Source organism: Chanos chanos, chromosome 10 (genome assembly GCF_902362185.1).
Source record: "Chanos chanos chromosome 10, fChaCha1.1, whole genome shotgun sequence".
Classification (NCBI taxonomy): Eukaryota; Metazoa; Chordata; class Actinopteri; order Gonorynchiformes; family Chanidae; genus Chanos; species Chanos chanos.
Window position 1 is genome coordinate 38,609,135 of NC_044504.1, and position 60,948 is coordinate 38,670,082.

At 40.8% G+C, this 60,948-nt stretch overlaps 2 protein-coding genes across 2 annotated transcripts; both read right to left on the reverse strand.

The window, feature by feature from the left end:
* Positions 1-14,444: 14,444 nt before the first annotated feature.
* Positions 14,445-37,196, reverse strand: calcrla (calcitonin receptor-like a). Its single transcript, XM_030787241.1, has 13 exons — positions 37,111-37,196; positions 23,542-23,613; positions 22,817-22,970; positions 21,356-21,469; positions 20,665-20,777; positions 20,441-20,532; positions 19,924-20,050; positions 19,669-19,822; positions 19,478-19,538; positions 19,117-19,183; positions 17,099-17,317; positions 16,383-16,424; positions 14,445-14,906 (listed from the first exon to the last, which is right to left on the reverse strand). The coding sequence occupies exons 2-13, from the start codon at positions 23,590-23,592 to the stop codon at positions 14,688-14,690; spliced, it is 1,413 nt and encodes a 470-aa protein (XP_030643101.1). The 5' UTR covers positions 23,593-23,613; positions 37,111-37,196; the 3' UTR covers positions 14,445-14,687.
* Positions 37,197-37,667: 471 nt separating this feature from the next.
* Positions 37,668-55,424, reverse strand: tfpia (tissue factor pathway inhibitor a). The gene is made up of 7 exons (XM_030787242.1): positions 55,288-55,424; positions 45,842-46,042; positions 41,688-41,858; positions 41,102-41,179; positions 39,829-39,882; positions 38,784-38,963; positions 37,668-38,428 (listed from the first exon to the last, which is right to left on the reverse strand). Exons 1-7 carry the CDS (start codon positions 55,367-55,369, stop codon positions 38,361-38,363), a joined length of 834 nt encoding a protein of 277 aa, XP_030643102.1. The 5' UTR covers positions 55,370-55,424; the 3' UTR covers positions 37,668-38,360.
* Positions 55,425-60,948: the final 5,524 nt, after the last annotated feature.

The window sequence follows — 60,948 nt, forward strand, 5'->3', positions numbered from 1 at the left end:
GACAAGCCATGTGATTGAACTGTGGTTTTAAACATGACTGTCAACGCTAACTTGGTTGGCAGTACATAAAAGTAAGGAAAAAATAGTCAAATGTATATATTCCATGTTCCTTTTCCTTACAGTTCAACTTGTCCCCCCCTCACCTCTGAGAACATACTTCACATCTCTGACAAGGCCTCAGTCTTGGGCAACATGTCACTTCCCTAAGACTCTGTCTCTCTGTCTCTGAACCAACTGCTGTTCCAGTGAATTTTTCATGAAAAATTGTTTGAATGCCTTCTCACATAACTACAGCTGGCATATTTCAAATCTCCCTCAAAAATTTAAAAGAGAGAATTATTACATCATGTTTGCAAAACCCACCAAGGCAGCACCAAGCTTCGTCTGCTGAAGAGGTTTTCCATCCTTCTCACAGAACTGAGGACGCTCCCTTAAAAGTCCCCTATGACCTTGTAAGACTAAGGAGCCTTGATCTTAAGACTGCGCTTGACAGCGGACCGTCACCTACTCCTCTCCTATCTTACGCAACTCGCGTTGTTCTTCTGGGTCTTCTAATGTCTGGCTTTCATCCTCTAACAGACAGCATTTCATAGCTATAGCCAAACACAAAGCTTCCAATAGTTCTCTCACACAGCACGTCCCCAGGTGATCAGTTTCTGCTCCCCTCTTTTTTATTATTTACGTTCTGCTCCTTGGAAAAATCTCTCAACACCACAGATGTCTATGAAGCTTCTCAGTCATCCAGGTCATGGTTATCCAAGAAGAGTTGAATCGAGGGCATTTAACCCAAGTATTTAACCTCTGTGGGGTTTGATGTCACTGGGTTCATTCTAACGACTGTCGTTACAACAGCTAGGAGTGCTAATGAACCAACTGACATCAATGGCTTTGATAATGACCCCACAGAGGTTAAATACCTAAGGCTCCCCACCAGTCAGTCGGAACTGAAAAAGCCTCTTGGATGAGAGGTGAAACGTCTTCAAGTATCTACAACCAAGTCCAGTCGCCCTCGATTAAACCCTTCTTGGATTCAACGCCACAGTCTCAGTTTCCACTGAAATGCAGACAACATAAAAGAATATCCATTAAATATCTATTCGAGCTCTGCCACCCTCTTTTCTTACCGCCTATATCAACTGAATAAAACATTTACAGCTTAGATCCACTGCATAAAACACTGGGAGGCCACCAGTTACAGGGATATCAAGTTTATTTTAACACAGACTCTGACATTCAATAACACAAACTCTACTTAGGAATACATGGTGTCTGCATCACGCTGCCCATGGTAACCTTATCAGACCCCTCAAAACAACAGGAAACAGGAGCATCATCCTTAATTCTTCAGTCAAATTTGAGTCTTGTGTATTTTCACTTGTAAAAACTTTTTCCACCTCTGCAACATAGTATGACTACCTCTCCTGAAGTCTGAGAACAAACATTTGCAATTCGAAACATCACTTAAAGCACATGCTTTCATACACCAACATAATTTAAAACCTATGTCTTATTGCAAAAACACAACTTAAAAATACATCTTCATACAAAAGCATAACTTAAAACATACATTGTATTGAAGTTTTGTCTGGGTTTTGATTAAGTTTAATTATTTTGTTGCTGAGAAGTATTGTCTGGAACACTAATTTGTTCCCATAATAACTGTTCTTATTTATATGTATATGTTTTAACTAACTGCAGGCTATTCAGTTGGTGGAATAGGAGTCATTTCATATTAGCATACAGTTCCTCAATGTTCACCCACATAACACAACCTCTCTAATTTTTGGATTTTTGTGATATAATCTTACCACACCTACCACACAATTGTTTCTAATCACATGTTTTACCAAGTAAACGGTTAATGAGTCGTTACCGTAGATTTCAGGACCAGGCTTAAGTAGAATCTTCGGGTAAGTTAGAGAAGTCTCAAAGTGTCTGAAAGAGTTGAACCAAACTCACAAGCTACATGTGAAATGACTAATTAAACCAACAAACATACTCACAGCACATTTCCATGACTGTCACAGACACACTTTTGTATCTTCTGTATTGCTCTACTAAGGCCTCGGATATGCACAAATAAATTAACAATTAACTCCTGTGAAAATATATCTAATTTCCTTTTGTTTTGAGAGGGGGGAGGGCTGTATTGTATTAGTGCAGGGGAGTGTTTTATTGAGGAACTCTTTCACTCATCACCTTGCATGGTGGTGGCACAGAAGACTGCTCTACTGTCACTGTCAAAGGAACAGCTCAGTCTGACCCACTTAGTCATGTTCACTTATTATGTGATTATTTGTTCAGCGACACTGCCAGAGCCATCAAATTTGGTTTTAATATAGAGAGTGATGCGGGAAATATGTAATATGTAAAAATGTAACTGTTAACAGATAATGAATAGACCAATTGCTGATTGCTTATGCTGTAATCATACTGTAACCATACTGTAATCATCATTTAATATCCTTTCTGTCATAAATTTTGTTTTCTGTTGATATCGATATCCTGAGCCTGCTTTCTGACTATATCAGACTATTTTATAAATTCTCAGGAGGACCGAGAAAAGGGTGTTTATTCATTTGAAAGTTTTGCTTTTTATTGTATTTCTTGCTTTCATGTGATGACTAAAAGGTTGTTTAGTCGCTGGTATTGTTCTTTTAGACAGCCTTTTTACAAGTATGTTTATAATGGCTCCCTCGGTTAAAAACAAGTTTCATTTATCTATGGCATATCTAATAGACACTAGTAGCTCTGTACATTATCAATAATTCATCTGCCTATATGACTGCAGTTTCGTTAAATTAACGGTTCAGTTTGCTCCTTTTTAAACTTCATAAGGAACTGTGTATTTTGTGCATTAGCGCAACTGAGCTCTGGATAGTAAGCCAATGGTCAGGTGAGCAATGGGAACTTTATAAAGTCCCTGTAGATGACACAGTCTGCACAGTAACATCCCGCACCAATACCATTACCACCACCATCTTTAGCTTTACGGTCAACCCATTCACAACTGAATCATCTCCATTTAAATAAGTCATCTGTGGAATGGACTTATTGGAGTGGCTCACTAACTTTAGCTCAGTCTGATAAACTTCTCATGCTTCTAGAACTTTCCGTCCCACAATGTGCTACATTCGTATGTTAATTAATGTGATTTTTAAAACATCACACATTTTTTTTTTTTTTTTTTGCTGCAGTGAACGTCTGCATTCAATTTAGTTCTCTCATAAATTCTATGGTTAAAACCATCATTATAAACATGGATGATTCTCAGAGAGTTAGCTCTACTGACCATTAACTACACAACACTGAACACATTTTAATCTTATTTAGAGTTAGTATAATGCCATACAGCAGACACGTAATTAAGAGGGGGGGGGGGGGTGCTTAAAGGACTTTGTTTGATCAGTGATTTTTTTTTTCCTTTTGCACATAATATAAAATTCTGCCTCCTTGTAATGACCTCAAAATAAGCAGACAAATACATATTTAATGTTAAAATATTTTGACTGGGAGAATTGAAAAAAACACCCAGCTGCTTTTAGATGACTAGTCTAAGCTCATGAATGTCAAAATATATAAATATATATATATATTCTTTTCACACATCACAGGATGAATGGGGGTGGTGGAGACGGTAGCTGAAATAAATGAAAACATGTAAAGTGTGCTTGTGAATGCAGGAACCATGACTCCGATTTTTTGGGTTTTTTTTATCCTGAACTCTGCAGGCAAAACCCAATTCTGTCCTCCTGCTCTTTACTGCAGCTTCAAGTGGATCCGGAGTCCCAGGTTAGTCACTGTGATTTATTCTCATCTTCATGCAATCTGTAGACTCCTGCTGGATAACGAGACCTGCTCTGATTCAATCTCCGACACCGCCTACCCTGGGGAACATCAAACTTTAATGTGTTAGCCCACAGGTTAAAATGAAAATGACTCAGCAGGTGCACAAACAGATCCAGGCACCTACGTTGATATTGCATGGAGGTCGTTACCGCTCGTCATCGACATTTCAAACAATGTTTTTGCTTTTTTTTTTTTTTCTGCCTGCAGTCAAGAGCTCTGCCAGAAATTATATATTACAAAATGGATGCTGTCTGAAACGGTGAATCCTGTGTGAGGAGGAACCGAGAAAGATCACACAACAAAGATAAAAACAAAGAAAAAAGAAAAAGATTTTGACTGATTTCACAATAATATCAAAAAGTGTCCTGTTATAGCTGGATTATTACAGTCTAAACCACAGCAAGTGTGTGTGTGTGTGTGTGTGTGTGTGTGTGAGCATGTATCTTGCTGGCAGAGAGGTGTGCCTGCCACAGAGCAGATTGCTTGTTAGACAGTGCAATAAAATCTGGAACAAACTGTAGTCGCTGCTCTGTGTATGAGCGTTCACCTGGGCATTACTGCAGCGTGCCTGTTGATTAGATGTTGGCACTTACACACATACACACATTCACATGCAGAAGAACAGAGACGAACATATGGGCATACGTCTACAGAGACAAACGTATAGGCACTCTCAGCAGTAATCAGGAGTGGCAGCTGTGTGCCTGAAAGCAGAGCGATTTTGATGCCATTGAGTTTATATAGCGTTGTCTGACTGATTCAACAAAAGGATTAATGCTGTTTATTTAAAGTGCCAACGTTTTGATGGCGGTGTACTCAGAGCTGCTCACTTCAGTTAACCTGTTTCAAAATAACCTATTTAATTACCAAATATTAGGAAAAAAAAGGAAGAAAAAAGCTTGTTTACTTTATTAGTTTATCTAAACATACCATGGTACAACATCTAATTTCACGTTATTGTTCTAAGAAAGTCCAAGAAAATTGCTTTCACAAGGAAAGACTTGTGTCTGTGGACAAAACATTTAGACAAATCCACTATTAAAAAGAGAATCAAAATAATTTGGAAATCATGTGGATTATTCCCTTATATATATATATATATATATATAAGCACAAGACAGTCTCACATTCATTAAGTGGTGTTTTTGCATGCTTGGTACATGTGTATGTGTGTGTGTGTGTGTATATATATATATATATATATGTCTCACATTCTCCCCTCTCATTTCTTGATCTGTGCAGGAGACTGTCTAACCTTCTGGGGTGCAGATAGAGGCAGGAGTAAGTACCTTAATCATCACTGCTGAGGCAGACGACCCCCCCCCCCCCCCCTACCCACCCACCCCCCACCGGTGATTTCTCACAATTGCAGGAAGGCTGCCCACAACATGTGCCCCTTTAACTTAATGCAGGAAGATAGCAATCACAGGAAGACTGTGAGTTATTTAACTTAGAAGTCACTTTAGCAGAAATTTCCTCTGTTTGATAGGGCTCCCCTTTCAGTAACAAGTCTGTACTTCACACTTTAGAACAACTGAGTGTAACCTTCATCTTATCTTTGCTAATTGCACCTCTGCACATTCCAACCCACATTGTTCTGATGAAAGATTTCACTTTGAGTTCCTATTTCTTTAAGTGGAAAGAACAGTCAGACATTAAGTGGTCTTTTTGTTTAAAAAGAAAACAAACATACAAAACCACTAAAACAACTGTCGACACAGTGAATGGGGTCCCCGTGTTTATGCTGCTTTGCACTGAAAACAGAAACATAAGCAATATTTATACATATAAATGGTACTCAGACAAATAACTAAGTGAAAGGTTGTACCCCACCGGGTTGTGTTTTAAGGCTGTGTTTCAGAAAGTCATTTACTCTGTTGAAAGATGGGCTCCCGGAGAGAGAGAGCTGTTGAATGAACTTGACAAACTGTCAGATCTCCAGTAAAGCAAGGATCCCCCGGTGCATCCTGTTTCTCTCTTCTGCGTCCAGTTATACATACGCATACGTCTATCTCAGTGTGACGTGGAAATGAACATGTAGTGCCAATTCCTGTTCAATCAATATCTTTAAAATAAATGTTTGAGCGTTTGCAGGTTCTTGAGTGTGTAAATTAAAATTCAACTGTCTTTCCATCAGGGTGAAATTAATCCTTTTTTTTTTCCTCTGAAAGGATTTAACATTGGTCTCTTTTAAACCAACTGTCGACGGGTTTAGTTTAAAGCCATAAAGGAGGCAGAGTTGGAACCTGAACTATTTTCAAGGACTTTTCAGCAGAGTGTCAGGTTGAGACTATCTCTGTACTCTGCAACCATTTTAATAGGGGGCTGGGTATTACGCTATAACAGCCATATGGGCGGCTGTGTTTTCCTCACGCTGCCTCGGCCATAGGACAGTCTCTGGTTACACACACCCAAAGCTATGTCCTGCTTATATCCCACTATTCTCACTTCCCCTTCACGGTGTCAAATACCAGCCACCTGTTTTTGCCTCAGGTCAAAGACTTAAAAAGTCGTCACCAGGCTCTCTGTATGACGGGCATGGAGCTCTGTGCTGTAGCAGGTTTTTCCTTTGACCTGTGGTTGCCCCGTCTCTACAGAAAACACAACGTGCCCACGGAGGACCTCAGTGGGTCGCAGTCAGTTTTATCTGCACTCAAGATTTGCTTCAGAGGCAAATTGGTATTTTAGGGCTCGATGGCTGTGATTTTCTGATGATTTTAATGAAATTTGAGCCCCTTTTCTTTTTATAAGCTCTGACCATTTCTGTTAGTTCCAGATGATTTCTGAGCAGTCAGTCTGGCAGGCTGATGTAATGCAGTGCCCTTATTTTTGCATTTACACTCCCATTATTAAAATCACAAACAAATTCACAGATGGCCCTCAGTCCCTAGGTATACAATGAGGTGCTGAGAGTACCATTAAGAATATGATTCAGCGAAACATTCTTGTCTCTTTGGAATTCAATGTAATAAAATGCATGTAAAACTTATAATTTCAACTGATGTGCCAAAAAACTGAAATATGTCATTTGAAATCACAGAGACATTTATTAAAACCTGTGAAATCCATGAGACTGGTGATTTATGCAGCCTGGCAATGATGTCTTTGGATTGCTCCATTTGTCAGTGCTATGAGAAGGATTTTGTCTTGTACTTTACCTAGAAGGTTATGAGGTATTCCCAGAGATGGGGCATGATCACTGCTGCTCTGTTACAATCCATCTGAGTGTGATGAGTCCTGTTGAATAGAACCCAGGTTTGATGAACCCTGTTCGGTTTGTGTTTTCCATGGATGATTTGGGGAGAGTTATGGAGGCTGAACCTTGGCATCGACACTATCGCCAGGTTTGGATTCAGACAAAATCACAAAGTCTGCAGAGAAATATGTAGAGTAACACAAATGTAAACACAAATACACATGTGATAAAAATTCTTTTATTCTTTTTATTTTAAATTGGCAATTCACCAGATTGGTCTCTGTTAATAAAGGTGTCACAGAACATCAGTGATGCTGAAAAAATGCTTTGAGTTCCAACTGAATCCTGCCATGAGCAGGTTTTGGTGTGTCTCTTTCTGCTGTGATAAGGCCTTATACGGCTCTCTCACTGTTCTAGAAACTTCCTTGCCCATTCCCTCAGCTCGCTTGATGTGTTAATGTACTGGAGTTTCCTGGAGTTCCTTCTGCAAGTTGAGATTTCCCAAATTGTACTGTGGAGTACAAAATGTTTTCAGCCGACCCATGGTCGGAGCTGCATTAAATAAGCCTGAGAGCAGGGGAAACAAATTATGATTCCATTCCAGATTAGCCATCCATGAAAACAACTTGTTCACAAGACAGGGCAATCCTTATGTGCGCTCAAATTTAAGTTGTATCACCATATCAAAGTAAAAAAAAAAACTATTGAATCTTTAGTCCCTCAGGGAAGACTATCAGTCAGCAAGGCACTGGGTTTGTTTACCTTGCAGATAACCAAGAGCTACGCTAGTAAACAACTACTCCCAGAAAACATTGGCTGTGCTCCTAAGGATTCGCTGGAGCTGTCCTTTCTGTCTCGCAGATTGTTTTTGTGGCGCACGAGCCCTCCCTGCTCCCTGCTTCCTCGCTTATCGCAGATGGGGCTGATTAGGGAGGACAAACACACAGGCTGGAGCCTCGGTATCCTGTGTTACTTTGTGATGAACGGGAGAATACAGGGGGAGGTCAGGAGCTCAGTTTATACTCAGTGAGTCTGAAGGGGAGAATATGGGACAAGGTTTTCTATTTTATGAGCTCATATATTTTGCATGGCCGTGTGTCACCGTAATTATTATTATTAGGTAATTATTACCCAGCGTGTTTAAAGGGTATCAGGGTCTAATGAAGTTTTTTTTTTTAAATAAATCTCTTACAGCAGAGCTCTGTGACAGACTCATCTTCTTTTCCCCTTTACTAATTCTTGACTGTATGATGTCCTCTCACATGCTCTACTCATATACGATAACATTTTTTTTTTTTAATGTCAGTTCCAAAATGATGGCCATGTGTTTTAAAGCAACAGTCCATGTTTATGAACCGTTTCCGTCTTCATCACGACAGTAATAATAATAGTGACAATAATACAAGCAGCGGTCAATCCATTTTATTTTGCTGGTTTGTTTGATCTTCCAACACGTTTGCATGCAGGAGCAGAGTCATTGTGCTCTCTCCACTCACTGCAGTATGATGTGCAAAGCGTGTTCTCGTTGGGAGTTTGAAGCTAACTGCAGGTGACAGTGTTCCCGGGCGTCCTCTCCTCTCTGTTCTACAACACGACTGTGACTTGTCTGTGTTTGGGGTCATGTAGGAGTGAGAGCTCTTTAGAAGCAGATAAAGGCAAAATATACAATCCTCTGTAGCATGTACTGTCTTTTTAGGATGACTGATGTGAAATCTGTGATATGTGAAGAGATAGAGGAATTGTCAGTTACCTTTTTGTTGCAAGATAAATCACCATAAATGTAACACACAGATGAGTACATGAATGTTTCCTCTTTTTATAGTATGTATCTTATTAAATACTAATGAATGTGTGGAAGTGTCAGAGGTGATTAGCTCATGAAACCCACTATTTTAAAGACATAGTCATTTCACTTTGCCTCAGTCTGAGTGAGTTCTTTGGGAGCAGTTAGGCAGCAGTCAACAGAGAACAATCAGAGAGAACAATCATTGATTCAGCACAATCCTCACCGCAGCAATAAGAGAGATAGTCTTTTTTCCCCCTCAACAATGACAATCCGATCGTTCAATTCTGTCTGTTTTATCATCGCAGCGAAACAGAGCTATTTAAGGCTGAGTTATGGAATTCCATGAACACTTGATCTATAATCACATCAAACTTAAAGTATGTTTGTAAGGTGTAAATATCTTCATACATTATTTTAAAACGCATTGACTTCATGTGATTTTGTTCCTGCACCATGTGGTCAGAGCAGCCATAATACTGTAATACTTAGATTAAATTTTTAACAACCATAGCCTGTTACGGTCATAATGTTCGGTTTGTGTCGCTCACACACATTTTAAGGAGTGGTTTTAGCATGTGTAACATTCGTCCAGTCGGATTTTCCACCCCTTCACTTTCTTTGCAAAACAGCCCGACGCTTTATTGCTCCTTTTACCACATGCTGTTCCTGAGTTTATAACAGGTGCTGTTAGAAGGTCCTACAGGTCATGTAAATGTCCTCTTCACTCCTCAGATTTACATTCAGGTTCTCTTTTCACACAGCCTTACTCTCTCCAACGAGGTTTCACAGTCCACTTATATAATTGTGACTAACTCCAAATTTTACAAAGACCTTTTCACGTGCAGAGGAAAGCAATGCATGTGTGCCTTTGATGTGTTTCAAAGGAGAGACCTATGTTTGGGGAAATAATTTTCACTGATTCCCATTGTGAGAGTGTAGTTTATGACATTGCCTTGACCAGACATTCTAAAGTCCTGGAGGTCTGTGTGAGGACGGCACTGTTTACTTTGGGATGTGGCTGGTCCATGGAGAGGCCGGATGCAGATTGGTATTTGTGGTGAAGTGTACAATATTTCGTAGTCAAAACAACAAAAGCATGATATCAACAAAATAAGATCCGTGGTCAGCAGACAGTTTACCCTACAGTAATGAAATCACTGATATTGAAAAAGTGAAAAAGTGTCTTCTGGCTTTCTGATCATTTCTGTGGGGGGGAAGGGGGGGGTCATTATTCTGTTTCTTTGACAACCTCTCATCTCTTCTAATGGTTTCTGATCATCACATGGGTGATGTGTTTTTGTACAAGGATCTGATGTGAACTTTACTGATACCTGACCTGACTCAGATACAAAACTGCTGAACTTAAAAGTCTTTGATACAGTGAACCTACTGAGTGGGCACACACAGAAACCTGTGGGGATAAGTGTTTATCTACCATTCCTCAAATGATTTTCACCCTGTGAGACTGACTGCTCAAGTGGTCCTGCAAGGGTTCTTCCAGTCTTCATTTGGTGTGATGGACCACACGTGATTTAAATACATTTACATTATGTGTGTGTGTGTGTGTGTGTGTTTGTGTGTGTGTGTGTGTGCGTGTGTGTGTGTGTGTGCAGATTTGAAGCTGTGTAAACTGATAATGAGTGGCTGTAAACTCAAGCTCTGTGATCAGCCTTGTGTGTGACCAGCACCGTCCCTGATGTTTCTCCATTCCAGAGACATGTACACAGCGTCTGTGATCAGCCTCAGTCAGCTTTGGCTTCTTTCCTCATCGGCTTCTTCGGGGTATAAGTGATTTTATAGGAGAAGCATGACCTGTGTTCAACACCGATGGCCCAGTGGACAGGCTGCGAACGATTCTCATCCTCTGCTTGATTATGGCGCCTCAGAGGCCGGCATGCTTCATGAACCTCCCATCTCTCGTGATAAAGTATTCCATAACGTTCTGGACAAATGCATATGAAAAGCGTGCGTCAGGTTCCCGGGTTGCAATCTGAGCAGCGGCACTGTCTGTTCTCAGCTCTCGCTGTTCGCTGGCATGTCAGAGGAAACATCTGAGGCCCAATATTTCCCCAGTTTAATTTTTTTTTTTTGTTTTGCCTTCGCTCTCGGCAGGAATCTCCAGAGTTCTCATAAATAACCTGGGGACAAGAAATGCAGACCTCTTTGATTTATACTGGGGTTAACTGTAGGAACTGCTCTGAGTTTCCCAAGAGCTGCCATCTGCCATGGGAATGGTCTGCTCTCAGCTTCCCCACACAGTCTAGTATAAATATATAACAGAGGGAAGGAGAGACTAGTTAGGTTTGGAAGGTTGTCAGGGTAAAAAAAAAAATCTTTTCACATCATTAAGGCATGTGATATGGGAATGCTTGTATAAGTATTTACAGTGGGCGCGTCACGCTCATGTGTAAAATGTGAACCAGAGGAGCTGGATGAGGGAGCTAAATCAAGCCAAACCAAGGATGGGCAACCTCACTCTGCACAGCCCTGTCTGGGAAGGAATTTGTTATGGCTCTGGTGAGACACACCACTAACCACAGCCTCATTGATGACCTGATTGGCTGAATTAGATGTGTTTCAGTAGGTCTGGGACAAAGGACTGTTCCGTCTCTCCATAAGAGGATGGTTGTCAACCACTAAACTAGGCCTTCAGTGTCTTTGTCTCAGACTGGGGAGGTTGCTATAGATGTTATATGCCTGTAAGGTCTTACACCTAGGACGTCACTACAAAAAAAGAAAAAAAAATTGTAGAACATTTGATTGGAGAGATTTGTCTGTTAACTCAATATCACCACAGTCACAGCTGAGTAATATATAAGAGAAATGTTGATCTGCGTCATCAGGCTTTTCTGAGCCTTTTACAGTTTCAGTTCTTTTCAGTTCTCTGAGCTCTAGATGACATGCAAAACAATATTTACAGTTAAGAGTTGTATTCATTATTGCCATTACATTATTCTTAAGAGTGAATTCGCTTCTGATCATATAGACTTCCATATCCATCTAATACCATGAAGGAATTCAATGAAACAGACACAAAACAACCTGTTTCTACTATAGCAGTTCTGTAATTACAGGATATTACTGACATATGATTGCAACACTGCCCACATTCTGTGAAATTATAAGAACAATTACACAATTACATGTCCAGAGAACAAATTACATTCATACAGCAGAGAGAAGCAATGAGGCATCTGTATGATAATGAAAGTCACAGTATATACAGTGTACAAAGGACACATCCAAACATGAGAGCCCTCACTGTCCTACCACGTCAAACTCCATGTTCCAACAAACACACACATACATACATATATATACATATACACATATATATATATATATATATATATATATATATGTGTGTGTGTGTGTGTGTGTGTGTGTATATATGTTTATATGTTTTTATTGGACTATAGGTACAAACAGTAGACTGTCCTGCAGTGGCCATTCCTACATTGTTACACACACCTTCACAAACAAAGTCCACATTCTGTGAAACCCATGGCTTTGAGGAGCCAGTTGAAGAGCAGTGGAGGGTGTCATTTGAATTGTGTGCTCTAAATGAAGCAGAGTGAATTTTAAACAGTATAGTGATCAGTATAGTGATCAGTATAGTGATCCGTATAGTGATCATTCATTCTCAAAGCACGCCTCTCTGCCTTTTTGCCCTGCATCAGCTCTGAATTACACAGAGGACTATATGATTGCTTTCCCCATACCAAACACACTCAGTGCTAAACGCCACAGATCTGGAGATCTGTTTTTATCTCGTATATTTCAGTAAATAATAATAATAATAATAATAATAATAATAATAATAATAATAATAATAACTGTAATGGTTATGACTTCATTGTGAAAGCATACAGCTGTGGGAAATTACTAGCAAAAGAAACTGACACACACACTCATATAGCTGATTCCAATACAGAGAATTCAGAAATATTTCTGAGTATTACAGATATATTTACAGAATATTTGAATGTGTGCAGCTTGTTTTTGTCCAGCATGTTTATGAGGAAGAAAAAAGGGAGAAAAAAAAAAAACCCAAAACATAAATTATGATTAGGATACAGCTTCATATAGTAAGACGACCAGTGGAAATGTACAATAGTTAAACGTGTGAGTGAGAGAGGAAATGTGGGTACATCTTTAACCCTTTGGGGAATGTTAGACAGGCTGCTCTCCATGCTTTTACCGTGGCTCTTGCCACTGACCACAGACCACAACAGATCTCAAATGCCTATCAGAGTGGTTTAAATTCATATTTTGGATTCAGCCCTTTATCTACTGAATTAATACTTAATAATACAATATTACAAGTTTGGATTAATGTAGGCACAGGGCATAAATAACATACACTGTACCTGCCTCTCTTTTTCTGTTTTTTTAATTTTTTTTTTTTATTATTTATTTATTTATTTTTTTTTTTTAATGAAAAAGAAAAAATAAAAGTATATGTATGTATACATGTCTAACATAGCTATGTCCACACAGGTTTTGTCAGTAAGTAAAAACACAGAGAGTGAGAGGAGGGAGACCACACGGTGCTCATACACGAATACACAATAATGGCATAAGTGTGTGGTGACACTAGTCTACACTGTTTCTCTACATAAAGAACTGACACAGCACACAGGGGGGTCAATTCTGACTTGGCTCAAAAATATAGCCAATTAGATGAGCAGTGAGTGTGTGTGATATTTTAAATATAGTCAATTAGATGAGCTGTGAGTATATGTGATATTTTAAATATAGTCAATTAGATGAGCTGTGAGTATATGTGATATTTTAAATGTTGTCAATTAGATGAGCTGTGAGTGTATGTGATATTTTAAATTTGTTCTTTTAGATGAGCTGTGAGTGTGTGTGATATTTTTGAATATAGTCAATTAGATGAGCTGTGAGTGTATTTGAAATCTATTTTAAATTTGTTCAATTAGATGACCTGTGATATTTTCAGGTTGTCAGGATTAGTGGTAGGAATATGTTTTTTGTCCTTTAATGTCCTTTAATGAGGCAAATGTCTTCTAACATTTATATTCTGTGTTTGAATAGTTATTACTGTAGACACCAGAACTAAGATACAATGAACATGGTGGAAAAGATCTATATAATAAAACTTTTGCCTCACTACATTAACTCTGATTCACCAGCAAATAATTCTGAGAGTCTATCTGTACTGTGTTCATTTGTTCCCTTGGAAATCTCAGCTGATAGGATGGTTTTGTGTTATGTGGAGCTTAATATGGAGCAAATCGAAACAAAACTTACATACACATAAACACACACACACACACACACACACACACACACACACACACACACACACAAATACACACACACACATAAAAGCGCGCATGTATGCATGCACACACGCACGCGCACACACACACACACACAGAGTTCACACACACACACACACACACACACACACACACACACACACACACACACACACACACAGAGTTCAGACACTTGACACAAGTATTGTCATCTCTCTTTGGTTTAACATCAGTCATGATACTTTTTTATACTTCAAATATTTACCAGAATATTTCCCTTAGTTTTCTCTGAAAAGGCAGCCAAGCAGTGTCACAGGTTGTGCTATTCAAAGATGTGAACAACTATGACTTTTTGAAATGCATTTCAATAAAAACTCGGCTGCCTGTTTGATTCTGTGGTTTTCACCATGCTTACAGACGGAGGGGGGCGTTTCAGGTGTCCTCTCTTCAGCAGTGCACATGTTTGGACCAAAGCAGACAGTGGTCCAAGTCAGTCACAACACTGATGGCAGCCATGGTAACTAACTGTTTTCAACACTCTCTGTGTCTAAATCCCAGGGTCACGTGATCAGGCGTAAGTATTCTCAGATTTTAAGATGCTGGCGTCAAGGTCGTGGCAGCTCTTGCCATTGAGGTGCTCCGTGTGACTGTCAATGCTGTAGCAACCCTGCACCTCGGTGATGGAGGAGGCTGTGTACGATGCCGACCTCAGCGCGTCCGAGTGAGCCAGCGTGCTCCCAAACTGGATGCGGTACTGATTCCAGTGCCTCCTCAAAACCCCTTGTACCTGCAGAAGACAATGTTTTAGAGCTGAGACATGGCATCCCGAGCATGAGGACACCCATGAAACTATACTAGTCAACAGAATAACTAAATGGGCTTTCCTGTTTAAACGTACAGATGAACTCAGCCTAAATATTTAATCGCCTAAATATTCTCTGATGACTTGGCTACTCTCACTCTGAAAAGCTAAACAGCTTCCTCCAGGCCTGACTTTACCGGCCCTGGCAGCTTGACCAAGGTGAAGCGATAATTATTAACTATGTTAACTTAACTACTATTATTAACTTATTAACTAATAACTTATGAACTCCCACTGACCCATCCCTCACGCCTGCGTAAAGCGTCCATAAACAGCCCAGTACAAACACACAGAACTGATCCAGCAATGCTCTCTCTGCAACATTACAGCAGCCCAGTACTAACACAGAGAACTGATCCAACAATGCTCTCTCTGCAACATTACAGCAGCCCAGTACTAACACAGAGAACTGATCCAACAATGCTCTCTCTGCAACATGACAGCAGCCCAGTACTAACACAGAGAACTGATCCAACAATGCTCTCTCTGCAACATTACAGCAGCCCAGTACTAACACAGAGAACTGATCCAACAATGCTCTCTCTGCAACATGACAGCAGCCCAGTACTAACACAGAGAACTGATCCAGCAATGCTCTCTCTGCAACATTACAGCAGCCCAGTACTAACACAGAGAACTGATCCAACAATGCTCTCTCTGCAACATTACAGCAGCCCAGTACTAACACAGAGAACTGATCCAGCAATGCTCTCTCTGCAACATTACAGCAGCCCAGTACTAACACAGAGAACTGATCCAGCAATGCTCTCTCTGCAACATTACAGCAGCCCAGTACAAACACAGAGAACTGATCCAGCAATGCTCTCTCTGCAACATTACAGCAGCCCAGTACTAACACAGAGAACTGATCCAGCAATGCTCTCTCTGCAACACGACAGCAGCCCAGTACTAACACAGAGAACTGATCCAGCAATGCTCTCTCTGCAACATGACAGCAGCCCAGTACTAACACAGAGAACTGATCCAACAATGCTCTCTCTGCAACATTATAGCAGCCCAGTACTAACACAGAGAACTGATCCAGCAATGCTCTCTCTGCAACATGACAGCAGCCCAGTACTAACACAGAGAACTGATCCAACAATGCTCTCTCTGCAACATGACAGCAGCCCAGTACTAACACAGAGAACTGATCCAACAATGCTCTCTCTGCAACATGACAGCAAATCTGTTTATCTGGTCATCTGGTCATCTGCCAATACCTTACAGATCTCTTAACCCTGGAGACTCGAGGGCGTAGCATTTTAATTCATCTTTTACGCAAAGGTCAGCAAATCAAATGATTTGGAGAGGGACAACTTGTAATCTATTAATTTCTCTGTAAATCATCGGGTGGAAACAAACGACATCTGGAGGCTAGATTAGATTAATTAATCTCACCTCTCCATTGAAGAAGCAGAAGATGGTGGCCACAAGCAAACCCTGAAAAAAAAGAACATCAGGCCCATGAGAAAACAAAAGTCAGTCATCAGGCCTGTAAATCCTGCACTCTAGCCCTTTAGTACATGATCTCATAATGAGAAACTGAGCTGGCACTGGTGTGTTTTAAAGCAGGTTTGATGCATGTCAGCATGGAGTTTGTTGATATGCATATGAAATGCCAGAGCGTGAGTAAGGCCTTTTTTTTGCCCTGCATTATTCATGCTGTCAACTCAGCAGGGTCTGGCAGTGTCTCCTGTCCAGAGCCTCTCAGTTTGCAGTATTCCACAAAAGTGACAGTGAGTTACGTGTTTCCTCCAGCTGATCAGAGAGAAGCCCTTGAAATGAATGCCTTATGAAAATCTTGACCTGAATTCACGGCAAGCTCTATTTTGGCATGCATGCAAATGAAGTCACTGTGTATAAAAACCCAGTGCTGAAGGAACTCCTTTGTTTGAGTTGGGATTTATTTGACACCTTTTTTTTTTTTTTTTGTTAGGGACCTGTGTAACTTAGATTAATTATAGATTATATGCATTCTATTGGACCTCACTACATTCAGACGCAAGGTCCTAGTGTGCGTATCAGCTTATTTGTGTTCTGTTTAAAATTACAGCCACATTTTCTGGTTAATCATTAGGTAATCACCACCAGACACTTCTTTTGATTTTCCTTACCTGATAATGCATCAGGATATGCATGATGTAGTCATAGATTTCCGAAGAGACTCGGCCTTCGGGTTTGTAGGGTAAGAGAACGTACTGAATGCCCAGTAAGGGGACGAGAATAAGGGTGGCACGCACGGCCTTCATGTACAGGCTGGACTCAGCCTGGTGGGTCACTTTCAGTTTTGTGATGAGCACACGCACAATGTTCAGCAGGAAAAACAAATTCACCTAAAGCAAGAGAAGATCAGTCAGACTTGCATCCACAGGCTTCTAGCTGGACACACGTCCACTCCAATAAGCAGAGAGGTCAGTTTATTAACGAATAAAACTGGAGGGGGAGAAATACTCCCAAAATCCAATGATGAGTTCTGGACAGCAAACACATATATATATATCAGAACGGTTTTAACATTTCAAAGAGGCATTTCAGAGATTACGACCAGGTTTTAACAATTCAAAGATGTTTGTGTAGTGAAATAATAGGTTATTATTTTTCCTGTTATGCCCCTAAAGATACCTGAATGCCAATATTTAAAAAAAGACATTTTTCCCCTTTATATCTGGTCCACTGAATGTTGCAAAATATGAATCTGACTTCACGGTCACCATCTGAACAGAGACTGCCATTTTAAAAAGGAAACAGGATATGTAGAGCCAGGGGAAAGTGCTGACAAGTTACTGACATTGCAAATAACAAAACCCAAAAGAAGGAAAAGAGACTGAAAAAAACAGCCTTCCCAAATTTTGTGTTCAGTAATTACAGGAAGTCAAAAGTTAAAACAAGAACAGACGGCCTGATGCTTGTCAACCACACTGTTTGTGAGAAAGTATCTGATTTGAAAATGGAAGGTCATGAGTGCTGCTACACGCCCCATGTGGAAAATTCATGTTCAATATTGACCGCTTTAAAAGTAGTGGAATGTAGCGGAGTAGTGGAATGCATCACAGGCATTCTAAGCATCTCTGGTTAAAAATATATTAAATGAAAAAAGCCAGTAAAAGAGAAGGGTTTCTAAATTGCATCATTGCCTGTTACTACAGTTGACAGTTCTGTGCTGATAAAAAATAAATGGGGAACAGATTCAAGAGAATGAATTGGTAATGACCACTGGTCTCAAACGTGTGAAAAATTTAACCTAATTTGCAGCAGTTTGGGATTACAAGGGGAAGTTTACACCTGTTCCAGTTTGCATGTGAAGCATTCCAGTGATGTTTATTTCGGCATTATGCAAAGTCTTGTCATGAGCTGCCGCATTTACGGGGGGGTGGGGGATCTGCGTGTGGGAGGCGAGTCCTGGAATGCACCGATACTGACAAACCACCCCCCTCTCGCTTTTTGGGGGGTATTGTAAGTGTTTATATGAACTGGATTTGCATATAACCTATACATACATATCCTCTCATATACTTTAATTCATCTCTAGATTACTTATAATACCTAATGCAATGTAAATGCTCTGTAAATAGTAGTTGTTACACTGTATTGCTTTGGGAGTAACGACATGAAAAAAAAAGACTGTACATGTTCAATACAGACGTAACCATCGTAGGCCTAACTACATGCACGTCAGCCACAACATAACATTTTCTTTCTTCTGCAGGAGGCTACAGCAGGGTATGCCTATGCATCACTTCATTCGTGTGGATTCAGCATCCTGCAAATTCAAGTTTTGCTTTTTGGAACTTTCTGGATTTTTTTTTTTTTTAATATTTTTGATCCACGGGTTCCGCATCTGCGGATTTAACCAAAGCAGAAAATATAAGGAGGGTCGGCTGTGTGTGTGTGTGTGTGTATATATATATATGTGTGTGTGTGTGTGTGTGTGTGTGTGTGTGTGTGTGTGTATGTATACAGACAGACAGAGAGAGAGAGAGAGAGAGAGAGGGAGAGAGAGAGAAAGTGAAAGGCATAAAGGCATTTTATATATACACTGCTGACTCACAAACCAGAGTCATTCATTACTTTATAGTAAAAGGAATGACAGCCATAAAATCCAACCAGAGAAAACAACGAACAGTTTACCCACCAATAGAGCTGCACAGATGGGCCCATGGATTATGTATAGCAGTGATGTGTTGGAGCTGATCCAACAACTGTGGAGAAGAGGAGGAAACAGGCTTAACATTCGATACAGAGCATCAGACACGATGAGAGCAAAACACTGTTCTGTGTAGTAATTTGTCCTCAGCTGCTAAAGACCAGCATTTAAGGAGACAAAGCGCATTTCAGAAGCTCGTGAAAATGCAGTGGTTGATATGTCATCAAGAGATGAAGCAGAAGTTTTAATTTGTTATAATTACGGCCATAGTACATGTAAACAGAGTCCTGATAGTTAGGGGTCAAAAACCTCATACACAGACATATGGTTAAACATGAGTCTCACTCACTTGTCATTGTAGTAATAACTGCGAGCAATGGCATGTATTGTAGCTGGGATTAGCGGAAATCCTAAAAAAATAAAATAAATAAAATAAAATAAAATAAAATAGACATCGTAGGGTAAATAAAACTAGTTAACAAAGTCGCCTCAACAGACATATGTTTCCCTATCTCTTACTGCTCTGCTCGAAAAACCTACCCCATCCAAGGAGATAGTACCACATCAAGTGTTGTTTTTCTGCAAACACGGCCACAACGATGAGTGTATGCAGATAAATCCCCTCGCACAGCATCCAAAAGTAGTTACATCCAAACAGGTACAGATGGATAAACTGAGATACTTTACAACCCGTCTAAAAAGGAAGCAGTTCAGAAGTCAGGTTACCAACACAACACGTTACTGACACATCATGCAGACCCATGTCACGAGAGGCAACAGCGTTCCAGCACTCACAGGATTTCGCTGCACTAATTCCTGGTTGTTTGCCACGGCTGTCAGCCAAATGATAGTGATGATGGAGTTGAGGACGAAGGAGAAGAAGAGATTTTTGTGCAGGGTGATTCTCTGGCAGCTTAGACTTCTACAGGCAAAAACACAACCAGACAAACGAGGTGAATAACATGAGTCACTGAAAGGTAATACAGCAAAAGGAGTCATGCACTGAAAGGTAATACAGCAAAACGGAAATGCAGGACAGAGAGAGAGAGAGAGAGAGAGAGAGAGAGAGAGAGAGAGAGAGAGAGAGCGAGCAAGAGAGAGAGAGACAGAGCGAGAGAGAGAGAGACAGAGAGAGCGAGAGAGAGAGACAGAGAGACAGAGAGAGAGAGAGAGACAGAGAGAGAGAGAGCGAGAGAGAGAGAGAGAGACAGACAGACAGAGAGAGAGAGAGAGAGAGACAGAGAGAGAGAGAGAGAGAGAGACTAGTAGAGATCAGTGAGTGTGCATTGTCCTGGGAGAACAGCATACTTACTTAAAATGAAAAAATATTGCAAGCGAGATGAACAGTGATGTTAATGATAATCCGTGACCAATTAAGGCCAAGTAGAACAAATTCATTGCAGTCTGCAAGAGAATAAACCACATGGTAATTCAGTTTTTTCACTGCACATAAAAAGTCTCCATGCTCACTCTCAAATCAAAGGTGGAAAATCGATTTGAAAAGCGTTTTCAGATGGTTTGTTTTGCCAGCCATACCATGCGTCCTTCATTAGTGTGCTCATTACATCTGGTGTAATTTGTCCATGTTCGGTTACTGTCAGGGTGCATAAACCACTGTCCACTTGCAGTGCAGATCTTGGAAACCAGTTCTGTTAAGACGGTTATGAAAAGAACATGATATTTTAACAGTATTAAAACTATGTCCAAATTTAAGTTTGACCAATCATGATTCTATCACTGCGTCGTGTGACAGACATGTAACAAATGAGGAATTTGTCTTAACTTAAATTCCTCTCGTATCTTTCTGAGTGGATAATGGCCTCAGAGGCATTCTAGCCCCTGGGTGCTGAATGGAAACTTGGACTAAAATGGAAAGTTTCAATGGGGAAAAATCATTCTCTTTTCAGACAAACCTCTTTTCAGCACAGATACACAGAGACTGAAAGATTAAAACAGCCTGGTTTTGTGCTTGCTTATCTAAAGCTTTAGATGTAACCAGTATTGCTCTTATATATGATCTTTTTTTGTTTTATTTTAAATTAACAATGACTTATGTCTTATCCATATAATATTATAGCACGGGAAACAGGTGCTACAACATTGATTTATATAATATTAGTTATGTAATATTAGGAAAATATTTATTGTTAGTTTGATTGAATGAGGCCTCTAAACAAAGTGAACAGAATAATCATTTCTGTGGGTCTGCTGCAGAACCCAGACCCACCTGTCGGGTCAAAGTCCTGGAAGTAATCCGGGCAGTGCTGCTGCGACACCACACCTGGCTCCGTGTCGTCCCAGCAGAGCCATCCATCCCACGTCCGGTTACACACAGGCCCCGCTGAAAAAACCACACACAACACACACAACAGGGCGACCACTCCGAGTCAACCTTCTTCTTTTTGATCAAACTTTTCATTGTAGGTAAAGACTGAAATTAACAGAAATTTCCTAAATCAACCTAACCCAGCTGTAGCAGTTTTTAATAATGTATTTTTACATCGCTGAGTGGAGCTGACCATCAGAACCAAGCCTGTTCACTGACCCTACACTGAGCTGACGGAGCTGACCATCAGAACCAAGCCTGTTCACTGACACTACACTGAGCTGACAGAGCTGACCATCAGAACCAAGCCTGTTCACTGACCCTACACTGAGCTGACGGAGCTGACCATCAGAACCAAGCCTGTTCACTGACCCTACACTGAGCTGATGGAGCTGACCATCAGAACCAAGCCTGTTCACTGACCCTACACTGAGCTGATGGAACTGACCATCAGAACCAAGCCTGTTCACTGACCCTACACTGAGCTGATGGAATTGACCATCAGAACCAAGCCTGTTCACTGACCCTACACTGAGCTGACGGAGCTGACCATCAGAACCAAGTCTGTTCACTGACCCAACATTGAGCTGACAGAGCTGACCATCAGAACCAAGCCTGTTCACTGACCCTACACTGAGCTGACGGAGCTGACCATCAGAACCAAGTCTGTTCACTGACCCTACACTGAGCTGATGGAGCTGACCATCAGAACCAAGTCTGTTCACTGACCCTACACTGAGCTGATGGAGCTTGATTTTGCACTGACCTTCTCAAACGCCCCACTCTCTGTCTCTGCAGTTTGCACAGGAGCCCTTGGGCTCTGTCTCTCTGTACGCTCTCTGCACTAAGGTATGTAAAGATGAACTCAGCAACTGCAATAATCTTTTATCCTGTTTGTGCATTTAAATGACTATTTTGTATAGTAGATGGTTCATTACACAAACTGTATGGTTGGAAAGAATCTGAATTAATCTATTTTGCAGAAAACCCATCATCCTATGGATTTCATTTACCTCAGCCGTTTAACTTTCTGTGCAATCTCCATGACGACTGAACAAGAGAACACGCACAAACATCTGATGTCTTGCATGTAATTAAAGACTTTACTGAATATCTCCACATTGCTCTGTCCTCATGTGACATTGGTTTTTTTTCCCCACTCTGCCAGGCAATTAAACAGGAGTGAACCAAAAGACGCCGCATGGGGCATGGTGACATCAGAATTCTCTCCTCACAGGGTCAACAGCCGTGACTGAGAGGATATGATATAATCCACCTACAAGCCTATGATCTAATCTATCTGTAGGCCGAACAGGTGGTCAGTCACTGTATCTCCGTCCCATTATTTCTGCTCTGCTCTACCTTTTGTGAAATGATTGGTGCCCTTCATGATCTTCTGGTAGCACTCAAACTGCGCTGTCACGATCTTGTTCCTGGTGACAGTAATGTCGTGGTACACATTCTGTGGCTGATGTGACTGAGTCTCGTTGGCATCCGGGCTGGCGAATACCGTGACCTAAATTCCACAGACACACCAAAGAGGCAGTAGCACACATTACATTTCTATGACAGGGAGTCGGGGGGCAGGGGGGTGAATTTGAAAGTGGACAATGTACATCACAGAAGCCAAAACATACAATATCTATCTATTGGAACTTGGTGAGAGACAGCAATTTGGAAAGTTGTTCTCTGGGAATTTTCCACCTGTTTAGAGTTAAACCCATCAAACTGAGAAAGTCTTTGTCAGATTTCTTATTAATCTTGCAAATTTATAAAATAAGTGTTATAAAGACAGTCATAAGGATTATGTCGTTATTATTACATTACTGCAACTCGAGGCCTGGATGACTGTTGTACATCTTGCTACATTAAACCTGTTTTTACTCTAAAGCGTCAATATATCAATCTACCATATCTATCAATATAGCATATGATTTCATTCAATGACAGCAAGTCAAAAAACAATTTCATTATTTGTTCTCCTGGTATGTCTGCTTGACTGAAATCACAAAAACCAATGTGATGAGTTATGAAGACTAATTACATGTTTCATACGTAAGTAAGTGTGATAAACAGAAGACTCTCACCTCTGCGGCACATCCGAGAAAAACCAGTGAGACCACCAAAGTCCAGTCCATCTTTTCAAATCCACTATTGATCTGTAAGGGCAGAGAATCCAATAAGGCACCATCCACCATTCCTAAAGCCCAAATTCCCCCATTAACACTAACAACAACACCACTCTTTCTGCCAATACATTCCTCTCCTAATGCCTTCCAGTGGATGTGAGAGGAACTGAAAATATTGACATTTTTAAATGTAAAAAAACAACAACCATTTATTCAGTCTGGCTTTTATCTAGTGTTTTATAATTCTATGGTCTTATTATTTACACTTATTTCATTTATTATCATTTTTATTACCTATTTTATTCTATTTTGTTTCATTACTTTATTAAATCGCTTGTAAAGCACTTTAAATTTCAATTTGATTTGTTTAAAAGGTGCTACATAAACAAAGTTTGATTGATTGATTGATTGATTGATTGACTGATTGGTTAAAACACACACACACACACACAGGTACTCACACATGCATATGCATACACACACACACACACACACACACACACACACACACACTGCCTAAAGCATTTCCTCCTCCATGGCAACCTTATTTCATGTGACAGAGAGAGAGAGAGAGAGAGAGAGAGACAGACAGACAGACAGACAGACAGACAGACAGACAGAGACATACAGAGAGAGAGAGACTAGTAGAGATCAGTGAGTGTGAGAGAGAGAATCGTTCACATCAAGTCAAATCTGCTGTCCTGACAGAAAGCAAAGGTGAGAGAACATATTAAATTGTGAGGTACTTTTATCATTTTTGCACTATGAATTTGGAACATTTGGTAACTACAGATGCCATACACATAGTATTAAAATAACATTCTTTTTTTAATGAAACAGTAATCGCTGCAGGGTGTCAATGGCCTGATATAGTTTCAAAAAAATAAAAAAAGAGACATTGGCTGCAGGTTGAATTAATCTTCATTTCATAAACCTGAATAATAGGCAGAATAAACAGAGCAGAACATTCTTGCTTCTCTCCATAGCAAAGGAAAGAGCCACACTCCTCTCCTGCCTCATTTCTGAGCTGCTCTACAGCTGACTTAATAACGACGAGGATGACTAAAACATATTTGAACTAAACCCTCTGATTACAGCAACTCTAACTATTAGAGCACAATACAACATGGTGCGGTAGTAGCAGAAGAAGAGATGAGTGTATACGGCCTTCTGTCTTTTTCCACTGGAGTTACAACATCACATTATTTGGGATACTATGGCTAATTTCCAAATCTAGTAGGAATTAACATTCCCTGTGCTTGTGTCATATCTAGGGAGAGTGGAGAAGATTATGAAATATAATGAAACCTTGCAAACTGAAAGCATACAAAGAGGAAACTGTAGTAAGGCGCTGTGGAAAGACACTCGTTCCACTCAAACCGGAGGTGTTTAATGTGCCTTCATTCAAACCGGAGGTGTTTAATGTGCCTTCATTCAGAGCTAAAGTCTCTTTGTTTCATACTTGTGTTGGGGAGAATGGACAAACAGACGATACTGAAGTTACTTAATTTAAGTTTAACTTCAAATGTATTTATTTCACTCTAGTTTTATTTTTAAGTCATTAGCATCTATGAATTCATTTCATTAGTCTCTCTGTGACTCTCTGTGTCAGTACACACACAGACAAAGAGCCCAACCAGGAGCAGAGATGAAGAGGAGATGAAGACTGCATTGTTTTGCTTTATAGACCTCTGCTCCTCCTCTCATACCACCCACACCAATCCGACTGGAGAGTGCATGCTTTCCCTCAACCTTAAGTACTTAGGTAGTTAATGTTGTGTATTGAATAACCAAGTATGAAATATTTGTAGAAGACTGAGAATTTTGAATAATCCTTAACAACATAAGTCTAGCCTGTAATATAATATCACTTTAGAGCGTTCTGAGAGTTTCTGTAAATGTAAGTGTTCAGAAACACTGAGTCAGACACTGTGAGACCAGAGTAGAGCACTCTGCAGATAGATCAGTGTGGTTATGATAAACAGATGGTGTCCAAGCTATGGTTGGAGGAATACTACCAAGTGTGCATCACTGCTCACATTAGATGAACATGTCATTCCAATACTTCTGAATGAATTACTATGTGTGTTGTTAGATTGTTCTGCCACCATGTCCTTGAACTGACCCAGAAGAACACAGCACACCTGTGACGCAGTAGTGATGAAATGCGTAAAGATTCAGTGTGCGTACGATGTCACACAGACTGGTATTTAACTCAAACGGCGTGTTTCACCGTTCTGTTAATTAACTGCTCAGAGGAAATATGCACAGTCGGTAATGCTAGCGCACTGACTTACAGAAGTTTTCTTAGGCTTTGTTTGGGGGGGGGGGATCACTCTTGGATTCTGAAAGATTCAGACTGTTATTTCTGACGAAAACGAGAACAGTTGCCTGATCTGCAGACATGCGCAGTAGAATAAATAGTGAAACACCTATTTGTGGTCAGGACTGAGTTTAAGACTGAGTTTAAAACTAGTTTATACACTGCAGTGTTAATGCAGTAAGGACTGAGTTTAAGACTAGTTGTAGGATATTTTATACTTATATTTATAAGGACTGGCTCAGTATGTGACATGATGGCACATTAGCCCGAATGAACAGCCATCTGATTAAACAAACACTGTCTTAGACTGACTGTCAGTGGCACAGCTCCGGGGACCCAAAAAATGTCACAGTAAAATACAATTCTTTTCCTTCTTCACTTTGATACTTTAAAGATGTTGTTTAAAAGCAAGGGGCTGCTACCCTGCTGCGGATTACAGATGTGGTACATTCTTATGGTTCAAAGAGGGCAGACTCTGTTTGTCAAGTCCATTGTTTTTAGATGTACTAAACATCTTACAGTGGCAGGATGTTTGGGCTCTGTCCTTTCCCAGTTCATCTCCAACACGAAATTTTTTTTCTGAGGAAAGCTGACCACATCCAGCGCTCACACAATACGAGCTGACCTAATTAGACTTATCACTGACTCTCACACACTCTCTACCATGACTGAAGACACAGACACAAATGCACACATTCTTTAGACTCTAAATGTTTGTTTAAATCTGATCAACATTCCAGCATCTAATACATACAACTTTCATTGTAAGACGGGGCCTGTGGGACAGAGATAAGAGCAGTAGAACAGAAAGGTTTAAATAGAACCAGCTGTGGAAAGATTTGGTTATCTTTTGTGGTAAAATTAACATTAACCTTTGATCACTTTTGTATGCTCGATAAATTTACATTTACATTGCAGTTAACGAGATGTGTGAGATAAGACTTATTTAACTCAAATAGCTGCTTTTGTTTCCTTGTTTTTCTTTCTGCAATACGTAAAAACAGATAAGAGAACACAGGGAAGGAAAAAAAAAACTGAGATGCTGAGTGCTGAATTCTAAAAAAAAACAGTGTTTTCTCAACACTGTTGTGCAACTGCCTGTGTATGTAGTGTTCCAGAGTAGCATATAGCTTCTGGAAACAGAGCAACTGCCTGTGTATGTAGTGTTCCAGAGTAGCATATAGCTTCTGGAAACAGAGCAACTGCCTGTGTATGTAGTGTTCCAGAGTAGCATATAGCTTCTGGAAACAGAGCAACTGCCTGTGTATGTAGTGTTCCAGAGTAGCATACAGCTTCTGGAAACAGAGCAACTGCTTACATTAGGTCAGGATGATCGCTGGAGTTCTGTTTCCTTCCTCATCACACACCACACTATCTCAGAGGACCGTTCAACATAGAAATGCTTTACACTTCCACTTCCATCTACACCAAGGTCAGATTTAAGGACTGTTTTAGAAACATGGTACTGAGAAGTTACTGACACACGCGGTTGGTGAAGCAACCAACTGATTTAAATGTTTCATCAAAAGCATGGTTTTCACTGTGCTCAGAGATGCGCAGTGAACACATACTGGTCTGAACGGTGTTTACCTTTGATAAGTTACATTTAGGGAACCTTGAGTGACCTCTAATATGTTGTGATATTATTGGAAAAGCTGATTTTATCTGAATATTCAAATGCGTGTGTCACGGCAAAACAGGAAATTACCAGATGTGTTAATACTGAAACTATGGCCTGAACACGACACAGTGAGAAAACTACTGGTGATCAGGTTTAGCTTGGGTCAGTGCTGCATTTCTCTTCCACATGTTGTGCCGTAAACATTGTGTCTAATAGCTAAGGTCGTTTATTTCAGGTGCTGGACTAACGGGTTTTCCAGAGTTAAATGTCACTCTTATCCCTTTTCCACTGACAGCGAACGGTTACGTTCTGGATCGCGCACCACGTTTTGAACCGTTCAGAGCATTCTGACCAAAAATAAATTGGTTTGGAACCTGAAAAGTTGGTTCCCAGCTGCAAGCAAAAGCTGTTTTTTCCAGTGCAAACCGTTCGTTACAGTCGTTGTGCACTGCACTGTGCAAGGCCCTCCGTTGACGACGCATCCTCGATTACAAATGGTTACGCTCAATACTGGTGGAAACATGGGCTGGTTCGCTAGAAGGCACCAAGGTTCAAAAGAATCCTGAACGGAACTGGTTGAAGAACCCGTTCGCTGTTGGTGGAAAAGGGGTATCTCTCCTAAAGGAACTCGGTTGTGTTAGCCCCTCATCAATGTGTCTTAGTTCCAACCTCCACATCGGCGGATGAAGCTCTCATGTGAATCTGAGCTTGTGGTTTCTGGGTCTCTGTCTTTTTTAAACATTGTGCTTCGGTCACACATGAGAATAAAACTCATGTTGGCTTCGGTTGCCTTGGGCACAACCAGATGTGGAGATTTATAAGGAAAACAGCGAGACGCAGCGATGCAGATGTTCGGAGAACATAATTCTTTGCTCTGAGCTCAGCACTGGCAGCTTGTTCTCAGGCATGTGTGTGGGTGTGGTGAAACCTGGTACAACACAGTCGACTCTGAGAGCAATTTAGATCTGAAGCTCTGGCTCCCACACCATCACACGTGATTACGAACTCTCCCAAAAAAATCACCATAACACAGGAGAAACGCGCCCCTCGTCGCTCTTACGTACGGGCCTGACACAACGCAGCGCTTTCGGCATTCACAGTATGTGGATAAATTGCTTCCTAAATGGCCGCATAAATCAGTTATTATCTTCTCTTTAATCTGCAAGAAAACACTCTACTGATGGCCGCACTGGGACGGCTCTGCTGCAAGAAAACAGTGCTGGTCACAGCGATTTTTCTTAAATAAATCACCACTGCATTCATTTTTCACCAATTACAGTGACAGTTTGTCTGCTGGACACTGTATATTAAGTTAGTTTTTCCACCAAAGCTACACTGTTTTAAGAAACACTTGGCATCTACTAAGAAAACCAACACACTGAAAAATTGTGATCTCATTAAGTTTATGATGCTTTTTAAACTGTTCCATTTACTTCAATTTTCTCATTTTACTTATTTCTATTTACACTGTTAACGAGTCACAGAAAGCCATCCTCATCTATTGTAACTAAATCCATCACGATAGGAAACAGAAAACAGCAGTTTCATCTCAGAGTTAAGCCCTGCAGCAACACACACATGGTCACAAGCACCTCCCAAAACCACCTTCAAGTTCACAAAAAGCTACCCCAACCCCCGAAATCAGGTGAATCGGCATTCCTGTGAGACATCTTCAAAGAGATGAGAAGAGTATGAAACCATCCACTGCAATTTGATCTACTGTCTTCCCTTGACATACCAGCAAAGCTTCTGGAGCGTATTCATTCTTTTAATACCCACATGCTTCTACAGTCAACCTTACAAAACTACGAATGTGAATTTAGTACATGCTATAAAGGGTTCAGGCTGCACACTGAAACAAGGAAAAGTCAGGCTGATAAAACTGAGGAAATATCAACAAAAGGCTGCTATTTAATGAACTGACTCATAAAAATAAAATGCTAACAGAACCTATTGAACTTGTGGCACACTGTAAAGACTGTACCGTTATGCCTGTTATTTCCACTACACCATGGCACGACAGGATATCAGCTCTTTAGCATGTTTGCCCCAATTAATTTAACTATTTCCTCTTACCTTTCTTTTCACTCTGGGCCCACTATGAGGCTTCTGACAAACTCTACATATTCCATGTTCCTTATGTTAGCACTTCTGGAAGTAGCCTATTTCATGCCAAGATTCACGTGAAACTTTCCGACATCTGATAACTTATGCAGTTATGTAACCTGTGGCTAACACAGCAATGCCCAAGTCGGTGTTATAACGAGCCTATGTATTAGAAAAGGTGATCTTGTCTTTTTGAAAAATATATTACTGTACTATACAAAATGTAAGTCTGAGATAACTGGTACATCTTAGGATATCTTAGATGTTGTCACTCCTCTTCCACTTCATAACTAGTTATATACTTTTGACCACTCTACCTGCATGGCTTGGCAGACGAGCGTGCACCGCCCTGGACCCAGCGGTTTACACACAAACTCTGAGTGACGTCACTACGAGGAGGAGAGAGACACTGAGGTCTGAGGGCGGAGCTGCTGCTGTGTGTCTTACACAGCCCTGGTTTCCAGTCAGATATACAAACCACACCAGTGAAAGTAAAACAAGCTCAGCCTGGGTAAACAAATACCCCCACCACACCAAGCACGCCTCTTATCAACACCGAGACCTTACTCTGGCCTTTCAGTCAGCCCAAACCCCCACACTCGTTTAAATAGACACCCTCACGAAAACAGCGGAGCAATGCTGAGGGCGGCACAGTGCGGGCAACATAAACTGCACTGTCAGTAAACACAGCAAAAAAAAACAAAACAAACAACTGTGGTTAACCCGATCACATTTGCTCTTAAATGAAGAGCAATATGTGTGTACTGATGCCCAGAACAGACTGTTTGTTTGTTTGTTTGTTTTCTTTTCTTTTAAACTTGTTTACTATAAAGGAACATGGCCACAGCAGTAAAGCTAAGTTATTCACACACACACACATACACACACACACACACACATACACATGCATGCACACACGTACACACACGCACAGCAGGAACACACTAATTCTGGTCACAGCTGGCCTGAGTGAATATGAGAGGGGCTCCCTTCATTCACATGACCTGTAATGGAGAGAAACGAATAAATTATGAAAAGCAATTAGAGACCTTCTCTCAAGGCTCAAAACTGTTGATCGCCTAGTAGCCTTAGTGAAACTAAAGCAACTCAGACTAGGTTTCCTAGGCTAAACTATGCCTCTAAAATTAGCACATCTCCCACAGACAGGTACAAATGCATGTTGAGGATCTAAAACAGAAGGACTACAGGAGTATCCAGAAGGGTCCCGCTGTACCATCCATACACATCAGCTATACGTTCCCGCTATCTTCAGGCCCTGTGTTTGAAAGGGCCTTCTGATTGTGGGCACTGAAACCTGGACCACACCGTTTTGATGTTCACACCACTTGCCAGTGCTCCCAAGGACCCCCCGCAGCTACAAAAATAACTCAGATCAGAGTCAGATCAGGTTCACCTCTGTTTTTAGACCACCAAAATTCTGCCCCAAGGCACGTGAAAGGTCCTGAACTTAAACAGTGCGCTAGTTCTGTCTCATCTACAGAAAAGCGTAAGCACCTCTGAGAGTTTACAAAACCGAGGGTGTGGGCGGGGCCTCCTGACCGTGGTCGGAATGGAGCAGGCTTTCTTCCAACAGGACAGGCTAATCACCACTCACTCTTGGCAAACTTTGAATGGATACAAATGAGACACACAATTTCCACTGACAGCAGGTGCTTCTGTGGAAGTGAATGGACAATGATTTAATTTAGTGTTGTGCAATACACACAAAATCCAACACCACAGTATCATCCAAGTATATCTACTGTATCACGCCACTTGGCAATACTTAAATTTACATTGATAAAGTTACTGAGACCTTTCTTCCTGAGTGCCAGTACTGTTTGTCAAAAGGATATGTCTCACAAACCTGACACAATTTGTTTTGACTGACCGGTTTCGTTCTCAGATTAAAACTGTGGCATTATCCACATGCAGGCTAGACAACATCTTTCTTCAGTCTCTAGCTCTCCAATGCCACTCCCAGTCCTAAGGCCAGCAGCTCACCAGTACGATCATCAGGGAAGCATGAGGTTTGCAAGTAACTACTTACTGGTCTCCAGGTACAACGTCAAGCTTACGTATGGTTCTAATGAGCGGCTAGACCGCAGATCTGCTATGCATGCAGACTCATCTGTGACTGGACATTTGGACTTTTCCCCTGTGTGTTTCGTACTCCTGAGGCGGTGCCAATTTGGTGAAGTGACTGAGACTCAGAATGACATGCCTGGGGTTCAAGTTCTGGAATCCCTCTTTTTCCACCGGATAAAAGTCCTTATCGACCTGCACAGTTACAGTATCTGTAATGTCACTCCAGCATTTACCTTTTCAGTCATAAACAAATGACCTGGTGATTGCACTGTGGGTTGACGTTAATTTAGTTTGCGTCCTTTTGAGACGGTCACTGTGTTTGTGAGCGTTTGCCTGTTCTTTAGATCACTCGTGTTGCCACCTCTCACTGCAACACACCGTTTGCACCGTTTCCAAATGGCATTGACTCGGTCAGTGTTGCTCATTTTCAATCCGAACCCCCACCAAATGATGGAAGTTGTATTTCATTTCAATTCCAACCCTTTCTCTTCACTGGCAGCACCACTCTCCTCACCCTCCATGACTTGTTTGATCAGAAGCTGTGTCTCAGTTTGGCAGTCAGCCCAACAGTGAGGGAAAACTCTTATCTTTCTGGTAAGTTAGAAACACAGCAGAGATCGTTTTTTTCCTCTTTTCCCACAATCACTTATTTTTGGGGTTTTCTTATTTTTCCAAACATAGAATTTTTCCAAACCAACATTCAGAAAAAGGTTTAAAACGATTTAAAAACATAAATAAATAAAGTTAAACAAATAAATAAATACTAATTAAGAACAGAAATTCAATTAATTTAGTTCAATAAGGTAAGAAATATGTGAACATACATGTGCTGAGTGTTAATGCATGGTACTTATCTACCTAGGTATGGTAAGTTACACTGGAGCAAACAGTATGTTTATTGTTCCAGTGATAATATATCATGTAACATAAATGCTTAAATAAGTCAAACTTTGAGAGCTGTTCCAGTTTAGCAGAATACACTTCTGTGCTACATATATTAATTCAGCCCTGTTAATAGAAACAGGGACAAATGTCCCATCTAAGTGTGTGGCAAAAAGGTATCCTAACGGTGTCCTAACATGGGCTATCTTCCAGACTTTTTCTGAAAAGTTGTGTACAGATTTTCAAACATTGCAGAACTCGCTGCAGAGTATTAAATGTGACGCTGGCATGGAAATCCAACTGAAAACTATCAAAGGCCAGAGTAATGTCTGGTTCATTGTTCACGCTCCATGAATAGAATGTCTACGCAATGGTTCCAGATGCAAGGCAAAACAGATGCACAGCTCTCAGTCAGCCGACTGCACACATCAAACAAACGTGTGAACAGCCCGTTTCATCACGGGCCGCGCGGCGAGAACTACATAGCTGCACATATGGAAATAAAGCGGTGAACGCTGACAGTCATATGGTGGTGTGTCATATGGTCAGATGAGTTATCCTTTCTCTGTTCTCAACAAGCTGGTATGTGTAGCATACACCCACAGGCCCAAGTGCCCGTTTCACATGTCAGTGGATTTTATGGCTCTGTTATGGTGTGGGATGCATTGTTCTGACGTGGATTAAAATGTCCACCAAGCCCCTAGACAAGCAAAACATCCATTTTCAGTGATTGGCTTCATCCTCTGCTGAGGCATTTCTATTCTGATGTCCTGCTCTCTTCAGGTATGAAAACACCCTTTCTCTTCAGAGTAGGAGCGATCACTGAATGCTCTACTGAATGTAAAAATGATGTAAAGTACACTATATGCCATGGTGGTAACTGCTTTAGTCACCAGATCTTCACCCAAAGGAACACTCACAGGAGATTCAGGAGTGGACCCTGTGTCAGCAATTTCCACCTTTCTCCAAAAAAAAAAAAAAAAAAAAAAGACAAAAAAAAAGAGAAAAGATGGATTGGTGGAGGAATGGTAATGCATCTCTCTCCCAAAGAGATCTCGACTCCTGTAGAACCTCTGCCAAGACACAATAAAGCTGTTCTGGCAGCTGAAAGTGTAAAACGCTCTGTATAGCGATTTCATGGTGGCATTTCCTTTATTTTGGTACTTGTCTGCAGTGGAAAGAGCGTGTTCAAGGCTCTGGGGAATGCGGAAGGCAGAGATGTCATGGCCATGTTTACAGTAAAATGCTTTCTCTCTCCTTCTCAAAGAGTGCTGGACATGACACACCACTTTACCATACTTTATGACTCAATGGTACTCAGATGCTGGACGGACATTTGCCAACTTATTTCATGTGTATCAGCATAACAGATTTAATATTTTCATAGATCAGCATGGAGCGTTCATGATGAATCTCTGTGGGGTTGACCAATTATCCTTCAGGCCAATAATCAAAACCGATACTTGCAATTTTTCCAGTCACTGAATTCGTCATTTTGACCGAAATGCTTGCTAATTAGAAAAAAAAACAAAAAGAAAGAAAGAAGAAAAAAGGCCCTTTTTATTTGAATCATTCTCCTCTGACACAATTCTGTAACCTGACTTAATGTCCCGCCCACTGCATTATCGGATTGACAGAAATATGATCAATGACGAGTAAATAGCCACTCAGCACTCTTCTCTGTGATTGTGTAGAGATGCAGGGAACAGAAGCTCTGAGAAGCATTTTCTTACTTCACTGAGTGGAAACGTAAGAAGAGCTAAAGTTACAGGAGTCACTGAGTAGTTGGTAAAGAAGAGCATCCGGAGGTTACGATACTCACTCAGTAAAGTTATTCTGCTCGCTGTCTCTTATGCCGCATTCACAAAAATTTGCACAAAAATTTGTGTAATTGTGTGAGTCAGGCATCAAAATACACACACAACTTGAGATGGCAGCTGACAGTAGATCTTATATCTTTAGAAATTATAGCCTACACATTTATTTGACAAACTTTACAGCTTAGAACATGTTTTAAAAAAATATTCACATGTCCCATGTTTTTTTTCTGAAACAGTCGACCCCTCTAAATCTCAACAATTTATATATCTCACTCTTTGTCTTCAGCCCCATGCGTGGAAAGGAACAAAAATTCTGCAAACCTTGCGACAGAAATCGACAGTACCAGTACCATGACAGTAACTCAGTTCTGTGTGTGTGTGTGTGAGTGTCTGTGTGTGTGTGAGCGTGAGTGTACTTCTGTGACAATCAAAAGTGATGTGTGTAGTTGCGTTCTTTACACAAGGCCAGATGATAATAGGTGCAAAGCGGCTGAATGTACATGCGGAGATATTAAATGGTAGGGGAGAAAATGAGATCGTGTTACTAGACTGACTTCAGCATAATGACTGAACCAGGGCTGGCATGGGATGCCCAGCAAGACCTCCAGCCTGATGAAAGCAGCACAGCGACATACTATTTGTGGACACATATTTAACTAATGAAGAAAGATAGAGATCACCAGGCCCACTCAGTGCAGATCAGGAAGTGGTATTTTTCCACACCAGAGAAGAGGAACCTCCAACACAGTCAAACAGTATCTCTGCTTCGTAAAATATTTAGCATTTAATATTTGAGCTCCGTAAATTGAGCAAAAAAAAAAAAAAAAGTTTGAAAACCAAGAGAGATGTTGATAAACATTCCAGAATGTAAGTCAGCTGTAACCAAATCTGATTATGTAATCCGTCAGAGAGGAGCCTATGCAGCAAACCCAGGGAATAGCTTACAGTAGGGGTTGAACAATGATCAGTTCAGAGAGGATGTATCTGTGAAGTCTATGTTTTAAATTCCAGATGCTCCTCTCAGGAGAGGAGCTGCAGAACACCACGGGGATGTTGAAATACCACCAAAAGGCAATGAGTCAAATCATCGTGCAAACTTTCACACTCTGCATTCATGTGATATGAAGACCCCATAAACACCTAAGCAAAACAGCTGTATCGTTCTAAAGTACAACTTAACCATAATTTATGCAGTGACGGCTTCTACCTCTAAGACTGTCAAATCCATTTGTTCTCTCTATTCAGACCGTTCTGCCAGCTAGCATCTCTTGAGACGATCAAAATTTAACAACAAACAAACATTTAATAATGCATCTCCAGTTGATATCTTTTTACTTATAAGCATAACCTGTTAAAGCTTATCTATGCATCACTGATCATATGAAACAAAATCTCGGAATAACGCAGTCTCACATAGCATATAAACTGGACATTTTGTGGCTATAAAACAAAATATTAAATAAAATAAAAGATAAGATAAAATAAAACAAAATGTTTGGGCGTGAAGACGATTTAATCATTGACGTAGCGGTGAGAAATGTCGGAGAGCGCGAGGGCATTTCTTTGCCCATTATTCAAGATCTGAGGAGATGTTTCACCTATCTTCCCGTTCTGCCCTACAGTCTTTCATTACGTCCAGTATGCTGCTTGAGTACTCTAAAAGCGCTAAACGCGTGCCTACACACACACTCATTCACACACACACACACACTCACGCACAGAGAGAGAGAGAGAGAGAGAGAGAGATCTACCGTTATTCATCATAAATCTCATATCTCAACGGAGCGATAGTACCTAGTGACGTTTTGTAGCCTATAATCTGTTTAGCCTTTTTAGCTTACAAAATGTATCGCTACAGCAATCAGTCCGACTAAACAGCTAAAACAGATTAATTATACGAAATGTTTACCCGTACCCCCTGCGGTGAGACATTATAGACGTCTACGAGATCACACAAGAGCAACGGGTGGTTGATGAAATACTATTCACCATTAAGGGAAAAAAATTTATCAAAATTAAACAGCAGTTTATTCAATTGTAAGAGGTACGGCCCTCAAGTGCGCGAAGGAAGTGTGGCTATTAATGATTCTGTGCCCTAAACAACAGCCGTTATTTTGGCCGTATGAGGACTGTATACGGTACATTTAGACAGCAAAAAAAAAAAAAAAAAAGTCCTTTCAAAATTGGTTTCAGCATAATAGAATGCAGATACAGTATTCTCTTTCTTCACACCTACAGCTTATTAATATTTCTATTATACTCTGGTTCATGTTGAATAAAATCCTGAACCTCGGCGATCCATACCAATTCTGTATGACGATATTACCCTTGTATTAGCGTATTCTCTTGGCTCCCACACAACTGTACAATCCCCAAAGGAGCAAGGCAGGTTTTGATGTCTATGGGAGTTTATAGCCTCAATGTTCGCAGAAAAGACACCCTAATGCTTTGAATAAAATTTCGATGTATCGTCCCCTGATACTAGGCTTCCACAGTTCATAGCATAGTATAGTTTAGGCTACGTATTATACCTAACACTATTGAGCATACCTATTTGAAACTTAATTGTTCAGTGTCCACAGGAAGCCTATCGACGGTGTATTGAATCATTAATAGGGTTATCAATTCCAATGTACACAAACTACTCTACACTGTCTGTAGTAATCGGAAAACAAAGTGTTTCTTACCTTACCGGTGAATTCCAGATTACACTGTCAGTTGACAGTATCTTGTATAGTAACTGGTAGAAATGCCCGCTTTCCCAACGTTTGCGCAGTGTAATTTGGTTTAATATAAGCTATCCGCAAAGCAACCTCACGAGCGTCAGTACGCCGCTTCTCCGCTCGCAGACCAAAATGGTAAATCGCTGTCAGGTTGTAACACATCCACTACAGCGGCTTCCTCTTACATCACAGTTTATCTCCGCCTCACTAGCACATTCCTGTTTTCCGAATTCGACCGGTGATCTCCTTACACCCACACTGATAGAGCGACCCAAATTCAATGGAAAACATAACCGCAAATGCAAATTTGTGATTGACATTTCAGGAGTGGAGTCAAGAACAGTCATTGTTCTGTCGCACATCAGGCAGCGCAACTGTAATAAATCGCCACAATGTGATCTCTTGTTTACAGGTGCAATAAAATAACACTGATTTACACAGGAAACACAGGTATACCGCGACAATTTAGGAGGGAAACATATGAGACACCAGAGCCCACTCAATTTCCAAATTCTGGAAGGTACTTTTCAACAGCAGTTTATTGGTGGAATAATGCCATCTTGTGCTGAGAATACAGAACAGTTCGTGTTTAGCTCTCTCGGCCTTTTTTTTTGTTTTTTTTTTTGAAGGTATTTACAATTTACATTTTTGTTTATTTAGCAGACACTCTTATGCAAAGTGACTTAGAAGTGCATTCCTGTTATGTGAATAGAAGACTGCTTTACAGTTCACTGTGGTTAAAATTTACTTGTTCAAATTCATAAGTGCATTATCTACAAACTTCAGCAGCTACAAATTGCAAACTGAAAACTTGACAACTGTAATTGGTTAGCGCAGTGATGTTTCTTCTCATGTTTAAATTAGTTTAAATAAGACAGCCCAACAGCCTTACAGACCTTTCAGATGGGCAGCACTCATATACAAGGTTTATCACACCACTCTATGGCGATGCTTGTCTGTGTATGATGGAATGAACTGTTAGAATCATTGGTCTATTAAGACAGATAGATATACAGTTTAATGTAGTAGTAAATACTTATGTACGAGGTAACAAAGCATTACAAATATACTGTGAACTTACATATACATTTGAGTGAATACAAGTATATAAAACTATAAGTATAAAAAGAAAGTCAAAGACCTTACTTAACAAGCATAAATATGCCTTACTGATAAAAGCTAGTGTTGATTTTGATTATACATCTACCTGGATTTCAGACAGATCGGAATAAAATGGCAGTACTCTTCTTCTTTATTCGGATTTGCTTTTTCCTGTTGTGATCTGCATGGGAAACCAAACATCACATTCATTTAGAGTGTACTGGAATTTCAGCAGAATCCCTATGTATTTTAGAGATCTTAAGTTTTTGACATTCAAAAGCTAAATAAACAAATATATAGGCCCCATAACTCTCCACATCAATACTGCCTTTAGCCATCTATCACAACCAGTTTACCGTCACCACTCTGCCAACAAAAAAGTATAAAACAAGTCAAAACAGATATTAGGGAATAGAACTGAGGATAACTTCCACTCTACTTTGAACAAAGGAAACTTCCTGCTTACTAAAAACAGTTTTGTTTTTTTTTATACTAAACCGAAATCAGTTGCCAAATCAGTCAGTGGCCGTTTTTACCTTTCGTGCACATTTTCATGCAGTGTCTTTTCAAGACAAAGTTGTTCTTGTTGCCGCCACAACCACTGTAACGGAACAACTGGCATCTCTTAGTCTTGGGACTGTAAGCGTATCGTCTCTCCGCACCATCGCAGTGGCCCTTCTGCACTGGACTCAGACAGAATTCTGGGGGAGTAATGTCTGAAAGAAAATACGCGGATATCACTTCATCTGTGATGTCACAGAACATTTATTGTGTCTGCACAGACTCCCCATATGAACACAGAGGTTGATCTCATATAAACAGTGACGTTCTGAGTACCGTCTTGATATTTTAATGATTTACGTGTGCTAGAGCTCTGAAGAATGACCTCTGAGAAATGGGTGTTTAATTGATTTGATAAAAAGCAAGGATTTCTAATAATAGAAGTACATTTAGCTATATGTTCATCAACACGTCCACCAGATGGCAGCATACCTCGCAGTTGTCTGATTTTGGCATTACAACACTAAAAGTAAAAATATAGGGAGTATTGCCAATTGAAAAAATGAAAGTAGCCTTTTCGCAGTTTTAGTTAACTACATAAAGAGGTATGCTGAAACTACAATTAAAGATTCTCTGTTTTATGACTCTTTGCACATTTGGTGCAGATATACAACTAGCTACAGATTACATTAATAACGGTTGCATTTTATTTCATAAGATATTGTCCCTGTTATTAAACTACTCCAAGCAATTAGACTCGTTAAAATGCACAGGGTGTTCTAACTAGCAGGCCTAAGAGTACAGAGCGTGCCAGGAATGCTAGAGGCGCTATCGGGGTACCAGGCATGGATACACTCATATGAGTAACCTCTTCCCAGGGCCATGAATCTCTGTCAGACGATCTCTGGAAGGAGAGACGACTGGCTGGTTTTCTGCCATTTGGTCAGAGCGCAGGTCGTTTGACAGAGAGCTTACAGACAGTCAGCCTGCTGTCCTCAGCACAGGATCTGAGAGGGTCTTTCCCTTTTCATTAAACAGATCAGTATTTAAAAAAAAAAAAAAGTTTTCACGAGTTTTTACCTGATTCTGGTTGGATTGCAGGTGGGACATATGATTCATTGACTGTGACTTCATCTGAAAACAAATAGACAAATAGATTGAGTTTACATTTATTAAACTTTATCTGAAAGAAACAGAGAGAGTTACTGACAATATGCAGAATGTAATACAGTTACTGATATGTGGTACATAGTTAGAGGGATTAGTTTACGTTTATTACTATAGCTAGTCCCCCGAAGAAGGCATGGTAATGTGTTGCTTAAAGCTAAGCACATAAGGGTCTGGAATGCATCTAAATCATTCACTTGAAATTTGCGTTCAAAAAACATCACAGTGAATGCTTGGAATCCACTACAGGGGGCGTATATGTGTTTATTAGTCATTTGGATTATCATCAAAACCCTGATGATTCTGCCTGATTTTACCCCCCCCCCCCCCCCGGTTCTCTCCGTAGGCCTCTGACCTCACTCTGCTTTTGCTCCCAGTCAGGACTGGACTACAGCTGAACAGAGAGAGACCAGAGGCATCAGAAGATCAGCTTCATAAGCACAGTTTGGATTTTCAGCTGGCTACCAGAGACAGCTCTCGCTGGTATAACATTTTCACTGGCAGATTCGCTACCCTGCTCTGTTAGTCACTAATTCTGTATGTATGTTCAAATATATGGGCAAAAGAACTGATCAAGTTTTATCGTCTTTCCACGCAGCCGAAACATAACCAAAGACATGAATCACGTCAACATATCGGAGGTGAATGGAGAGCGGTGGAGGCAGGGAGCGCCACGGTGTGACGACACTGTAATCGCCTGACGCCAGTGACAGCGTTCCATGTCAAACAGTCGGAATGCTCATCAGTCACGTTAGTTAAAATTCCATTTTCTAGTTCTGTCCCAAAAGCCAAAATGCCACCTCACAGCTTAGCTTTGTGTAGTTTTTTTTGTATTTATGATGTCTATATTATAACTCTATCCACAACGATGTAGCATCTCAGTTACAAAAAGTCATGCAGCAAAAGTTAAGTTTTAAGCATATGACTATTTGATTGATAATGTGTGGACACAAAAACGGTCATCAGCTCCAGACTCGTCGTTTGAACATGGAGTCCCTTATAAGTATAGCATTTGATTCCATAAAAAGAGAACTGTTTTCTTATCAGCTTCAGGCTTTGTCAGAAATACGGTCCTAATAGACTCTTCAGGCAGTACCGTATGCCTGTCTATACAGTAGAGTCTCACTGGTACATGTGCATAAAATATTTAATAACAGCAGGGGACCAGCAAAGCAGTTTTCCCTACCAGCTGTGACCAGAGACTCCGTTCTGGGATTCTCCGGTTCTGCAAACTCAGCTTTGGCTTCCACTCTGTCATTCCCACCTGGATTTAACACATTTACCATCACAAGTCTTCACAGTTTACGTTACACAGCCACTGAGACAGAACTTTCATCATGATGTGTTACGTATGGACAAAGGCCTTCCCGAAACTCAAACCAGAGGCTGACTCACTGCACAGCACAGCTTTACATAGTGACTGCTTAGTCACATAGCACGAAATACAGACACTGTACATACATACAGTGCATTATTATCTCCTGTAATAAAAAGTTAATCTGTGCAGACCATGCAGTCCTGAGCTGAAATTACACATTAAAACAAAATTCTCTCAAAAACACAATTTTCTTGGTCGCACATGCGTGATGATCAGAAATGTTTTGTTCAACTCTTCAACAATAGTCAACTTCAACTTCAAATAAATATACATACACACACACACACACAAACACACACACACACACACACACACACACACATATATATATATACTTTTAACCTTGTTCCAGTTAAGACTAAGCACATTTTTTAAATGGTTTTCTATTACATACGTTGACATTTATCTTGGCATTCTTTAATGGTCCTAAAGTTGTTGGCATTCCCAAAGCAGCCCCCATAGAAGAAACGCTTGCACTCCTGAGTTTGGCTGTCAAAGTAGAAACGGGGCACCAGCCCTCTGCAGGGCCCGGGCTCATCCGGCAAGTGACAGGGGCTCTTGTCTCCTGTAAGGACAAAAAACTGGGTTATGAGAGCAGGTTTGGACAGAGAGTAGTTTGGACTGTGAATGCTGAATCTGGTAAAACTTTGGTAAGACTTTCAAGCTGAACTGGCGTAATGAACAAAAATCATAAGAGGGTCTGACAGAATATTGTGAATACATATTCATGCCTGCGTATAGGCATGTGCTCGGATGATAACAGCCCTTTGGATGAAGCAGAGATCTGCAATAAACAAAGTCATTAGTGTTTATTACCAAGGCCTGCCTCATAGCCCAACAGTAACTTCCATGAAAAACCTGCCCAGACTGCATGCTATGGTCAAGCTGAAGGTGATTGATTTCATTAACGTCTATCTATAAGATATATCCCGTTGATATACGGACTGGCCGTGATCCAGAATTCCACAGATAAAATCACTTCACATCCTGCTACTTTTCCCGCCGTGGGGCTGCATTTATTTATGGATGCGGGTAATTAAAATATTTAATTTAAGTGCCAATCGTTCATCCTGCTGGACAGTTCTAATCCAATTAGGAATGAGGCATAATCCCGCTGTTATGCCTTTCTCAACTCTCAGAGGTACACATGGCCCTGTCTTACACACAGCCTGCCATCACCTAAGTGCTTATGACAATAACTCAACGTTCAGACCAGCGTTTTGAAGACATGGAATGGCAAATGTGATCAAAGGCTTTTTGCAGCACAAAAGAATGACTAGCCTGTGTCAACATGTATGTTGCTGAAAATCATTACAAATAGTGTTAAGCGTCTGAGTCTTACTGCTGAGATGTTTGCTTTGTGTCCATGTTTCACACACTCACACACACACACACACACACACACACACACTTACTCACACACATACACTCACACACAACACTCACACATGCGCGCAGACACACACACACACACAGTCTGAAGAAACATGTAGTTTTCATGTAGGCATTATAACTGTGTGTGTGTGTGTGTGTGTGTATGCTGCATACAGCCAGAAGTGATATTCACTAATTGTACTAAAGCCAACTGTTAAGCGTCTGAGTCTTACTGCTGAGATGTTTGCTTTGTGTCCATGTTTCACACACTCACACACACACACACACACACACACACACACTTACTCACACACATACACTCACACACAACACTCACACATGCGCGCAGACACACACACACACACAGTCTGAAGAAACATGTAGTTTTCATGTAGGCATTATAACTGTGTGTGTGTGTGTGTGTGTGTGTATGCTGCATACAGCCAGAGGTGATATTCACTAATTGTACTAAAGCCAACTTATGATTTTTATAGATATGTGTTCTATATTTTGTTGACCTATATATATATATATATATATATATATATATGCATTAAATTTTCGCTCTAGGAAAAAATGCAATCCTTTACACCTGCACTGACCACCTTAGCCACTAGAGGGAGACAGATATCTTCCAATCATAAGTCCAATTGGTAACAGACCCAGTCTTACAGCTGAGGGTTTCAGAAATGTTAGATTCACAGTTTCAAAAAACAAATGAAGAGAATAGTCAGTCCTCTCCCCCTGACTCCCACAAGAGGTAGTCTCAACACATCCCTTTAGTCCGTGTGTATGAGAAGTCTTCCCACTCGGATGGGTGGCAATGGTATAAGTTTTCAGGTCAGGAAGGCTAAAGCCGTCTCCCTGTTATCGGAGTAGCTTTGAAGACCTTAAAATCAGTTTAGACACAGGACATTATCTGGCAGCCATGTAAATGAGCAGAGAGTTGGCAGAGGGTGAACAGAAGGAGTCTTAACATTGCTGTTGGTGTCCTGCTGCCTCTTTACGGGATGTTTGAGAATCCTGAGAGAGGGCCTTCAGCTGAGCTCTGTCGTTTTAAGAATCGGTGCATTGTTCGGCCAAGAGCTGCCCGACGTCACACTTTTGGCTTTCGTCGTCCGGGCTGATGATTTAAGCTGCGATGGGATTCGTGGTATGTTTCCCAGTCTGTCCCTTGATGCAGGCTGTTTTAGTGTGATTGCTACAGTGGCCTCTCAGTGGGGTTCTGAGAGGCCGCATGACAAGGGCCTGTCCCATTCACGGTGACCCCGCCGGAAATGACAATAAGATATGACTCACTAAACCACAGTGCTGTGAAAAACCCAGAGTGCAGAGCCGCGGCTGGACCGTGCCCACTAGCTCCTCTGTTACAGGATGACTGAGGGATATAATCCCTGTTATGGCCTCAGAGCTATGGAGACATGTGATTATCGACATACTTGTAGCCACTCGGCTATCGCCCTCGGTACCTCATGCTAATCTTCTGTTTCCTTTGTATGCAACAACTGCACTCAGTTTGTACTACTTTTTCCACATCTGTATTTGAGAAGCCTTTTAGTCTTGAGAAAAGCATCTCTGTCAGCCAAAGAATATCTGAAAATGTGTGACATCCATGACTGGTTTCCCTCGGAACACTGCACAGCATAGAACAAGATGGGAACCATCCACTGAGCTTTTATTTCAGTATCACACACCGCTTTAGGGATGTGACATGTCTGAGCAGCAGCAAAAGAGGAGAAATGTTAACTCTCCCATATTTGATCGGATCTCAAACCATCTCTTTTCCTCTGCGTTTCTGTTAAGAGAGACGAGAAAAGACCCCATCTGTTTTTGTAATCACATCGGAAACTGTGAATATGATCACAATTTACCCTTGAGACACATAAATATTGCTGGTTGAGCTGGGACTCAGCTGCACATACAAGCACAATAACCTGGTAACAGCATACACAAGTCATTCCATTTCAGGAGGTGACTGGAAGAATCTTAATTCTAAGTCTGCCAGTCATGAACTGCGCACATAGAGGGTGTGCCATGACACTACAATACTGACACTACAGTACAGTGCACTATAGTGCTGACACTACAGAGCTGACACTACAGTACAGTATAGTACACTACAGCACTGACACAACACAACAGTACACTACAGTACTGACACTACAGTACAGTACCGTATGGTGCTGACAGTACAGTTCTGAAACTACAGTATGGTACATTACACTACAGTACTGACACAACAGAACAGTACACTACAATACAGTATAGTACACTGCAGTACTGACACAACAGAACAGCACACTACCGTACTAACACTGCAGTACTGACACCACAGCACAGTACACTACACTACAGTACAGACGCTACAGTACACTACACTACAGTACAGTACACTACAGTACACTACAGTACAGTACACTACAGTACACTACACTACAGTACAGCACAGTACACTACAGTACAGTACACTACAGTACAGTACACTACAGTACACTACAGTACAGTACACTACAGTACACTACACTACAGTACAGACGCTACAGTGTAGTGCAGTACACTACAGTACACTACACTACAGTACACTACACTACAGTACAGCACAGTACACTACAGTACAGTACACTACAGTACACTACACTACAGTACAGTACACTACAGTACAGTACAGCACAGTACACTACAGTACAGTACAGTACACTACACTACAGTACACTACACTACAGTACAGCACAGTACACTACAGTACAGTACAGTACACTACACTACAGTACAGTACACTACAGTACAGACGCTACAGTGTAGTGCAGTACACTACAGTACAGTACACTACAGTACACTACACTACAGTACAGCACAGTACACTACATTACTGACACTACAGTACAGCACAGTACACTACAGTACAGTACACTACAGTACAGCACAGTACAGTACACTTCAGTACAGTACACTACAGTACAGTACACTTCAGTACAGTACACTACAGTACTTTCTAAAAAATTTTGAAACCTGAGTGAAACAGTAGCACACGCAAAGAAAGTACATAACGTTGTGCAATTGAGGAAGCCTTTTTTTTTTTTTTGTCCAATAACATTTCCTTGAATGTGACCCACTTGGCTCTACGTGACTTCCTGTTCACGTCCGCAGCTTATTGAAAGAGGGCAAATTGCTTACCTGTCACAACACATGCCTCTTCACACTCCTCCATCGTCTTAAAATTATTTGCGTTGCCCTGACAACCTCCATATTCAAACCACTGGCAGCGACCCGTCTCAGTGTCGAAGAAGAACCTGTCCAACACTGCCTTACACGGTCCTTCCTCCTTCTTCAGCGCACAGGAGTGATGGAAAATACTGAGTTCAGACCGCACTTCATCTGTTTGGAGAGAAGGACACCAAGGTTATATTTTTACTCTGTGCAGAATTCATAAAGGAAAAAAATTCTTTTTTTATGAATTTGGGTCAATTTTTAATGTTAACTTACATAGAAAGTAAAACAGTTTTCTGGCACCTGTAAGTAAGTTCAGTGTGAATAGCTAAAGACATCTCACTGCTACAAAATATTTCATTGCAGGGAACTGAAAAATCGTGCCAGCACTGGTTTAAGTCCAGGTTCCATAAACCAGGAGGAACCACCGACAACTCACCACTGGTCCCTTAAAGCAACAGAGCGCATAAAGCTGAATCCCATTATCAGAGGGGTGCATGTGATTTAGCAAAGTGTTTTTTGCTTGTTTGTTTCTGAATTAAGCACTCGGTGTGCTCGGATATGACTGAATAATTCTGAAACCAGAGGGAAAGTCTGCGGGGAGTTTGCCAGGGCTTTCCATGAATTGCTCAATCCAATCCATCAATCCAATACTCGTCAACACTGTGAACCCGGCTGTCTGTTGAGTTTTCTTTTCATGGAGTCCAGAATGTTTTCTGAGTCTAGGCCCTGATATTGTTATTTACATTCCTCCCTCCTGTCAGATAAGAAGCCAGAGACTGGGCTATCCTTGAGGAAATTACACTGCAGCCAGGCTGTTCATGTGTCAGTCCTCCATAGTAAAGCCTGTCTAAGAATGTAAACACTTATCTGACCATCGCCACCCAAAACAAACTTCACCAGCAAATCGGGACAACTTGAGAATGTTTGTCTTTGCCTTTTTATTGGAGGGCCAAGCGACACCCTGGGTGCAGCCAAACTTCTGAAACTATTCAAGAGCCTGAAAGGGGGGGAAAGAGTAAATGTTCATTTGTTCCAAAGAGACGCCTTACACGTAAAACTGTTTTTCCCCATTTAAAAAAAAAAAAAGGGGTCAGTGGTGAGGGGCAAAAAACAAAATGTTCCAAGTGATTTTTTTAATGTACACAGGCAGTGTTGTCTTTGTCAGTCATAAAACATATCCGTTCTCCTGAGTAATAAAAATAGCACAGTATTGCCAGGATTCCTTACTCAAAGCATATATCCTCAAGGCATTTCAAAAGTCAGCCAATAAGAAAACAGAAAGGCTGTTCCCTTCTGATGCTCGGCCGCAGAGGATGTAGAGTCTTTCGTATTTCCTTATCAATTATCACACCCCTTTTAAAAAATAAAACGGCTAATTGGTCATGTGATTAAGTGTTATTTTTGTTTTGTTTTGTTTTGTTTGTTTGTTTTGTTTTGGTTGTTTGTTTTGGAGAGAAGCTTTCTAATTCAAAAAAATACAATCTGAGATTCATTCTTATAAAAGACGTTTGGACAACTTTGCTCTACAGCTAAACATAAATACTTTAGGCCCGTTCACACACACTCTCTGATAACGCGTCAAAACAAGCCTAACTCCTGGATCTGTATCGCTCCCAAAAACATGTCACATCTGGACAAGTCTGACATATTTCTGGATGCTTCAATTTCTACTACCATCTGTGTGTGTGTGTGTTTGGTTTTTTTTTTCGTCCAAGCAGAACTGTTGCGCTTTTGTCTGGCTTCAGCCTCAACAAAGCTGTGTTTCAGTAACGTTTCAATGCCTCTGGTGCTAAGCCACACCTATTGTCAAAGCAACACATGGGCAGGTGGCCTCAGGTTCAGGCCTGCTAACACAGCAGTAGATACAGAACAGGGAGGGGCAGCTGATGTATGTTATCTTATCTAAAAGGACAGTGCTTATAGCCTGTCTCACACCACAATTCAACAGGGAAGGGCCATCCAGATAAACCTGAAGAAAGAAAGAAAGAAAGAAAGAAAGAAAGAAAGAAAGAAAGAAAGAAAGAAAGAAAGAAAGAAAGAAAGAAAGAAAGAAAGAATATCTCAGGCTCCATTGTGTTTTTGGGGGCTGAATGTATAACTGGAATAAATGTGTCAATGAGTAATAGTGCAAATATTAGATTTTCTCGTCATGTACCGACAGCCTCTTAAGGACGAGTGAAATTATGCTGAATATCTGTAAATTAGTAACCTGTGATTCAGTTTCCTACCGCTCGGTTTGAGTGCGTTTCAGTATTGCAGTGCCGTGTGAGAACTACACACCCGATTAGTCAGGTAGTATTAAACTGATAAAAGGTAATAAGAGGAAAGCCTAATGTCAGCTGGCTATTAACACAGAAACTGTGGGATTAGTCAGAGCATGTGTAGAACACGGTACAAAAAGGAGTGATTTTGATACATGACCAGGGGCTTTGACTCTGACAGCCTGAATCATATTTCCCATTATCTTAATGAACAGCCTTATTCAGGCCAAAACACTGGGAAGGGTTGCTTCACACCTACGACTGTGGATCAGTAGTAAACCCTGGATACATCAAAACAAAGTTCTAAGCAATTTATTCAAGCCATAAAATTTTAATTCTGTAGAACTGCTTACAGGAGGTCAGCTGATAATGTGTGGCAGATTTGCAGTTTGGCGTCGGGCCCAATGCTCTGCTTGGCTTGGCACGGGTCTGTGGAATTGAGGTAAATTATTGGAATGGGTGAGTTGTTTACTTGGTCTAAGGTCAGGCCATGAGCTGCTTCTGACCAGTGTGCATGTCCTCTGTTTGGTTGGCTAATGAATGTGCTGTGAGAGCCCAGTCCCTTTATACAGTGAACTGCTGCTGCACAGAACACTGTTCATAATAACAATATCGTTAGTGTTTTGATTTGACGGTGCGCACAACAGTTATTGATGAATCCGGTTTGTAATCACCCGTGCTGATGTTCCACTGCAACTTGGAGGAATTCAATAAAACTGACTTTTCAGCCTTTTGTTGTTTATGACCACGCCAAAGAGCACAATAATATTTATAACTTACAGGCCTTTCACTCTGATACTTAAATTATATAATCAACTAGCACATCATATTCTGTGATAGTGTGAAATGATTAACCAAACTGCGCCTGACTCAGCCATAGGTCCACCTGGTGGCCATACACATGGAATAAAAGTTAAGAGTTTAACGTTGTGACCTAGTTTATTTGTTTCTTCGACTACTCCACTTAATGCAAGGCTGAGAATCCTGAAGCATCGTTTCAGAGTCACACTGATGGCCTGTAAAATCCCCCTCACTGACCAGGGCTCTGCTATTTGCTTTTCCCACAATTCTTTAAGGGCTAAAACTTGTTTTTCTCCTGCAGTTCAGTGATAACAACAACAGGACACAGAAATCCTTCAGGGGTCACTGCCTTGATCTCTCCCGAGACCGAGAACCCGGCTCAATAACCCCTCGCACAATTATCTGAGGTTAGCAGTCCACGGCTCAGCCGAGCAAATAATCTGATGGAACCCAAATGAATCATGTTCACTTCCACAGGTGTATGCATGAGAGGACACGGGTCCTTTAAATGAGGGGAGGACTACCAATCTGTTGGGCCATATGGCATCTCTTGATGCAAAGACAGATTAAGCAAAAAGTTGTGCACAGCTACACGGGGACAAAAACTCAGAGAGCAACATGATACACTCCAACCAAAACAGAGAGATTTATTTATAGATGACAAGCACCAGCGCTCTGAGAAACACCTAATGCCAGGAAAACTCAAGATGACAGAAGCACAGCTGTGTGTGTGTGTGTGTGTGTGTGTGTGTGTGTTTTGCCCTGAATGGGAAAGTCAGCCATGGTCACTCTGCCTGTGACACATCGTCCACTGCTCCTCAGTGCTGTCTGACATTCAGGAGCTTATGGAGCTGGAGATGACATCACGCGGTCAAAGCTGTTCTCCGGGCACTTTAGGCTTTTTAATGACATCGGACAGTTTGGTGTGTGCAATCAGGCCACGACTGGCTTCCCACCTGACAGAGGCACTGAAGGGGAATGCTGAGAATTTGTCCATGTCCACAATAACGTTAACAAGACTTAGGACGTTGTAGGTAACTGGGCATTCCAGAAGTGGGAGAAACAGTCGATATTTGTAATATGAAAGTACAATATTAAGTCAAATGTTTCTTCAATATTTTGAATGAGTTGGATCATAGCAAATTCATATGGCTAAGAGTGGGGTTTGCCTAGTTGTAGATCTCTCAGCCCTAGATCCAAGCACCACAGGGACTGTGGTGCTGGGCCCGACCATCTCTGGGGCTGTGCCCGCTCCTGGGTCTCCGGGTCCTGTCCCTGTCTCTGGCCCCCTTAATCCCCAAGAAGCACCTTCCTCCAAAAGGAGTGGCTCTTGAAGGCGCCACGGAGGTTCCGCGGCCCAGGCCCAGCTCAGCTCCCTAGCTGATGTCCTGCCTGTTTGGAGAGTCTGCTCCATTCCCTGAACCAGTGTCTGTTCCCTTTCCAACCCCCCCACCTGCTCGGCCGCAGAGGGGACCCATTTGCACCGACAGCACCATCGGTCTGTCCTGCCACTGGGTCATCCCTCTATAGGGAGTGAAGTATCTGAGGGTCACTGGTGGGTTCTCCCAGGCCATCACACAATTAGGCCATTAATTATTTAGCATAATGGAATAATAACAATAGGGTACTTACATGTTTAATTAGTCATTCATTCAAGTTAACTTCAACTTCACTGAATTCAATTAATTTGTATGAAAGTCTGTTTTGTGGTAGTGTCTTGGGGTTGCTAGCAACCTTTAACCTTTCAGAAAGTGATCACTACCCACATATTCTCACTCAACTTCTGTATTCACAAGTCCTGTGGTACTGTTCTTATTAGATTAAAATTTGGACACATCTCTGTAATGTTTCAGATCTTTTGGATGTGTTTCCCTGACTCTTTATGGTAAAGCAATTCCTGACCACTGATACAGCAGACAGATACAGCATTAATTAGCGTGAGGCAAAGCCTCCTAGGACATGGCGCAATCCAACACAGAATCTATGCAAGTACACACTAACGTCTATTCCTTCCACACTCAGCCTTTCAAATAACAGTGAGGGTGTGATTGTAGAATTAGTGTTATATAAATACAGAACAGCTCACCATTCTTGAATGTCAAGTTTCTGTAATAATTCAAACATACTCACAATCAGAGTATTCTTGTTTTGCAGTAATTAATATGGTAAAATTCTTATAAAGATTACACTTACTGGCAGAGATCTGTACCAGACTTAATTAAGGGCATGCCACAGTGATAGGGATCTGTGGTTAGGGGACCCAGGGCCAGGGATATTCTGAGAAACAGAATTAAACTTTCCACCACAGTGAATTTGCTCCACTGGACTTATAAATTTAGGCAAGAGTGTCAACACATTCATACTGCCACACATATGCACCCATACATCGCATCCTAAATACGATCACACACACACACACGCACGCACACATACACATGAACGTACACACACACACACACACACACGCACGCACGCACACATACGCATGCACACACACATACACATGAACGTACACACACACACGCACACGCATGCACGCACGCACACATGCACACGAACATACACACACACGCACGCATATATACACACACACGCACGCACGCACACATACACATGAACGTACAAACACACACACACGCGCGCGCACACACACACGCACAGAAACAAACACTCATATGTTCATACAGCAGACAGGAAATTGGGGGGGGGGGGGGGGGGGGCTCCTCTGTCCTGGACCATAATTCCCCTCCAAACCTGTTTAAAGTCATTAGCTGATTTACCTGTCTGCCCTGGGTCTAACAGAGGTGCCTGGGATTCTCTGTTATCAATTGAGATTTCCCACAATTTTCAGTGGATTATCCATTTTCCTTATCAAACTTTCTGCAAAACGTGCACAATTCTTTCACTCAGTGAGGTTAAATAGCACATTTTCTAATTCTTCTTCTTTTCAGTTTGTGATCTAGAGGAATTCAAATTTAATCCCAAATTCGTTACATGGCTCTGAAAATTCTTTTCATATTTTTTTTTTTTCAAGATTTCTCAAAGCATCGCACATTTTGGCCAGCATTACTGAAATAAACATTGATTAACTCACATCTGGAACTGGCATCACTGAGTCACAATGGGATTATAATACCTGCCATCAATTAGTAGTTTTCCACCTGGCAAAATTCTATTTGGCTACAAACTGAAAATTACTTCACTTTTGACAAGTCACACATAAGTCAGAGAAAGCTATGAATTTATGCTATGTAATTTGGTGAGCCATCAGTTCAGTGCCACGTCTCCAGACACAGGAAACAGATAGCATAATCAGCCCACACATGCCCTGGTGCACTGACTCATAGCAGGATATTTGACATAAGGAAAGACAATGCAGAAACTGAGAATGTCAATGCACATCCTGATGTATGCAGTGTCATCATGTCTTTGTTTGTCTGATAGTTTGCCATAGTTGCCCTCTGCTATAACATGCTGACATTTTACACTGCCTACATGTTACAGACACAAATAACCAAGTTACCATCCATAAACCTCTTAGTGAACCACCTGGTTAAAGCACCATCATACAGTGCATCACCCCCCCCCCCCCCCCCCCTCCCCCAAGGGAGCAACGTAAGACACAACTGGTTGTGTTCCTTTGGTTGAGTCAGTCAGTCAGGATCATCCGCCTTCTCACCCCTCACTGGTACTCACTGATGGCTTGGCATCTAAGTAAACAATGCCAACAGTCAAGATCAACTACCCTGTACTCTGTATGCATAAAGAGTGTGGAACTTATATCCATATACTGTCTGTGGCTCTTAAGAGGGAGAAACAGCACAGTTTTGTTACATTGTTAGTGAGTCCTGCTTGACCCCGGGCTGTGTGTCTAATGTTTCTTCCCCCTTCTTTCCTGTGTTGCATGCTCATGAAAGCTGGGTTATCATCAGGCCTTGAAACATTCTGCGTTCTTGATTCTAAGGGTTTGGTTCTACAGTTAGAGAGCTTTAAACATTACCTTTGCCCTCAAATTCTCTGAATGAAGCAGAGAGAAATGTGGTATAGTCACCATGTTTGCTAATCATTTAACACGAAAACATTAATGTTAAACACATCTTCAAAACAGACAGAACGTTTGGCAAATGAAAAGCACAGAGGTGCATCTTGATGTATTTCGATTGCCTTCTGACGAATATTTGAAATTCTCAAAGACCTGATAAATTTTTAAGATTTTCCTGGAGGATCAACTCTTGCCTCTGCTTTTGTATCCACAGGAAACCACTCGGCTTGACTTCAGAATATTATAACTGTCCTGCTGCTATCACACTGGCAAATGGAAATCACAGGGAGACATTAGCTCACATAACTGTAGTTGAGGATGATTTTCATCAGAGAGATAATGGAAAGGCAGGTCCAAGGAAGTGCTTCTCTTTTGCGAGTGTTACACAAATGGTTCTCAGAGAGAATTATTCAGCAGACACATAAATTACTTATATTCTTGGTTTATTACTGGCCCTGACTTGTTTAAAATATGTTAATTATAGTTTTTTTATTCTTCTCAATATTCCTTGACCTAGCTTTAAAAAGTGTGCCCAGTCAATTGACTACACTGCAATACCTTGTATAGGCACATCACTGTTACACTAGCACTTTATTTTGTCCGTACATCTTTTTCATCTTTCCCTTATTTTGTTTCACTGATAGACCATGAATTTACAGTGTTCTGAGAGCCAGAGAGAAATTCACTGTGACCTCACGAGCAGCAATGATAGTTCATTCTTATCAGAACCACATGGTCATATAGAATGGCCTAAAGTTAACAAAAGCCCATACACTGAAGGTAAAAGTCCCTGCTCTCCAGTCGAGTTCACTGAAAAGACACAATCCTAAGAACTTTCAAGCTCTACCCGAGGTAAGCGCTGAGAAAAGTACATGTTATAATAACAGTTGTAGACTATAAACGGTAGGAGGTTGGTTTTTTTTGTAGTCACATCTTCAATTTAAAGCGACGTTTACAATGGCACATGCTTTTGAATCTCTTTTGCAGGCATCCAGGGGTTTTAGAGCACAGACCACATCAAAGACCGGGTGTATGACTGATTCAATTTTCCTACAAATGAATGAGACCAAAACTGTGCGTGCCTCTTCCTTCAACGCTACAATTACAGATTTTCTGAGCATGAAATCATTTCACACATTATCCTTGTGTTTCAGTCTTCACAGGCTTTAAATTTCATTTCTGACATTCATGTGTTCAACGACCAAAGGGAATTGCATGAGGTATATAATCTCACGGGTTCTTACTGATGCCATTGATGTTCAAAGCAACAAATCAACAGGAAAAAAAAAATCATGTTACATCAGTGATATCACAACATTATGCTTAATGCAGCTCACCTGCATGCTTCAACTACCTAACGGATTTACCATCATAACATTGGAAGGGGAGTTGTTTTCTGCCGCTGTTATGCGGTTAGAGAAGCAAGCTTTTTTTTTTCCCTTCTTTCTTTCTTTCCTTCTTCCTTCTCTCTTTCTTTCTTTCTTTCTTTCTTTTCCCTCACTTGCTGGTGGATACAGTGCCAGCGACAAGTTGATGTCAGCAAACAAGCTGGGGTATTACTGGATTTCAGATTTTTCAGATCATGAAAGTACATCATGTCTAGGGATTACATTAACAGTTAATGAGTTGCTTGTAGCAATAATGTACCATTGTGGTTACAGGCACGTTCAACCTACGAGTTTTGTCTTAAGTCACATCAACGTCGTGAAAAACTTGCGCAGTGTAAACTGCATTGTTCACATTCGTAAAAACGTCTCATATGTGCTATGCCTCTCTGAGACACCGGGGTTTCCATCCCGGGGGTGATCCCACAAATTCAGGCACTCTGTCTGTAGAAGTGAGAAACACAATAATGTCCACACTGACAAATTAAATAAACTGGGAAATCGGCGTCAAATTCGTAAGTGTTACCCCTCTGAAAAAAGTCACCTGACAGCATAGTCGACAAATTAACACACTAAAATCTCACAGAACTAGTAATTCCAAACTACAAAAGGGTTAACGGAGCACCCAACCCCTCCCCCGACAATGTCTGTCAATGTGCGCCGATCAATCTCAAAGACTCAATCTCAAATAAATACACAGAGTCAAAGACATTTCCCCGAAAACCAGTCTTTAAACTTCGAAATGGTTTGCAGTCTGTCTTTGTTCGGCCATGTAGGTGAATACAACAATTACCACAGACTCCTTTCCGCAACAAGAATACAGTTAAAGTTGACCAAACTTTATGTATACAAACATTTCGTCAGTTTTCAACACAAACTTTGATTAAAACATATAACGATCCGCAAGAATTACTCTCTTACCTCTGATCAGACTGGAAGTGCATGTCCCAGTGTGGACAAGGAAAAGTAACACAACGCGTGCCCAGCTGAGTCGTGAAGCCATTGCGATGAGCGCTGCGCTCCGATGAAGTTTTGGTTGCGGTGGTGAACAGCCTATGAACTTTGCAAAGAGCACAAACTATTCAAGTACAGTCTCTCACGCACTTCCGGTAGATAAATGCATTTTACAGTACAATATCGACTTCATGTCGTAGCACCGCCCTAAGTGATAACAGGTAAACACGTAAAGTGTTTGCCTCTTATTTATACGTTACCTTTCACCTTCAAAAGTTACAGATTATGCAGTAGTTAAAAACTAAGAAGTTTGACCCTTGCTGAAATTATAAATGCAATCAGGAAGAGATGTTCAACTTCACAGTACATTAGCAAATCTGTCCAGATGAGTGAAGTGCAGCATACTAGAGTTTACCTATCGTTGTCAAACTTTTACGAGTCCGTGGAACTCCTTCCCTCATTATTCTGTTGCTTGAAGGTATTCCTGGGGGCAGCCAGAGCTTGCTCTCTCTCTCTCTCTCTCTCTCTCTCTCTCTCATCTTCTAATATTAACGTTAATAGATAAAAATGCAAATCTTTTAACAAATCTCAGTCAAAATGTATCTTTCGTGCACTTATGCTGATGTTTATGCTGCAATATTTTGGAGTAGGCCTAATGTAAAAGTGAGAATTTTTAAAAACATATTCATTTTTTATTTATTTATTTTCCGGTGGGAATCACAAACTTGTTGTAACTTGTATGTTGCTCGTCTGTGCCTGAGCAGGCTTTTCTTTTCAGGCTTGTGCTTCACATGGCAGGTTCCTTTTCATGGTTCCCAGTGCTTCTGAACCTGTTTGTTCAGCATGGGAAGCGTGCTGCTGCTACTCCACAGAACAATGGGAGATGACTAGTCTCAGGCATGAGATAATATTCTACCTTTTTGCGTAGGGAGATTCAGAAAGACTATATGCATAATCATAATTAATCATTTATTATGGATAGATTATATGTGCCCATATCTGAATCTCACAGTATCACAATGCAATCTGTAAAGATAACTGGAGTATTAGCATAAGGAGTAAATGAGCTGATGAAAGATGATGAAAATACAGAGCCATCATGACTTAAGTCTTCTTTCAGTTTTATAATACACCTTCTATAACAAAGCGAGACACTCTGGATCACGCTAAATATTAATGTTGATACACTCTGTCCATGGCTGTCATTTCATTAAGAACACTGAAGGAAACACACACACACACACACACACACACACACACACACACACACACGCATTTTCACAGACATTAACTGTTTAATGAATGATAATTTGTTGGAACCAGATGGACACGATGTTCTGTCTTCTTGCTGAGGCCCTCTTGATCCACATATAAAACAAGCTCCTCTTTAGGCGTGACTGAGACAAATTGGCACTCAAACATGTAATGTCTGGAATTAATCAAATGACCTAATTTATGGCAGCTGCAGTAAATAAGGCAATCTTCTTTTAAGTCATAATACATGGGTTTTGAGAAGAATATAAAACTGTTTAATACTAATCCAACTGTAAATTGTTCAGATCACTTTTGCTGAGATTCTTTCGTCTCTTGCAAATAAAAGTTTTTTTTTTCTTCTTTGTTTTTTGTTCTTTGTTTTTAGCTTTTTATGTCACAATTCTAAGAACTCTCTCTCTCTCTCCCTCCCTCCCTCCCTCCCTCCCTCTCTCTCTGTCTCTCTCTCTCTCTCTCTCGCTCTCTTTCTTTTTCTCTATCTATCTTTCTTTTGTCCTACCACTCCTTTCTTTCAGTTCAGTTCTTTAACTGAATGAAAACATTTCACAATATCTATACGAATAGAGGAGGGTGGAGGTGGGTTCAACACCACCTGAGCTTTGTGTCATCTGTTTTTTCCACAGTTTCTGAAAGGAAGTAGAACCTATAACTATGCAACTTTCCTGTTGAGCATTTAAATGATGTCTCTGTGAACGTCCAAGTTATTCATTCATTTATACCAAGTTTAGGTGTCAAATAATTTGACAGTCATAGATCCAGCAGAAGGAGAAAAAATGCTGATGAGTCTTTTATTGATTTGAGTTTAAAAAATGTCTAGGATGTCAACAATGAAATCAAGCAACTTTTGCACTAGTTGATAACCGTGAATATCTTTTTGCATTTTCTAAGTCTTGGGGCAAAAAAAATCTGAGTCAGCTCTGAAGAGATGAGAGCTGGATTTATAACTGAATGGTTGGGTTTGACACTCTGACATATTATTAATGGTGTTGCTTTTAGTATTGACCTGTTATTTCAATCTTTTTTTCTAGCCATGATATCCATGGAAAAAGACTATTCACTACATCAATTCTGGTACCAGAAAGAAAGAAATAGAAATCAAAAATAAATATCTACACATTGTACACTACCATTGTACTGTTCCTCACAGGAGCTGAAGGAATACGCTATGGTATTATGGTCTGGTATGTAAGGTCACTACTCTCTTTATAAAGTGTCATTACTGTGGGAGGGGAGAAGCTGTCCGTGCTGTGCGTAGGGTCAGCATAATTTACTTTCATGGTTAGGCACTTCCCCACGCGCCTGGAACGGTTCTCTCAGACTGGTGTTTACTGTCAAGGCAGGGCACAAAATATGATGGGGCAAGACATTCTCTCACCCCATGGAAAAACGCCAGGCAGTGTTGCTTAGAAACAGATGGGGAATCATATTCCATCATGCATTTATGGCAGTGATTACCTCTGAAATACCTAGAGAGTGTTGCGGTAATAAAGGCCATATAAAATCAGCTGGCAGCCTCATGCCGAGAAGACAGATCAGCCATATTGGTCAGGATCCTCGACATATTTCTTATTCAGTTCCATCAGAACATAAAACCAAATACTTAGAACTTAAGGAACAACTTGCTTGGATAAAACACCCTGAAGGAAGGTTCTGTTGGTTCGATATATTGAGCGGCTTTCTTAAGAGAGGTGAGGTAAAGTCAGATAATTCACTGGATGTTGTTCACATCATTCACGGTGTTTATTTCTGTGGTTACATGCATTTTCAAATACACTGATTATTCAAACAGTGACATGCCTTTGTTACATTTACTCTCTATCTGTTTTCTAAAGAGATTCCAGGTTGTATCAGCAAGCTGTCTGTGTGTGTGTGCACACACATATGCAAATGTTTATGACTGTATGTATGTAGGGGTATGTGTTTGTGTGTGTGTGTGTGTGTGTATTTCTCTGACCCAACCCAAGTTTATTTTGAAATATACTACACTCCTAGGTCTTTAACCAAATCAGTCCTGCTCATAGAGGATGGCAGGTGTTAATAGCTCATTTTCTTGGCATTGTGGCATCAATTGACAAACCTTTTAAATGTCATGCATATCAATAAACGTAGAGAGACACACATTAGGTTACTGGATGGTAATTTATATGATAGACCCAATGACCTTTCTGCTGATGAAAAACAGAAATAGACCCTGTGATGGAGTATCTCTGCAGATACTAAAGTTTCTCCTTTAAAAATGAGTTGTATTTATCAACCTTGTGTTACATTTCCTATCAAAAGTCTGTCAAGAATGACCGTTCTAATGACCACTCCAGGCAGACACAGACGGATTTGCCAAAAGCAAGTAATTTGAAACAGTCATGTAAAGTCTATCTGTCTTACCATTTCAGCATTACGTACTGTCTCTCTCAATACTACAGCAAGCTTCAGCACAGCAGTCAGACACAACAGTGGTCCTAAATGTGCAGAGATAGCGAATGAAATGTCACGTCAGGTTTACCACTTAACCATTCTGCTGGGAAACAAGGTGCCCGGAGGTCACGTTGCGTGAAGCCAACAGACAGATAAACCTTCTACAAGACTACCAAATAAAGAAGGAGTAACAGCGATGCTCTTCAGAGTGCAAACTTAACATCCAACCTGATTAATATGCATTTAGGTCCTATGGGTCTGTTTTTTACAAACGGGCCTGAGGGGATTCCCTCCTTTATAATTACTTTTCACATAAATGAGACCACAAAGGCTTGGTTCCTCTTTGAACACCACACTGTTCAGTGCTTAAACACAGCTGAATTTCTAGTTGAGTTGCTTAAACACAGTTGAATTTCTCGTGGAGGTAAATGCACCATAAGCATGTGAGGGAACAGGGGCATAACTATTCATGTTAGAGGGCTGTTGAAAACAGCATCATGGTAGAGAATCATAAAATCTGACAAAGAGATATAATCAGTCTCCCGTGCAAACTCAAAGCATGAACATTTTGAAGTCAATGGACCTCATGCATGAACACTTTCATATTCTTATCTTAACTTTCTTGCTCTGTTTTTTTTTTACAAGGTGATTTGTGTGGGCTTGCCAAGTCAGATTCAGAAAAGGCTCGTAAATTCAGAAATCTGTCATAAATGTGCCACCCATTTGTAAATGAGCGGAAAAATGCAAATCAGCAAAATGCCATAGAAGGCTAAGTGTCCCGCCCCTTTTGTCTAGATGGGTCATTTGTAAAATGGCATCTAAGACTAAAGAGAACTTATACAGTTTCAGAGGTTAAAGTCTTGCTTTTAGCAATTAAAATGACACGTGTTAGTTTGCTTATCAAAACTGATTCCTCTGTGCACTTTCTGTGCACCTTTTGTAACTATTTGTAAATATTCAAAACAATAACCTCGCAGTTAGGATAAAGGCAAGAGCGACAATGATTTCTAGAAGGAGAATAGTTTGATGTCAAATCTTCACTGCAAAAGACTCATCCCCCAGTTCCCATCACCACCAAACAGATTCATAAGACTGAGTTCATCAGTCTATATCTCATTAACCAACTGTCGCAACAGAGACACAAGCATAGTCATGGGAATAAATGTGTTGTGTTTGTTGATCTTTTACTGACACAGACTTGGAACAGGGACAAGAAAATTCATGGAAAAAGCCTCTGAGGTGAGTGTAAAGATATGGTGGTACTCACGGTGGTGTGAAAGATGACAGTGTTTGGCAGTGAGTTGCACAGAGGACTGATGAGGGACCATCCTGCCCCCAGTGCATTACGATGTTTTATGTCTCTTAATGGATCTGACAGCGAAACATGACAAACACTGACCTCTGAACTTCAGCCATGGAAACGATCATTTATATTCATGACTTTGAATGCAGTCTGTAACTAAAACAGTAAAATAAAATAAAAGCGATAAAGATTCATGTCTGTACACATACTTTGTGCTGATATTAAATCTTTTGTGCTATGTATGTTATCCATTCTTTGGGAGTGTCTCAACACATGGTGAGCTGCCTTGCTCCTACTGTCTTCACTGGCAGCAGACAAGGAGCATTTTAACCAAAATTGAACCTTATAAGTAGGTATGAGTATCGAAAACTGGTACTAGATTGGTACCGGTTCCTGACTGGTCAGTCCTGAAATATCGATAAGCTCCTGGACAAATGGTGCTGCTATTGGTATATATGTAAAGTTAATCCATTTTAAAACTACGTCCACACTAAACCAGGTAAATCTAAAAATGCAAACTTTATATAAGAACGTTTCTCTGTACATACTATCATTTTGTAACATTTTCAAAATGTTCTACATCCACACCAAAACACTGACACGCCTTAGTGTTTGTTGTTCAGCCAGATCACGTCCAAAAT

What these genes read in the sequence shown, in the direction of transcription:
- calcrla (XM_030787241.1), bottom strand. Translation starts at nt 23,592, where the DNA reads ATGGACTGGACTTTGGTGGTCTCACTGGTTTTTCTCGGATGTGCCGCA. An exon ending in GCAATATTTTTTCATTTTAA is followed by an intron (nt 20,051 to 20,440) that starts GTAAGTATGCTG and finishes TTTTGCCTGTAG; the next exon opens with AAGTCTAAGCTGCCAGAGAA. An exon ending in TCTGCTTCTTCAATGGAGAG is followed by an intron (nt 14,907 to 16,382) that starts GTGAGATTAATT and finishes TGTCTTCTGCAG; the next exon opens with GTACAAGGGGTTTTGAGGAG.
- tfpia (XM_030787242.1), bottom strand. Translation starts at nt 55,369, where the DNA reads ATGGCTTCACGACTCAGCTGGGCACGCGTTGTGTTACTTTTCCTTGTC. An exon ending in CACTTCCAGTCTGATCAGAG is followed by an intron (nt 46,043 to 55,287) that starts GTAAGAGAGTAA and finishes CTCTCCAAACAG; the next exon opens with ATGAAGTGCGGTCTGAACTC. An exon ending in CATGAAAATGTGCACGAAAG is followed by an intron (nt 38,429 to 38,783) that starts GTAAAAACGGCC and finishes TTTCCCATGCAG; the next exon opens with ATCACAACAGGAAAAAGCAA.